Genomic DNA, 72,089 nt, shown 5'->3' with positions numbered 1-72,089 from the left:
CCAATTTAGCATTCGGCCACTGGCCTCCAATGTTGTGAACGGCTTCTTCAACTGCTGGTCCGTGTAGACCACTATTGAATGAGAAAGAAAGTATGGCCTTAGCTTTTTTGACGCCATGAACAATGCCAGCCCAAATTTTTCAGTGGGGGGATACCTCAACTTGGCATTATGTAAGACATGGCTGATAAAATACACAGGGATATGATGGTCGTCCCTCTCTACGAGGAGGATGGCACTCAAAGAATGATCTGAAATAGCAAGGTACATGTATAACTTCTCATCTTTGAGCGGATTAATGAGACGAGGAAATGTATGCAGATGGTTCTTTAATTGCACAAAGGCTTCCTCGGCCTCTTCGGTCCACTCGAACATAGCTTTTTTCTTGATTGTTTGAAAAAAATATCGGCAATTATCCCCTAAACTAGACAGAAATCGACCGAGCGCCGCTAAGCAGCCGGTCAATCTTTGCACTTCTTTAATTGTCCTCGGTGACTTCATATCTAGGACTTTTTGAATTTTTCAGGGTTGGTCTCAATTCCGTGTTGATCAATTAGGAATCCGAGAAAATTCCCGGACTCAACACCAAAGACACATTTCTTTGGATTTAACATCATCTTATGCCGCCTGAGTTCGGTGAACATTTCTCGAAGATCATTAAGATGGTCGGCCAGTTGCTTTGATTTGACAATCATGTCATCAATGTACGCCTCCATGTTCCTGCCGACTTGATCCCTAAACATAGTGTTGGCAAGTCTCTAAAACGTGGCAGGGGCATTCTTAAGGCCGAATGACATTACTTTGTTGCAGTACAGACCTTGCTCAATCACGAATGCGATTTTCTCTTGGTCTTCTTCCCACAAGGGAATCTGGTGGAATCTAGAGTATGCGTCCATAAAGCTCATTAGGGCGTGTCCGGCCGTTGAATCGACCAGTCGGTCGATTTTAGGCAAGGGAAAGCTATCCTTAGGACACACCTTGTTGAGGTCAGTGTAGTCCACGCACATTCTCCATATTCCATTCGGCTTCTTCACCAAAACTACATTTGCTACCCAATCAGGGTAGTAGCATTGTTGAATGAAACCGGCGTCCAGCAGCTTCTTAACTTCTGTTGCGGCCGCCTGATTCCTTTCTTCTCCATGATTTCTCTTTTTCTGTCGAACAGGCTTCATTATTGGATTTACCGCCAACTTGGGGACGGCTAGACTTTGATCTATGCCCGGCATCTCATGAACCTCAAATGCAAAAACATCCTTAAATTCTCTTAACAGCTTTATTAGGTCGTCTCCTAGCAAGCCCATGGCCACAGTGCCCACCTTGACCGTTCGATTAGGTTGATTTAAATCAAGCACTATGTCCGTATGATCGCCAGCCGGCTGTGGCCTTAACTCTTCTGGCCGGCCGACGACCATTAGCTGATATGCCTGCTCTTTCTTGATGCGCTTCTGGCCGACCTGCTGTGTTTGGATTAACCCCTCTTCAAAATTTGGCTCGGACGACTGTTGTTGTCCCCTATCTGTTGGCTTCACAGCCAGCTGATTGCATTTCTTAGCCATTTTTTGGTTACCATGAATGGTACCAATTTTTCCGTCTATCTCTCAAACTTCATCAGCATTAAGTGAGGTATAATTACTGCTTTGGCTGCAGTTAAAGTCGGATGACCGATAATGGCATTGTAGCATATAAGCTCTTTGACCACCAGGAAGCGGACGACCATTGTAGGAAATATTTCAAGCATTATCCCAAACTTGAACCCCGCTGTGATTATACACTAAAGCATGGTGGCGTCCAAAGGGAAGGAATCTAGAGAAAAAGAGTCGCCAACAAGTTTTAGGAACTTGTAAACCGTTCACAGGGTGAAGGTTACACCCCTTAACGATCCAGGAGATCGTTAACTCCAATAGGTCTGGAACCAAGACTGGAAGTTCGGGGATGAAGGTACAAATCCAATCTAAAAGAGAAAGAACCTGCCCTAATAATAGGCCTCTACTTTATTCTTCTCGTATTCATGTACGCTTTTTGACTAACATACAATCAACAGATTAACCTTAAACCTGTTTATCTATGTTGGTTGAATATTAATGCACAAATAAATCTATTATCGGCAATCACTTGAATTATAATCATATTATCCCTAACCAAGATTATTAATTATCTTATTCAACGTGTTTTCAACGCGGAATCCACTTCTTGATAAATTCGAGACGTAAAATCCGTGTTAGGGGTAAAATCGTATTTTCATATAAAACACTTCTTTTATTCCAAATAAAACTCATAAAACATAATTATCAACCCTAATCCTATTAGGATTTAAAAGAACCTTCTAGAAGATTCTAGAATAATATAATCAATCCTAATTGCTTTAGGAATGATAATTAATAATAGGCCTCCTCTAGATCATTGGGCCGCATATAAGAACCAAACTGGGCCTAGTTTAGTATTTTGGCCATAACTTCGTCATTATTCATCGGAATTGGGCTTATAATATATCGCTGGAAAGCTCTTCTCGAGCCCCATCCAACTACACCATTATTGGACCCTTGTCATGAACCAAACTAAACTGGATTGGCTATTTTCATAAAATAAAGTAGGTTTTCGAAAACAGAAAGAAAGGTTTTTATAAATACTAACCACAACATTAGACTTTCCACACTTTCACTTCATTCGATTATGACTCGACGCGAAAGGTATTCATCACTGGGTTTGGTTTTGGGGAGACACAAATGGGCGTCTACAACCATGTCCCTTCCTTCTCCCTTTTTCCCAAATCGGACGGGTAAATCAATCTGTCCTACCGGGTGTATGATACTCCAACCAAACCCAACAAGCGGATGGGAAATATCCTGAAGATCATCTTCTAGAAACTTCAAATTTTTCAGACATCCTAGGCTGATTATGTCGGACGAACTGCCAGCAGTATCAACTAACACTCGACCAACCTTCATGTCAGCCACCTTCATGATGAACACCATGGGGTCATTGTGAGGGGCTCTTATCTCGCCCTGGTCTGCCTCGCAGACCGTCACTTCCGGGAAGGCTCGTCCTTCACCCCCTCGGCGTGCATCACATTCCCCAGCTTCCAAGCGTCCTGCTTGATTCCATTCATGGTAAGGCCGCCTGCGGCAAAGCCGCCTTATATGACGGCCACAAAACCAGAATCAATGCTATTTCCATCATCTTCCTTGTCAGCTGGCTTTTTCTTCCCGGATTTGTTGTCTTTCCGAGTGTACGTGAATTTTGACTTCAAGACGTACGAATTCAACATGCCCTTTTTGGCCAATTTATCCAGCAATCTTTTCAAGTTGATGCATTCATTGGTTTCATGTCCCACGTCCTTGTGGTAATGACAATATTTGTTCTTGTTGCGATACTAGGCCGAACCTCTCAGTGGTTGGGGCTTCTCGAACTCAAATTTATCTGAACTCGTACTGTGGTTCGTATATCTTATCCTTCTTTGATTTTGGCTGCTAGCTGTCAGCCACCCAGGCTTCCTTACGTTTGTTTCCTACTTTTTTCTTTCTGGCCGAGTCTTGCTGAGAAGGTTGCTTCTCCTTCTCAGCCCCCTTGGCCGGCTGCTTTGCTTTGGTAAGCGAACAAAAGTCATATGCCTCGATGTAGGCTTCGGCCTCCCGCAGTATGCTTGTGTATGTCTGAATCTTTTTCCTGACTAGATCAAACTTGAAACCGTTATGCCTTAACCCTCAGAGAAATTCCGAATAGGCCATTTCATTCGGCAAGTTATGAATTTGGGATTTTTCTTTATTGAACCTCTGGACGTACGAACGCAAACCTTCATTCTTCCCTTGAACGATTGTTGCTAGGTTCAAGCTGGTCTTCCTTGGGGGAATGTTGTATAAGAGGTTTCCAACAAATAATAAATTGGGAGTGGTAAAACAATTGATGCACCCGGTTGGCAGACTATTGAACTAGTTCTGCGCCACGCCCTTAAGGGTAGCCGGGAAACACCTGCACCATGTGGCATTGTCCACACTTTGCAAATACATCAGATTTCTCTACAAAGTGACGTGCTCTTCCGGGTTACCTGTACCCTCGTAGGCACCCACAAGTACACTCTTAACCTTTCCTGGTTGAGGGGAGTTGAGAATTTTCTGAGAAAACGGGGGCGGCTTATCACCGAGATTTAACAAACGCATTTGCTAATCAATTGGCTAAGGCTGTGCAGACGGTCCGGCCAGGTAAGCTGCTTGATCGAACGACTGGCCATATTGCCCGTACTATCCGAAGACAGAGGGTTAGGCGGTAAAAATGCATTAAGATTCTGGGGTCTGATATTGAAACGGCTGAGCAACTGGAATAGGAGTTTGAGTATGAAGAGCTTGTCTTCTGCTGGTCCTGGCCGAGATGGTATGTTTGGAAAGAGAGGGGTTTGAGAATTCATCAGGCATTGTAGGAGTAGAGGCAGTGTCCGAGTAGGCTGCTCGTTCCCGTTGTTTGTGCCGAATTTATTCCCTTACGTCCTTCCAGTGGCGAGACGACTCAGGCTCTTTCCTTCGAGGTTGTCTGGTCTGCCCCCCAGCCGATTGTGTTTTCTCCAGGAACCTAGACAAATTCGTCCGTGGCATCCTAGGAGATCTTCCAGGTCGTCTAAAAGCGGTATTTCCAGCATCTTCGGCGTTAGTTGCCTTACTCTGGGTCTTCTTCTGAGTGCCCTCTCCTCCTCTCCTGGGCGGCTGCCTATAGGATGAAGGCATCTTACCCATAAGCTCCTTTCGGAGCTTGCTCAAGGCAAGCTTAAGTGAACCAGCAGTAAATGGAGGATCCTCGGCCTCATGAAATGAGGCGGTCAGAGGGTCACTAAAATTGATTGTTGCAACTATATCCTCTACATGTCCGTCCTCACTAGGAGCAGGACCTATGTTTGGTGTTTGACCATCTATTGCCATAACGGACGAGAGTCCCCATAGACGGCGCCAAATGTTTCGGGTGATTTTGTGATTTCCTCGGACTATGGTCGCGTTCTTCTAACAAGTGGATTTGGACACCTGCAAAACACGAATATTCCGATGACGGAATATTTGCCTCCGACGGTTAAGTTAGTAACTTGAAATCGGAAAGGCTAGAGAGAGAAAAAGTAGAGAGAAGTTGGAGCTATTTTGTGCTATATTAAATGCTGTCTTGATCCACCCCTCCCATCATAAATGATTGGGGTATTTACAGGGGTGGGGATCTGAGAAGTTGGAACGTGTCCTTGGGAAGCGCCGTTTTGCGGCTTTCTTGGGATTTGGGCCTCCTGATATAAGGAGGCCCTTTTTCTCTCTTATTCAGGTGCTCTTAAATAGGGCTGTATATGTGGCTTCTTCCTGTAGTGACACGTGTCGCCTTCTGATTGGGCCACGTGTCACTAGGGGATTGGTCCATGCATTGGGGTAATTTTTCCCCCAAACAAGTACATTTCACGTCTTTGATTATCGAGTTAGGGGAATAATTGAAGAGTCTCGTGAATTTCCCTTTAGTCTTAACCATTTCTAACTTTTCCTAAAATGTTTTAAGGCAAAATAATTCATTTCGTGTCCTTAAAATAAATCATTTCGTGTCCAATGTATAAAAAATGTCCAAATTAATTTATTTTGGTCCATAATATGGGTCAAATGATTGTATAGTTCGATAGGGTTTGAAAAGATCTTTCCAACGATATATTATAAGCCCAAATTCGAGTTATAACCAAGAAGTTATGACCAAAATACAATAGTTATTATGTGCACCATGGTGCACCTAGAAATAGGTGCACCACGACCATAATTTTAAACATTTAGTATAAAAATATGATCATGTCACAAAAACTGAACATAAATTTGCAATTTTATATGTTCATATTTTATAAAGAAATGTTCAATTTATATGAAGTAAATGTTCAGTTTATATTACAAATCTATTGAATTATTACGAGTTAGACAAAATTTTTTCCAAAAATTGATGTTTATTATGTAGTGTTATATTTAAAATAATAAATGTTCAAAATTTGCGATTATTCAGTTTTATTTATTAAATGTTCAAAATTTGCGATTGTTTAGATTTTTTTTTACTAAATGTTCAATAGTATAGTTGGGTGCATTACGATTGTTCAGATTTTTTTACTAAATGTTAAAAATTTGCGATGTTTAGATTTTTTTACTAAAATGTTCAAAATTTTCAATTGTTCAGAATTTTTTACTAAAGGTTCAAAAGTATAGGCGTGATGCATTATGATTGTTCAGATTTTTTTGCTAAATTTTCAAAATTTGCGATGTTCAAATTTTTTTTACTAAATGTTCAAATTTTGCGATCATTCAGAATTTTTTACTAAATGTTCAAAAGTATAGGCGTGGTGAAGGAGTTATGTCTTCGATAAGTGCAATTACTAGATTTATCAAGGATCACTATTATGGAGATAATAAGTTCGTTCTTTTGGGTCGTCATTATCTGTTGCTAGACTATGATCAATGATCTTTGGGCTAGTCAAATAGTCCAAAGCCCTCTAGAATGGATCATATGAGGTCACACACAAGGGTATTGGGTTAAGCAAATTAGAGGCCCATTTATGAGCCTCATGAGCAAGTAACTAATCATGAATTGGATTGGGCTAGCATAGTTAGATTGGAGTTAGGTTTTGGGCTTTGTCATGGACTTTTATTTAGAGATCCATGCCTACGGTTGTATGAAATACAATTAACAGTTGATTGTGAATCAAGGCAACCAAATCCCAAAAACCCTCTTACTCTCTCTCTAACCCACGGCTCTCTCTCTCCTCCCCTTGGACTCACGGCCGGCCACCCCTAGTGGCGCGTGTGGTGGTTTGTGGTTGGTTCGTTGCTCATTCTTCTCCTTAGAAGGTCAATTGAAGGGTTCAATTGCAACTAACTAGCATTAGTGGAGGTCTTAATCCGTGCATGTGGACCAAGTAGAGGAATCACATTTGAGGTTCTTTGTCTCCCTTCTTCTTGTTCGATCACACGTGGAATCACGCTACAAAGGTATTAATTCTAATTCTTTATTTTTTATGCATGATCTTGGGATTAGGTGCTATATGAATATGATTCATGTTTTCCGCAATTGTACCTATAAACTCCTACACGTGGTGAACCTATTTCTAGGTGCACATACAAATTTGCTACCAAAATACTAAACCGACCCCAAACCGAGCCTTACCTGCGACCCAATGATCACGTGGAGGGTCAATTCCTAAACCCATTAGGATTTATAACAAGCTTCTAGAATCTTCTAGAAGGTTGTTTTCAATCCTAAATCCATTAGGATTTATTATTGGCTTGTAGAATCCTCTAGAAGGTTCTAATTTATCATTTTTTAAAAGATAAAAACTAAGAATTTTATATTGATAAAACACTTGTTTTTTTTAATGATTTAAGTCTGATAAAATTAGAATACGTACGGAAACATGGTTTATCCAATTTGATTGGGAGTCGGATTCCGTACGGATTCTATTTTTTGAAAAATATCGTGTAACGATCGAAATATCGCGTCACGTTGAGCTGTCGCATCGCGATGGAAACCTGTTTTACTTCGAGTTGGATTCTGACTATTTTCTTATCTTTTTCGTCGTTTTCCCTATAATTAGAGGTCGTTTTCCTCCGTTTTTTTCACCAACAATCATCATCTCCCTCCCTCTCTAAGCTAAAGCTTATTTTTTCTCTCTCTTTTCTTGATTTCTAGCCTAGCCTAAACACGTTCCTAAACACATCCTTGATGCTTCCCAAACAAACACCATAGGTCACTTGCGAGACTTGAATATCCCAAGCCCTTCTCAAAGTTGCCTTTGACCTTGACGTGAAAGGTTGATAGTTCTGAGGGTTTGGTCCCAAATCTATATTTCAATTCTTATTTGATTTATTTATTTGATTTAATCTTTCTTGAACTTTACGAATATATGTATTGTTTTGATAGAAAGAGGTACAGGACATCAAAGTCAGTAATTCGAATACTCTATTCCTTTAAAAATAATGCTTAGAATTTAATATTAATTCCTAACATCATGTTAGGATGCTTTTATGGTTTCTAGTATCAAGTTTAGGGTGTTAACTAATATTCCTAGTATAATGTTAGGATGTTGATCATGATTACTAGTATCATGTTTAGGATAAAGCTTTGATCTTTATTATTTAGCGACATGCTAGGATTTGCTATTAATTCGTTTAGTATTATGCCTAGGATTTTGCTAACATTATGCTTTGAGGATATTATTATGATGATGATTGTTGTGTCAATTATACATTGCTTGATTATTTGTGATTTATATTATTGCTTGATCACGTCTTTCTGAAAGTTTAAAGGGAATTAGTACTTGAAATCACGCCTAATAAGATAATTAATAATTTGATTTAGGCTAATATGATTTAATTCAAGTGATCACCAATAATAGATTTATTTGTGCATTAATAATCAACCGACGTAGATTAAATATGCTTAAGATTAATTTGATGGATGTATGTTGATCGGAAATCACACATGAATATCATAAGAATTAAGTAGAGGCCAATTTAGGACGGGTTCAATCTCTTTTAAGTTAGATTTGTACCATCATCCCCAAATATCTAGTCATAGTTCCGGAACACTATGGAGTTAGTGATCTCAGTGATCGTGAATAAGTGTAATCTTCACACCCGTGAACGGTTTACAAGTTTCTAAAATTTGTTGGCGACTCTTTTATCTCTAGCTAGTTTCCCTTTGGACGACATCGTGCTTAAATGCATGATCACAGTGGAGCTCAAAGTTGAGTGTTGAAATATTTCCTACAACAGTACATTTATATTAATTCTAAAAGAAATTACAACCTTTCAATAACTAAAATTATTGAATATACTTGTTTGGCATCGTTTTTTACTTCAGTTTTCTAATTTTTTTTTTCAAACAAAAAACCAAAAACAGGAACAAGAAAAAGATGTATTCACTTTTTCAGTTGTTAGTTTTCAAAATTATCATACTCCCTCCGTCCCTTAATTAGAAATAGACATATAATAAAGGGATGGAGGGAGTATGACTTAGAGAGAAAAAAAAAAACCCTACAACAATACCAAACGGGACCTTAGGTTATGGTTTCGAGATCAAGAGACCATTAGTTCCTTATAGATTTTGATCTCTTGAAACCCGTTGTAATCCACTTGTGAGTGTCTGATGTTTTGAGAAGAGAAGAGGTGATTTTACTATACATTGTAGACGAGTTACTCCTACTATATATCAATCCCAATTGGTTTTACTTTGGGATCTATTTGGGCTTTGTTTGTAGACCAAAGACTCCTCCTCCTTATTTGGGTTGCATAGGCCCATTTCGTTTTATCTTAAAATTTAACAGTTTTCATTTCGGATATCTTAATTTAAAGGTATATGATATGATATACCGAATTACCAGTAAGGAGGAGCAATTGACCCAATCCGTATGGCCCACCCGTGATCCAAAACTTGAATCGAAATAACGACCCAAAATCAACTCGAAACTCGAAATCTACCCGACTCGAAAGTGGAGTTGATTCGATCTTGGTCTGATACTCGAAACGACCCATCGTATTGTTCCCGACCGAGGTTGACCTGACCATACCCGAAGATGACCCGATCGGATTGTATTGTGAATTATCTGACCCGAACAAATTTGATACATGAAGTATCTCGAACTAAAATTACCAAATACCCGAACTAAAAATGTCTAGTCCCATAAATGACTCATATTGTTTCATCCCCATCCGTAATAGAACTTACAAACCGAATAATATTATCGATTTGAGATTGATCCACAATATCGACACAAAATGAATGACCCGAACATTACCCGACATGAATTTAATCCGTCCCGAGCACAACCCGAACATACTCGATCTGAAATTGATCTGACGCGAACAAATCTGATCCGAATTGATCCAATTAAACCCTGACCCGAAACATACCAAAATCCAAATTGACTTGACCCAAATATTAGTAGATCCGAAATAATCCGACCCAAAATTGAACTACCCCATAACGACTCGAATGACCGTTTGCCAGGTCTAGTTTGGTGTATCACACTTGGCTAATATTAACGAATAACGACGAAATGAATTCTTTATGTACCCGTTACAATCAGCAAAGCCCACAAAGGTATCACTCAAGTTCATAATGACGGATTACAAAAAGAAACGTCGAATAGTAGTTTTGGTTGTCCACATTAGTAGCTTGATGGGCCTGTTTTATCTCGTTGCTCGCCAATTTATGGATGGGCTTTATTAATTTCTTACACACATTTTTTTTTATTTTTATTTTTTTTGAAAAGGATTTCTTGCACACATTGACACACATAATCAGCACTTTTGCGAGGATAAGGCGTGTTAAGGCCCAGCAATTTATTTATTTTTTTACTTTTTTTTTAAGAGTCATAAGGCAGGTGAAAGGAATCGATTCCAAGATTTTTTAAAATCGGGAGAAAAGCTCTAACTATTCGAGTTATCCCTCACTCTCAAAGGCCACAACTAAATACTTGTAGTATTTAAGATCTAGAGCTGACAATTCAAGTATTTGTGTTTGATCATGTCAAATTTAGGGTTATTTTTAGAGGTGATCAACATGGCCTAGCCTGCTAGCTCGGCTTAATCCAGCCCGAAAATAGGGCCGTTTGAGTAAGTCAACAAACACTTTTTCAATAAGTCTTAGCTGCATCCTAGTGCAGCTAAGGTAGCTACAATAAGGGGAGGCCCAAAACGAGCGGCCCAAACCACGCTCTATAAAATGAACATTTAGTTAAAAATTATGAACATGAAAAAAAATGAACATTTAATAACAAAAAATGAACACGTAAAAAATGAACATTTAATACTAAAAAGTGAACATGTTATAAGAAAATGACCATTTATTAAAAATGAACATGATTATCATATAATCATAAATTTGCTAGACAACGACCTTAAAAATGAACATTTAGTTAGAAAAATGAACACATTAAAAAAAAAAATCAGTAATAAAAAATGAACATTCAGTAATAAAAAGTGAACATGTCAAAAAAAAGAAATGAACATTTAGTACATTAAAAATGAACAGTCATATATGAACACTTTAAAAAATGAACATTTAGTATTAAAAAATGAACACTTGTAAATTGAACATGTAACAAAAAGTTATGAACATTTAGGATATTAAAAATGAACATGATTTTCATAAACGTTCAAATTCATTGTATATAATTATTAATGAAAAATAAAGATAAAATAAATTGTTGAAATATGTTCATATTTTATGTATTTAATATTCATTTTCAGTGTACTAAATGCTCATTTTGTAAAAGATGTTCATTTTTAAATTCCTACGTGTTCTTTTTTTTTTTAATAGAAATTATATTCAAGATCGATTGTAATTATTTAAACTCTAAAAAATTGAATATACACCTTAAATCTAATCTTGATTTATCATAGAGAAAATAATTATTGATTTGTAACATGATCAGAAATCAAAAAAAAAAAAAAAAAAAAAAAAAAAAAAAAAAAAAAATCAAAAGAAAAAGAGAGAGAGAAAATGACTACAAATTAAGCAATACAATTGATATTCATTAACAATTAAGCAATTTAATTGATATTCATCACAAATTCATAATAATTTCAAATAATCAAACAATGAATCATCATGCATGATCAACAAAATCATACAAAATACAATTATAAATTGATAAAATCTAACCTCCATTGTTTTCTTTGACCTTCAACTTTCTCTCTCCTCCATTTTTTCCTTTTCTCTTTGATAAAGCCAATTGATTGAATCTGAAACTCATAGATTTAGAAAGAAAGGAGTATACCCATCAAAACACGAATTACTAACTCAAAAATTTATATAAACGAAGAAGAAAACTTTAAGGATTGAAGGGAAGTGAGGTAAAGAGGAGAGAGAAAATTTTAAATTGAGAAGAAAACTGAAGAGAGAGAAAAATAATAGAGCTTAGGAAGAAGAAGAAAGAAAATTAAGATATAAGGAAGAAAAAAAAACGTATGTTCATTTTAACGTACTATATGTTCACATTTAATGTTGTTGCAGCTAGCTTGGCTGCACTAGAATGCAACCAAGAATTTGCGACACTTTTTAGTTAAAAACCCGAATTCGACCCATAAAGCCCACTTTAACCTGACAAACCCGATACTTTTTGCGTATTTAAGCATGACATTTGATGTTAAAGCCCAACCCAACACAATTTATTGACCACCTCTAGTTATTTCAATTCAATACAATATATTTTCTCTTCAGGTTTAGTTCCTTTTTAAGTTTAGAAAATGTTGAATCAAATTTTGAACAAGTTTATGGATGAAAGATTCAGGTTTGGGTCAAGTTTTGGTTAGATGTACATTAGGTCAGATCAATTCCAACCCAAATGAGTATTGCTTCACAATGACCTAAAACGGCCAAGCCAAAACTAATTCAAAAGACTGGATTGCTTCATTGCCATATCTTATTCACCACTATTATATTACATCTTATTCACCGCATCTTTTAAAATATGGTTATACCCACTTTATAAAATACGTCACTTAAATCGCTATTAGGATAATAATCAAACAATAAACAAAGTTTCACAACCATTTTAGAAGTGCAAAACAACAAAATTGCTGTTGCTTCATCCATGCGCTTATAGACTTTATATTGGTGCTTATATATAACTAGATAATTATCCTAAGTTGTATGTCAATTTTAAAAGGCTCTCTTAGATCTTTCGTTGTCTCCAAAGGTTGCTTTATTGGCCCAAGTGGCGCATTAACAAATTTTCAACCCCATATTTCGTAGTTGCTCTTTAAATTTCTTTGATTTATATAATAAATTAATTATGGTACTAATTATTTATTTGAATATTTCGGCTATTATTTTGAAACCATAGGTTTGGTAAGTTAAATTATATTATTTGTATATATTTGAATAAATTGCGCGGTGCTTAGGCATGCCATACAATATAGTGCAATTCATGGTGGGATTAGTGTCTTCTAACAATAATTATACTATTTAACAATTTTTCTTATTTTTGTGGGTTGTGTTACATCACCAAAGTCGGCTGGGATTACACGTTAGTCATCACCTTAATTCATGGAACATGAATGAGCAAGAAAATAAAATATTTAACTCAAAAGGTGACATAATTTAGGTAAAATGATATTGTGATTAATGTGGAGCTACCACAAAGAAGAATTAAATCTGTAGGAAGATTAGCAAAACCCGACTAAAATTGCTTGTTAATTTGCCCGTCATTACACTAAAAATTGCCTCGCACTTAAAAATTCTCTTTTGGAAACCAATTCTATCTGGGAGTCATTACAAGCTGAAGTGTATGTTTTTTTTTTTTTTTTTTTTTTTTTTTTTAAGCTAACCTCATTCTTTTACAAATCTATCAAAGACGCAATTTATTTACCTAAATTTTTATGTATTGAACTTATTAGACTAGAACTTGATCAACTCTTTTTCACCTTATATTTTTGCCGAATTAGACTTGATTAACCATGATTAGAGCTAATTAGCCTAAGAATTATCTTTAAAGTAAGGGAGCACACCCTTAATCATATTCTATTTTTGTGCAAACAAGGTTAATTAACAAGCCATGATCACTTATTATTTGACTTGTCTTGTTGACCAATAAGAGAGCTGGGAAGTCACCTGGTACTGTAGTATGGCTAGTATCATCCCTTGTTATGATTTATGATTCATTCGTGGCCTTGGGGTATCTGAAATTCTGATGCAATATAAAGGTGGTTCGAAGTTGTTCTTATATATATATATATATATATATATATATATATATATATATATATATATATATATATATATATATATATATATATATATATATATATATCAAATGTTCTTATAATTATATTGTTGTACTTTATTGTAAAGTTAAGGAGTCCTTAAATATTAGATAATTAAAAGTGCAGTTGACTAAATTAATATTGGCACTAATAAATGACAGTAGACTTTAGAGAAAAGAAAAGGCTATGGAATAAAAAGTTGAAATTATTGCACTACTTTCTCTTCATAACCTAATGTTTTGCAAACAAAGGATAGATAATTTTCACAAATTTTTATATATGGCTGGTCATACCGTGTGATCGGGGTTACTCGAGTTATTTGATTAGGGGTTACTTGAGGGGTTCTGTCACGGGTAGGTCGAGGGGTTACTCGAGGGGTTAGTTACCCAATCAGGGGTTACTCGAGGGGTTCGGTTAGGGCTCTCAGGGATTACTTATGGGGTTACTCGGTTAGGAGTAACTCGAGAAACCCCTGACCGAATAATTCGAGTAACTCCGGCCACATAGTGTGGCTAGTCACACAGAAAAAATCCCCTAAAACAAAAGAAAGAATTGAAATATGATAGTCTAATAGTACGGTAGAGGATGATGAGACCTTAAAGAAATCCCTTCAAAAAAAAAAAAAAAAAAATGAGAGCTTAAAGAAATGATAGAGGAATTATGTCATTTATGTGGACTATAGTGAGTAATTTAAGGCGGTTTTTAGTATAACCCTTACTAAATTAAACACCCTTTTTTTTTTTTTTTTTTAATCTAAGAATAACATTATGAAACAATTCTTGACTTCTTACAAGTTGACAAACTTTTGAAGGTTGAGTCATCTGTCCTTTCTCTTTCATTAGCTAAGCTACAAAGTCATAACACATTTAAATTTCTCCAGTTGGTTCAAGGCAAACTTAAATTTAGAGCACTTCCCTTAGCTTAGAGGATTTAACAAACTTAATAATGAATTGCTTTCTTTAACAAGGCAAATAAGCTCTCTAAAGTCATTGTCATTTGTTGGACTAAAGAATTATTTAATTATTTATTTATTATTAATAGTATTTTATTTTTACTAGAGGCAGATACATGATTATTAAATTGGTGGGATACTACTAATTGTTATGGAGTACTTTATGTTTCATTTTATTTTGTAATTTTTGTTTTAAATTTGTTTATGATAGTAAACATGTCATCCTGAATCCTTACTAGATCGGCCTATGTTTGCATGGTTATGCACCTCTTTTATCCACATTATTTCTAGCAATTTCCATTTTTTTTAAAGGGTTTGCTAGAAGCCGTTTTGTGACTTGTGAGTGGCATGGCTTGGGGGTTATTTTGGAACCCAAAGCTAAAGACATCATATTGGATGATTAAGAAGTTAGGTTCATTTTAAGGGAAATGCAGAGATTACTAAGCCGATAAATCTTTAGGAATTTGGGTTTTCTAGGTTTTAAAGATGAATTGAACAATCATGCCATCATTAATATTTTCACTAATTCACATTGTAACTAAAACGCTACAGTGTAAGATTGAGAATTTATGACTAAATTCTGTATCAATTGATGTTACTGTTATGAAATATATAGAAATTAGAGGATTAAGAGAAGAAGGTAATAAGAGAAGTATTACTACTTTTATGTATTACTCTTGGTAATATTTTTGTGTATCATACAAGTGAAATTACATGGCTATTTATAGTAGTAAGAACCACTATTACATTGTGGGCTATAACCTTAGAGGGTGGCAATTAGAGTTGGCTACTACATTAAATGCAATGAAGAAATTGGAGTGTGGACATTCACACCTTGACTAAATTAATTAACTCTTAACACTCCCCCTTGAATGTCCATACAGAATAGGGTATATGTTGCCTCGTTAAAACCTTGCTAGGTAAAACCCTTTAGGATAAAAGCCATAGTTAAGGGAAAAGAGTACAACAATATATTACTATATGCTTTAGTGTACTGCCTCATTAAAAACCTTGTCAGGAAAAACCCATTGGGATAAAAACCTGATCGAAGGGAAAAAGAGTGCAGTGCATATAATGCTCCCCCTGATTTTAACATAGTTTATGAAGACGACGCATCCCAATCTTGTGGACCAACCGCTCAACACTCTTCGAAGGTAGGGACTTAGTAAACAAGTCTGCAAGATTATCAGATGATTGGATCTGTTGGACATTTATCTTCTCTTCCTTCTGCAAATCGTGTGTAAAGAACAGTTTTGGGGATATATGTTTAGTCCTATCACCTTTAATATATCCTTCAGTTACTTGTGCGATACATGCAGTATTGTCTTCGTAAATGATGGTTGGACTTTTAGTTACTTCTTTCATCCCACATTCTTCTTGGATATTGCCGATCATTGACCTTAGCCATACACACTCACGTCCTGCTTCATAAAGGGCAATCAACTCAGCATGATTTGATGATGTCGCAGTTAAGGTTTGCTTTGTTGATTTCCAAGAAATTGCAGTTCCACCATAGGTGAACAGATATCCAGTTTGTGACTTGGCGTTTTGTGGGTCTGATAGATATCCAGCATCTGCATATCCGATGAGGGTGGCATCTTGCCTTGATTGATAAAACAAACCAAGATCTTTTGTTCCTCGTAGATATCGTAGTAAGTGTCTTACTCCTTTCCAGTGTCTCTTCGTTGGTGCGTTGCTAAACCTGGCTAACAAATTCACAGAAAAAGCTATGTCTGGTCTAGTATTGTTAGCTAGATACATTAGAGCCCCAATTGCACTTAGATATGGTACTTCAGGACCAAGGACATCCTCGTTTTCCTCTCGAGGTCTAAATGGATCATATTTCATAGTCAAAGACCGAACAATCATCGGGGTGTTTGTTGGGGTCGCTTTGTCCATGAAAAAACGTTTTAACACTCTTTCGGTGTAGTTAGACTGATGGACGAAAATACCATTATTTAAGTGCTCAATTTGCAATCCAAGGCAAAATTTAGTTTGTCCAAGGTCTTTCATCTCAAATTCTTTCATCAAGTATTTTGCAGTTATTTCAAGTTCATTTGGGGTTCCAATGATATTCAAGTCATCAACATAAACTGCAACAATTGCAAACCCTGATTGTGATCTCTTAATGAAAACACAAGGACTGATTTGATTATTCTTGAACCCTTCTTTCATAAGGTATTCACTAAGACGATTATACCACATCCTCCCAGACTGTTTTAATCCATAAAGTGACCTTTTTAATTTTATGGAAAGTAAATGTCTAGGCTTGTGGTTTACTGGTAATTTTAGTCCATCTGGGACTTTCATATAAATATCTGTATCGAGTGACCCATATAAATATGCGGTCACTACATCCATCAATCGCATCTTTAGTCCTTCTGAGACTGTCAAGCTTACCAGAAATCTTAACGTAGTTGCATCAACTACGGGAGAATATGTCTCCTCATAATCAATCCCTGGAATTTGAGAAAAACCTTGGGCTACAAGTCTTGCCTTGTATCTAACAATTTCATTTTTCTCATTTCGTTTTCTCACAAATACCCACTTGTATCCAACTGGCTTTACACCTTCTGGTGTAAGGGTTATTTTTCCAAACACTTCTCGTTTTTCGAGTGACTTTAACTCTGTCTGCATTGCCTCTTTCCATTTTGGCCAATCATGCCTGCAACGACATTCTTCCATTGTTCTTGGTTCACTATCATTTTCGTCAGATGCCATTTCAATTGCAATGGAATATGCAAATATTTCATTTACGATAACATCATTTCTATTCCAATAATTCCTGGTAGAAACAAAGTTTATTGAAGTTTCATTGTTATCGATGTCATGGTCATCTTGTTCATCCCCTTTCGGATTATCATCTTTTTCTCTATTCTCATCTGTACTTTGTCTTTCTTGACCTTCCGTAAGGGGAATGTTGTTGATCTCATCAGGTCTTTTTAATTTTCTTGGTTTAGAGTCTTTTGAACCAAGTGGTCTTCCACGCTTTCGGCGTGCTAGAGATTCATTTTCAGTGATCTTATCACCAGATGGAATTTCAATTCGTGCAGGGGCATTTTCAGCTGGTATATGTGATTTTGTCACTTTCTTTGCATCTATAAATGCATCAGGCAGCTGATTTGCAATGCTTTGTAAATGAACAATTTTCTGAACTTCTTGTTCACACATATTTGTTCGTGGATCAAACATTGACAATTGTGTTGCATTCCAAATGATTTCTATTTCTTTTTTCCGTGGGTGCACTTTCTCTCCCCCTAAGGCTGGGAATACTGTCTCATTGAAATGACAGTCGGCAAATCTGGCCGTAAATAAATCACCGGTCATTGGTTCAAGATATTTAATTATGGAGGGTGATTCAAACCCAACATAAATTCCCAGCCTTCTTTGTGGACCCATCTTTGTTCGTTGGGGTGGAGCAATAGGAACATACACCGCACAACCAAAAAATTTTAGATGTGAGACATTAGGTTCTCGACCAAAAACTAACTGTAGTGGTGAGAACTTATGATAAGCAGTTGGTCTCAACCTAATTAGAGTTGCCGCATGTATTATGGCATGACCCCAAGCAGATGAAGGCAATTTTGATCTCATCAATAATGGCCTTGCAATCAATTGTAGTCTCTTAATTAATGACTCAGCAAGTCCATTTTGTGTATGAACATGAGCTACTGGATGTTCTACAACAATTCCAATCGACATACAATAATCATTAAAAGTTTGGGATGTAAATTCCCCTGCATTGTCAAGCCTTATTCTTTTTATTGTATGGTCTGGAAATTGTGCTCTTAGTTTAATAATTTGAGCAAGGAGTTTTGCAAAAGCAACATTTCTACTGGATAAGAGACTTACATGTGACCATCGAGTTGAGGCATCAATTAATACCATAAAATATCGGAATGGTCCACATGCAGGATTAATTGGTCCACAAATGTCTCCTTGAATCCTCTCTAAAAATGTTGGAGATTCAGTAGCAATTTTGTTCATAGATGGCCTTATTATTAATTTTCCAAGTGAACATGCAGAGCATGTTAATTCATCTGATCGAGGGATTTTAACATTCCTAATTGAATGTCCTACTGAATTTGCTATAATCTTGTGCATCATTCCTGTACCAGGATGACCCAAACGATCATGCCATAAATTTAGCAGATTCTTATTATCTAACTTCTGGTTAGATATCGAATTTATTTCAACTGGTCGTATATCTATATGATATAACCCTGAAGAATATGCTGGCAATTTCTCATACACATGTTTCTTGCCATGTTTTTCTGCCGTGAGGCATAAATATTCCTTTTGATCCACTATCATTGTTTCTAAATGAAAACCATTTTGACGCACATCTTTAAAACTTATAAGATTTCTTCGAGATTTACTCGAATATAAAGCGTCATTAATGATTAATTTTGTTCCATTTGGGAGTATTATGCAAGCTTTTCCAGAACCTTCTATTAGCTTGGCTGACCCAGAAATGGTATTAACATTTGCTTGTAATAATTTTAACTTTAAAAAATATTTTCTATCCTTCAGAATAGTGTGTGTTGTTCCACTGTCCAAAAGGCATTGAAATTTGGAACCAACTTCGGGCAGATCCATATCTTCATAAAATAATAAGTATAAGATTAGTTTAAGATAATTAAACTGGACTTACTTTATTAATGATGAAAAATTAAAAGTACATAACTTGAACATGAAAAAAAAAAAACATACAAGAAAAGTACATAATGAAAACATAATACATATCATAGTAATTGATGAATTATCTAAACATGATTATTCTCTCCAAAGATATATTCACCACCAGCTTCACCATTGTCTATGTGGAAATCAGACACATCAAGGCTAATTCCAGGGACATTTTCTTCATTAACATAATTTGTTTCGGCATGTTTTTCTTTCCCTTTAATGGAAGCCTGGTATAGTTCTACCAGATGTTTGGCCGTACGACAAGTACGTCCCCAATGTCCAGTCATGCCACATCTATAACATGTGTCTTTTCCTTTTGTGGTGGCTTGATTTTTGTTTCCTTGTTGATGCCCCCTTTGAGTGTTGTTTCTAGGGGGAAATTGGCCTCTACCACGGCCATAACCACGTCCACGGCCACGTCCACGGAAATTTCCACGACCTCTGCCACGGTTATTATATTTTCCACGTCCACCTCTATGAGCAACATTTGTCTCAGGTGGATTTGAGCTTTCTACAGCATTTGTTTCATTGAATGCTTGAGACCCAGTTGGTCTTAGGTTGTGATTCTTCAACAGAAGATCATTATTCTTTTCAGCAACCAATAATGTAGAAATAAGCTCAGAATATTTTGCAAAGCCTCTTTCACGGTATTGCTGTTGCAATACAATGTTGTTAGCATGGAATGTAGAGAGTGTTTTCTCTATCATTTGCACTTCAGTGACTGGTTGATCACAATATCTCAATATTGATACGATTTTATATAGTGATGAATTATAATCACTGACAGATTTAAAGTCCTGAAATCTCAGGTTTGTCCATTCAAACTGTGCTGAAGGAAGGAGTACCCTTTTGTGGTGGTCATACCTTCCTTTCAGGCTATCCCATAGTTCTTTGGGATTTTCCACCATTAAATACTCAGTTTTTAAACTGTTATGTAAATGATGCCTTAAGAGAACTATAGCTTTTGCTTTCTCTTGATCAGTTGGAACTTTAACTTGAGCAGGGGCATCTTTTTCGTTTCCTGGGATGGTAATTTCTTTGATTGTATGTTCCAATCCCTGAGCCTTTAAATTCATTTGGGCATCAACTGTCCATTCAAGATAATTATGTCCGGACAAGTCTAATACGTCAAATTGTCTTTTCATCAAGTCTCCCATTTTAACTACAATCAAATAGGTAATTATTATTAAGCCAATTAAGCAAGTGATAATTAAAGTAATCAAATTGTAATCATAATAATAATCCATTTAAAACATATTTGCTTCTCCCCCTTGGGTTATTATTATGATTTACATAAAGTTAAGCTAAAATTAAACATGATAATTACTTTAGGTAAACAACGACAACAACAAATATAACAATAACAATGATAATAATAACAATAACAATAAATACTACTACTATTACTATATCACCGACAACAACAACAACAATAATAATATTAATATTAATGACATACATTAATGATAAGACAAAAGGAACATTTATTATAACAAAATGCACTTATAATCTACCTAGAAGACAAAAAAACTTGAAGTACTACGGAGATTACATGCATGAATTCCCTTTGTCGAAAAACCGAGCGCTACTTATGTAAAATGATGAAAATCATCATTGCCATTAATAAAACTACTAGGGCCATAATTAAAACTAAATATAGTTTTAATTTCCTTAAATCTTCTTCAAAGGTAAAGGGGTGTGGTGGTTGTCGGTTGTCGACGGGGAACATGGTGTATGACCGGTGTAAATGGAGGAGGAAGAAGAGGAGATAATTTGGGTAAAGTTTAAGGAGGGGATAAGGTTTGTATGGTGAAATAAGGGGGTGTAATCCGCCTTTTATAGGGGGGTAAATTATCCGTTTCAGCTTTACACTACTGTAAAAAATATCATACAATGTTCTAGTAGACTGGTAAAATAATCGTAATCAAACTATTAATATTTACAAACGTAAATAAGTATCACACTGGGATGCAAGCCGTAGTGGTCCGAGAACCCTAATCTATTCATGAGGTCAAGGGTTCGAAAACTGAAAGAAACATAAAAGTGTGTAATCTAAAAATTAAATAAATATAAAGGCTGCATCATTTTTTTCATTTCAGTAATTATGCACAAGTAAGTAAGTATAAACATGATTTGTGTGACCATGAAATTTACTTTATTAACATGCATACAACAAATATTTCCACATGCAAAAGTAATTATATATTACTTTCTATAACCATGCATGAGAGTTACCAAACTAAATATCATAAATAAGGTATGTATTGATATCCTCATTTTTAATCAACATGGCTAATTTTGTGGAGAAATATATTGTGAGTTTCTGGTATAGAGGATCCCATATGGGCAACTATAGAGCATACTCCTCAAAATATATTTCGTGAAGGAAATTGAATCTTTGTAAAAATTGGATAATCGGTATAAGTATACCTGATTGAAGATGGTGCTGATAACGTGTTATGAAATATATAGAAATTAGAGGATTAAGAGAAGAAGGTAATAAGAGAAGTATTACTACTTTTATGTATTACTCTTGGTAATATTTTTGTGTATCATACAAGTGAAATTACATGGCTATTTATAGTAGTAAGAACCACTATTACATTGTGGGCTATAACCTTAGAGGGTGGCAATTAGAGTTGGCTACTACATTAAATGCAATGAAGAAATTGGAGTGTGGACATTCACACCTTGACTAAATTAATTAACTCTTAACAGTTACTCCAATCTCCTGTGTTTTTGTAAGTGCCCCAATTTCACCTCCATATTTTGCCAACACGATCCAGGGGCAGGCCTACCTAGGCCACGACCCACCCCATGCCTAGAATTTTGTAGTACTATTATAAATTATGTTGATACATTTCTTAAGCATAAGAAAGCTAGCTGATTTGGTCTTTTTTTTATTGCTAGTCATAATACCCATCTTAGTGCATGCCTTAGGCAAGGGGTTCAAATCCCACAACTTACAATTTTTTAATTTTTTTTTTATTTTTTTTAAATAAAATAAAATAAAATAATTCTTGTTACTTTATAATTTATACAGCCCACTCTATACAAAGTTCCTGGGTTCGTCTTTGAATACCGTAGTACCTCTAAATTGCAATTAGTATAAACTATAAAAGTTGATATTGAATATATATTTATACTAAGATGATTCTTACAAATGTCCATATGGTCATGTTTGATCATATGTATAAAGCATAAACATTGGTCAAAGTTGTACATATGAATATTGTAAAAATCAAATTATACATTAAAAACACGGATATAGTATTAAGAATTAATTATTAAAAAGAACTTTAAATACCCCTCCCCCAATTTAAGACCACCCCCTATCGGTTGGCCGACCACATGCATTCAACGAACCTCCTTGTCGACGAACCAACCGTAGACCACACCGCCAAGGCCGTAGCAAAGCCAGGGCAGGTGGGGCGACCGCCATGGGCCCCTGAACCAAAAGCCCAACTTCAGTTTAATGCAAAGGCCCCAAATAATTACGTATAAAAAAAAAAAAGAAAAAAAAGGAAGAAGCGTATAACTGTATCAGCAAAACATTGAGTTTCAGAAATTCAATAGCCATATTTTTCGCTGTTCAACCTTCTTCCTCCCTAATTTTTCTCCCAAAATATTCACTTTCCTAAGTGAATTTGATTAACCCAAAAAAAAACTGCCATAAATTCAATTCTATCCACTTTTTTTGGTAAATTTATTTTTCAATATGTATCTCAATTCAATTTTTGATCAGATTAATCCTACATAATTATGATAAACGGTAATTTTATCCTTCAATTTTCAATGGAAATTTATCTAATTATATATAATTCTCTTTGTAAACTCTACTTTATTCATCTAAATCTTTTCTTTCTATTAAGTTTTCATCTGTACAATTGCTTTCAATCAAGAATTATAAAATTGGGGGAAAAATATTTAAGTCATTGATTGGTGGTTGTCTGGTTGAATTGGTTGTTTAATTGTGCTAATTGCTTTGACTCGTTCGACGAGAGCTACGAGTTCATCATTCATCAGAATGCTATGGAGTAGTATGCTAAGGTTATTTCTTATCTAACTTTTTAATTTTGTACTTTTTCATTCCTAAATCATAATGTTATTATGTAATTTTATTTTTATTTGGTTAATTTTACTAATTTTTTTTGTTTCAATTGTTTTGTATTTTTCAGATTTGATTACTTGAGATGACATTTGTTTGGAGTGCAAATTGAGCGTACTAAGTCTTTTGTTCAATTGCTTTAACAATCAAGTGTTTTTGTTTTATTCTATACTTACTAATTTATTATTGGTTTTGTTTGAAAGAATATTGCCTAGAAAATATTTATCTGGTAATGATAAGAGGAAAAAAAGAAAACGGACAGAAGAGTTAATAGAATCTCAAAAGGGTGCCATTGACAAATTTTTTACTAAAGTAGTACAAGTAGAAGAGTCTTCTAATGAATTGGGTGAAGATGAAAATCATGAACAATTTAATGAGAATATAAATAATGAAAATCATAATAATGAGGCAAATGAGCCTAACGAGGATGCGACTAATATGAATGAATCAACGAATTGAATGTACCAAATACATCGATCCGATGTTAATGATGTTGGCAATGATCAAGTAGTCCCTCCTTTAGATATTTATGATCCTAAAAATTGGGGTAATCTTGACATTAAAGGAAGGGATATTTTGATAGAAAAAGGACCTATTAGAGATTTGAACCTTGTGTTTCCAATTGATAACAAATTAAGGCATTTTTCATATGCCTATTATACTAAGAAGTTGAGTAATGGCGAGACTTTTGATAGAAAATGGTTGGTTTACTCAAAATTAGCTGATAAAGTATATTGTTTCTGTTGTAAATTGTTCACATCTCAAAATAACAAAACTTTTTTAGCAAGTGATGGTGTGAATGATTGGAAACATCTTGGTGAGAAACTCAAATTACATGAGAATAGTTTTGAGCATATGACTAATATGAACACTTGGTATGAAAAAAGAGTGAGATTAGAAATGAATAAAGGCATTGATAAAGACTTACAAGAGTCAATTTCAAAGGAAAAAGAGCGATGGAGGCAAGTCTTAATTTGAATAGTTTCTGTTGTGAAATGTCTAGCTAAAAATAATTTAGCTTTTCGTGGATCTAGTGGAAAACTTTGTGATGATAGTAATGGTAATTTTTTGAGTTTAATTGAAATGATAGCTGAATTTTATTTGGTAATGTAAGATCATGTTAGACGTATTCAAAGCCAAGAAATTCACAAACATTACCTTGGTCCTCAAATTCAAAATGAGCTTATTTCTCTTTTATCTCATGGTGTTCGGATTTCAATAATAAAAATAATAAAAGAGTCAAAATATTTTTCTGTAATCCTTGATTGTACCCCTGATGTGAGCCATCAAGAACAAATGACTTTGATAGTAAGATGTGTGAATGTATCAAGTGATAAAATCAAGATAGAAGAATTTTTTTTAGATTTCTTAAAAGTAGATGATACTTCTGGTTTGGGACTTTTAAATGTATTGTTAGATGTATGCAAGTCCCTTGATTTGGATATTGATGATATGAGGGGGCAAGGTTATGATAATGGCTCTAATATGAAAGGGAAACACCAAGGGGTTCAAAAGAGATTGCTTGATATTAATCCAAGGGCTTTATATATGCCATGTGCTTGTTATAGTCTTAATCTCACTCTTTCTGATATGGCACATTCTTGTGTTAAAGCTATTTCTTTTTTTGGAATTGTACAACGAATATACACATTATTTGCACATTCCACTAAAAGGTGGAAGATTTTAGTTGACAATGTCCAGAGTTTGACTGTTAAATCTTTGTACAATACTAGATGGGAGAGTCGAATTAAGAGTGTTAAAGCTATAAGGTTTCAATCTCCTCAAATTAGATTAGCTTTGTTGGAATTGTATAATGCTAGTGGTGATGACGCTAATATTGCTAAAACAAAAAGTGAAGCCGAAAGTTTGGCTAATTCTCTTGCAAGTTTTGAATTTTTACTTGGCATGGTAATTTGGTATGACATTTTATTTGCTGTTAACATTGTGAGTAAAAAGTTGCAATCTAAATCCATGAGTATTGGAGCTATAATGAACGAAGTGCAAGGAATGATCACATATTTTGAGAAATATAGAATTGAAGGGTTTGAATCTAGTTTGAATACTGCCAAAATCCTTGCACTTGATATGGATATAGAGCCAACATTTCCAACAAAGCGTCGCATCACTACAAAAAGACAATTTGATGAGAATGAGAATGACGATAATGATGAGGAAATACAATCACCCAGGGAATCTTGTAGAGTCAATTATTTTTTGGTGGTTGTTGATATTGCAATAGCTTCTTTGAAAATAGATTTGAGCAATTGGAGGTGTTTGATAACATTTTTGGTTTTTTATTTGATTCAAATAGGTTGAAATCATTGGATAATGACGATTTAAGAAAATCTTGCACAAGTTTTATGACTATCTTTACTCATAATAATTTTTCGGATGTTGATGCAGATGATCTTTTTTCTGAATTGAAAGTGTTACAAATGACTTTACCAAATGATTTGATGTCAGCATTTGAAATCCTTGAGTTTGTCAAAGCTGCAGATTATTATCCAAATGTTTCTATTGCCTATCGAATCCTTTTAACTATGCCGGTGACAGTTGCATCTGCTGAAAGAAGTTTTTCAAAGTTAAAATTACTAAAAACCTACTTGAGATCTTCAATGTCACAAGAAAGGTTGAATGGTCTAGCTATTTTATGTATTGAAAAAAATATGTTAGAACATATCAATGTAGAAACTATTATTAGTGACTTTTCTTCTAGAAAGGCTCGTAGAAATATTTTTCATATGAACGCTTAGTCTTTGATTTCAATGTTTTATCTATAGGAAATTTGATGTTTTTAAAGATTATTATGCGTAATAAAACATGTATTTTTTTGCCCACCCAATTTTTATTTTATTTTAAAATACTATATGTGAATTAGGGCCCCAATTTATGTCTTCGCCCCGGGCCACCGAAATTTCTGAAACGGAATTGCACACCGCAAACCCCTTTCACCCCTTACTCTCTATTCCCTCCCACCGCTTGTCATCCCCCACTCTTCATACATTTCTATCTCTTCCCTCCCAGCCACGTGCTGACCAAATTGCCACCCCTCGACAAAACTCCCCCCTGAATGCTAGCCAAAACCCCTCGTTTTATATATATCTCTCTCCCTCCCTTACCCCCACCCCGACCACTTTCTCTTCCCCCTCCACAAACGCCGGCAAAATACTACCTTCTTGTAATGCCTCCCCTTTCTCTCCTCCTTCCTCCCTGATCGCTGACCCACCTTGCTCCTTTGTTTCTCCACCGATAACTAACTCCCCCACCTCTATCTCTCTCTCTCTCCCCCCCCCCCCCCCCACCTTGACCGTTTCTAATTTCTCCCATCCTCACTCATCGAAGAATTTTATGGGTGGGTGGCTAAGGGATGAGGGTGGTCATTTGGTGGCTGAATTGGGGGGAGGGGGATATTTTGGAAGAAAAAAATTAAGATAACTTTTTGGGCAGGTTGTAGGTCATTTGACCTAAAAAAATTGTTTTTTTTTAAAAAATCAACCTACTCTTAGTTCAAATGGTTGAATATTATTAAGCTGATCGTGTACAAAATTACTTTTTTTTTTTTTTTTCAAAATTTCAAAATTTTATTCCATTTATCAGGTTCCCTCAAAACATATAAATACTCCATAATCAAATCGAATTATGGGTCACTTAGGAATTTGGATCACGTTTTATTTTTAGATTATAATCTTGTTGGTGCACACCTTTTAGGTTGGATATAAAGTCAACTAAATTAGAAAGTTTTCAATTTCATTCAAGTGAAAATCAATCCGAAATAGAATTTATATGACTGTTTTTTGGTTTAATCAGTAGACAGAGCTTCATAAGGCATTGATATAGGTGAGATTTTATTTCGGGACTTGACTATTATAAGTTTCAACCAAGTTAGTTAACATCTACTGATTTGGATTACTATTGTTCAATTTGGTGAGCACTACTTTATGCATTTTGTTCTAATGCTTAATTTATTTTGAATTTCAAATAATTAGTTCGATGTCCAAATCGAATCCTAACATAGATTATCTAATTTGGATAATTGGGTATAATTATATAGCAGTAGATGAGCTTCACCCTCCAATTATAATATACTTCTTACAAAATACGCGTAATAATTTTCAAAAACAAAAAATGGGAATAAAATCATTTGAAGAAACACACTCATACACACGTACACATATATCAAAACTTGCAAACTCTTCATACGTCGACCGACCGGCCAATCAATATATAATATACAAGTAAAATGTTGTTATTATATTTATTTTTTTAATTTAATTTTTTTTAATTGAGAATCCAAATCTACAACTTATTATATACCATCTCTGATCCCTTATATTTGGAATCTTGACACTATTACTAAGTTGAGATAACCCTTAAAATTATCCTCAATATATATATATGAAACATAACGTACTCGATCTGTAGTCAAATAGTCATATTAAAGCAACTCCGTATTTAATTTGTAATTTGTCTCAATTAATAATTTATGGAAAATGATATACATAACTTTTAGGGGATATATATAAGCGTTAAAAACACTCTTGAAAATTGTTTAAATTTAGAAAATTATGATAAAAACACACTAATTACACTGATCTACGTGTGTTTTTGTCATAAATTCCTAATTTTATTCAATTTTCAAGAGTGTTTTTAATGCTTATGCATAGCCCATGTAAAACATTACCCATAATTTATTACTCCATCCGTTTCATAATTTTAGTCTTATATGGAATCAATCACATACATATAAGAAAAGAAGAATATTTGAAATATAACATTAAAGTACAAAATAATTCATAATTAGTTTACCTTATTTAAGTTTTTTGATTTTTTTGGAAATCATAAGTCATTATTTTATAATTCAAGGTAGATATTTCCTTACTAAGCGCCATGTGATCAATCCACAACCAATTATTCCAAAATAATTAAGTTAAAAATGAAAAATATTCAATATTGGTAGATTTTTTTTTGAAACACCCAAAATAATATATGAGAGTAACATTATGAAATGGAAGGAGTAATATTTAACTATTATAAATATTTTACAAATATGCTACTATAAATAAATATTTGCTCTGTATGATTAAAATAATAATTTAAAGTCCCGTTCTCTTCACCTTATTTTTGCTGAACTGAAATTATTTTTAGTAAAACAAAATTATATTTGCTGAACTTAAATTATTTTTACTGAACTTAAACTAATTTTACTGAACTGAAATTATTTTTACTGATTTTCTATTATAATTCTTCTTTAAGAAAACTGAATTTTACCGAACTGAACTTATTTTTACTGAACTAAAATTAATTTTACTGAAATGAAATTAATTTTACTGAACTGAACTTAATTTATTTTTACTAAAGTGAAATTATTTTTACTTAATATTATTTTTTTAAGATAAAGAGAATAGGGACTAATAAACATACGCAATAAATAAGATCATTTAGTATCGGAGGGAGTACACTCGGTCTTTGGCACCGAAGACCACGTCGGCAATGAGTATAAATGTGAATCACAAAAAATTCCTTGTATTATGTGTAGTTGGCTACTCAGCTTCAGAAGACTGCTTCTTCTACTCCTTCCTAACTCTTACTCACAGAAAATGGACCCTTCAACAACAACACCTTTCTTCATTCTTTCTTCATTCTTTCTTCAAACAAATTATCCCTTATTTTCCTCTTAAACCCTTTCATACTGCAGAATACCTCCTCTTACTCTCTGTTTGCTGACAAGTTCTTTTCTTCCCCCTTTTTTCTCTCTTTTTATTAGGTCAAATTTCTGCTTCTTCAACCCCTATTTAATTTCCTTGTTTTTCTCACCAAAGTTAATACCCTTTTTTTCATCAAAGTCAAAATCTTTTTTGGGTATAAAGAAAAATTCAGAGGAACAATCGTAAAACTTTCCCCTGTTTTTTTCCTCTGTTTTTCCCCTGTGTTTTTTTCCTTAAATTTTCTGTTTTTTAGATTGAATTTTGTAATGATGGGTGTTCAAAAGTTGTATTTTCCTAAATCCCAATTCAATTTTCTTTTCAGAAAAATGATTTTATTAATCAGGATTTTATGGGTGTCTTTCTTTACTCTATTTGGTATGACAAGGAAATGTATTTTTAGGTAATTTTCCTGTGCTTTGTTTTGTTTTATGTAATTGATTACAATTTTAATTATATGATGATTTAAATTTTATAATTTTTTTGTTGCAGATTAATAACTCAGCAAAAGGATTCGAATTTTAAGTTGATTCAACCACAAGAAGAACATCAAACTAATGACAAAATTGAGGTCGAAAGTAAAATTGAGGAGGAATCAGAGCCAGTTCTCAGGTTTCGTTTTCCTACTTTTGAAGAATTTCTTCAAAATAATGATATCAATCATAATGATGCTCAATCTACTAGTTATTCAAAATTATGTGAAAATTCAGATGAAAATGTTGTTCATCATGTTAAGTCTAAAGATGATTGTGTGGAATCTGAAATCGATACGACTGTGAAAGCTTCCCATGAATTCTTACATGTTGAAGAGATTTCTAAGCGCGGAATTGGTTCAGAAAGTGAGGTTTTTGATAGTGAGAAAAATGGGATTATATTTGATGAATTTCTTCATGTTGCAAATGTTATTGAGGATAATTTACATGTAATGAAAATTGAAAATGAGGAAGAATTGTGTGAAATGGTGAAAGATTCGACGAATAAGCTAAGTGTTGCGAAAAATGTCAGTGAGGTTCCTAGTGATGCTAAGTCCTTGGTGAATGATTCGTCGAATGATGAAGATATCATGAGAAATGGTAGTGAGGTTCCTAGTTTTGCTAAGTCCTTAGTGAATGGTTCGACGAATGATGAAGATATCATGAGAAATGGTAGAGGTGATGCTAAGGCCTTGGTAAATGATTCGATGAATGATGAAGATATCATGAAAAATGGTAGTGAGGTTCCTAGTGATGCTAAGTCCTTGGTGAATGATTCAACGAATGATGAAGATATCATGAGAAATGGTAGTCATCTTCCTAGTGATGATGAGTCTATGGTATCGGATTTAGACTTAGACTCATTGGCCCTGAGCAGTGAGTCTAGTTTTAGGAGTTCGTTCATTGATTCTTTTAGTGATGAATTTTTGTCTGATATAGATTTCGAGAGGGCATTTGAGGTTGATACTTCGACAGAATTTGGTTGGAATGAGGTTAATTTAACTAAGGAAGCCTTAGAACAAGAAGATTTAGAGTTTCAAAATTTGAGCAAAGGGTATGAAGCTGATGATTTCGATGATGAGGATGAAGATATACTAGATGAACTAAAGAAATTAGAGTCCAATTTAGAAGATGGTGATAATGGTGATTCCAACAAAGAATACGAAGCAAACATAGAAACTGAACCCGAAAACAAACAAGATGAAGAAAAACAAAGTTCAGGAGAACAATTATCTTCAGATTCTGATGAGCAAAATGGGCTCGAAACACAATGGGAGCATCAAGATTTAGTAGAACAGTTAAAAATGGAGATTAAGAAAGTTCGAGCTATAGGTCTTCCAACTATCTTAGAAGAATCTGAGTCCCCGAAAATCATGGATGATTTGAAGCCGTGGAAGATTGAAGGGAAGTATAAACTAGGCGGTACATTGGATGAATTAAACAAGTTCTACAAGAGCTACAAAGAAAGGATGAGGAAATTGGATATCCTTAACTACCAAAAGATGTATGCAATTGGTAAGTTAATATATTATTTGTTGACGAATAAGAAATTTATTTGTTAATTAATGTACTAAGTATTACTTGTTAAATATCACTTTCAATATTTTATATACTTTCATCAACACAAGCATGAGTTTAAGCATTTTTAAGGTTGCCCCTTCGAGTACTCAGCTCTTCTTAGAAGCTCTATTTTGGCCTTTTTCAAACTTACAGACAAAAAAATAGAGTATTCTAAGAAGGAAGCTTTCTAGATATCATTTTCTTAATGTTTGTGAAATATTACCATATGTGATCAAGAAACTGATTGAATGTCACACTTTACCTTATTTAATATTACTTCAATTTGAAGTTTTTGTTGATTAAGCAAGTTGAATTGTCCAACTGAGTATGCAATACACCTGAGATATTACGCAGTATTTGAATGTGAAGAATATTTGGGTGATGTGGAGAAATTATCCTTTTATGAAAGTCTACCAACCTATTGTTGTCATCTCATTTCTTGCTTGAGTTGAATTTTGCTAGAAAAGTGATGCTTATGTATATCTTTCATGGTTTATATCATATTCGGAAATAATTGCATTAGCTGTGTATATCTGTACAGATGCTTGATTTCGACATGAAACCTACTGCATATGAATTTAACTTGATTGAGAAAATCTATCTGGTAGATGAGTTCAGTAAGTGCTAAGCCATATAATATACTTGTATATAACTTACTTTATCTTCTCAACTTTTTGGGAAAAGTTTGATTAAAGTACATGATCATAATTCCAATAATGGCCTCCTTTTCAGACAACAATTGAATGATTACTAAAGTCCCTTGGACCACATATTTTTTTAATGTTCATATGATTAATTATCTTAATTAAAAATATCAGGATTTCTTCGGCTGAAAGACCCACTTAAATCAATTTCGAAGAACAGAATTTCAACCCCGGCATTGGCAACAATTGTTTCCCTTGACTGCTGGCCTTGTAAGCCGAAACTATCAACAGAAATTAACCAGCCTGTTATGAAGAAATTCAGCAGAGAACTGGAGAGCGACTTGGAGATGGTGTATGTAGGACAAATGTGCCTGTCATGGGAGTTCCTACGATGGCAGTATGGTAAGGCATTGGATTTATGGGAAACCGATCCACATGGTATACACCGGTACAATGAAGTTGCTGATAAATTTCAGACATTCCAAGTTCTTCTGACAAGATTTTTAGAGGATGAGCGTTTTCAAGGTCCAAGGGTGCAAAATTATGTCAAAAATCGATGTGTTCAACGGAATCTTCTCCAAGTTCCTCTCATTCGAGGTCAGACCAGCCTCTTTCAGAGTGTAAAACCGATTCTCATTAATAAACAATCTAACATATAGATATCTGACAGGACATAAAACCAGACTAATAGTCTAATACTGAATGAAAATGTCACTGAATTGCCGCTGTCAAATTGTTGTACATTGACAAGCTGATACACTGAAATGACTTCTTCTTTTGGCTAATTGCAGATGATAATGCAAGTAGAAAGAAAGAAAAAAAGTTCGTCAGCAGCAAAGATGCCATAACAAGTTTACAGCTTGTAGAAGTCATTGAGGATTCAATTCGTGTATTATGGCGGTTTATCAAATCTGATAAAGACACGACCTACATAGGTCTGTTAAAATGTCGAAAAAACTCCAATGTTGAACTCCAAAACCCTGCAGATGCCAGTCTCTTAGATGAAATTCAGTCCAGTCTTCAAAAGGTTGACTTTTTTAGCTGTACCTAATTTAATCACTTAACACTGTCTAGTTGCATGCTCTAAATGTTTGTCGTTGCACTTGAATTATTTTTGCAGAAAGAAAAGAAGCTCAAAGATCTAGTAAGGAGCGGGAAGTGTGTACTGAAAAAAATCCAAAAGCATCAGCAAGAAGAAGGTTCAGACCATGTTTTATATTTCTTTTCACAGGTTGATTTGAGACTCGTTTCAAGGGTGTTGAACATGCCAAGAATAACTACAGAGCAATTAGTTTGGTGCAGCGATAAGCTTAACAACATTCGCTTGGTTGACAGAAAATTGCACGTAGATACCTCAGTAGTTTTGCTGTTTCCTTGTTAATAGTGGTAAAACCAATGATATATGAAGTGGTAAAAATAAGGATGTTGCCAAGTTAGATATATAGAGATTCTTGTATAGTTAGAATGTGAATAAAAAGAGGTTTTTTTTTAGTATACCTTTGGAATACAGAATATGAATAAAAGAGTTGTTATAGGAAATTAAGTAAATGATGTATAGTTTTTTTGCATCTTTGCATAATTGCATGCAGAAATTTTGGAATGCATGATAGATTGTATAAGACTTGATAATGTACATCAAATACCAAAAAATACTGCTATAGTTGATCCTGTAACTGTACTGATTTTGCGTTCCCTTAATGATGTGTTAGAAGGCGTTGTAGGGTGATATGCAAAACAGCAAAAACATACAAAATCTATCTTACAGCGGTTGCACCCAAGGGCATTTCTAGGTTCATTTGATCAATTTTACTCGATTTAAATTGTACTCCATAAAATTAAACAATATTGATCAAATGAGCAAAAACATAAAATAAAATATACTAACACCATCTGGTGCAACTTGCTCTGGGTACACTTAGGTGTGAGATGGATGTTCTTGCAAGAAATAGGTCTGGAGTTGCAGCACCAGCATTTATACAACTGTTTAAGGCATTTTATTATTGCAAAATTGATTGCGTAAGTTTTCAATACCAAATATACATAATTGGAAAGCTCAGCCATCCTGTCCAGATATTCAAAATCCTCATTCAGCAAATTGGACAGTATTTGTGTACAATGAATAATCTGCAAGCCCCTTTGTATTCCCTGCAGGCTTGCCGCCTTCAGACTTGAAAGTATCGAATTTGAGTCCCTGCAGGTTTGCCTGGCAGGAAAGGAGTGCCCTGTATTCCTTCCAATATTATGACATCAAGAAATTTTCTATATAAAATATAAAAGATAGGGATGAAGGATAGTCCATCTTCAACTGCCATTTTCTAGGATGAGAAAATAGATATAAAAGAGTGTATACTTAAAAAAGAGAGAAAAATGTTACAGGAGCAGTGGCCAGGAAATAAACAAAAGCAACTAAAACAAGCCGCCTCCACAGCCATTTTCTAGGATGAGAAAATAGCTGAGAAATAAATTTCTGAGCTTGTATTATATTGTTCCTAACCTAACTAAATATGGAGTAATGTTTATAATTCTTGAAAGCATACGCGGTATCATTCCTCTTGGAATAATGCTTGACAGTAAGAGAACTTATGCTACGTGGTGCTGGTTGAACCAGGATAGAGTTCTTATAGCAGTTATTGTGATGCTTTTATGGTACGGTAAAAAAACATTTTGTATAGAGGGCTTCTTACTAGTATGGACTAAGAACATTTTGTATTTCACTGGGAAAACCATGTTTATGTAGTAGTTGCTCAGTAGAAGATATGCATGTATTGAATTATTTGGTAGAAATTTCACCGGTAGTTGAAAGACTAATTTGAAAAATCTGTAAAGATTAATTCGAAACTAAAAGTGAGTTGATGTATGAGATCAGAGATAGTGAACCAGATACAGAAATTTAGGAGAACTTTTATAAACTTTTCCTTATTTTTTTGGTTGTAAGAGACAATGTCAAGAATTACTCCTATTGTAGATTTCTGACAATAGCACAATGTTGACTGCAGAAGAAAATTTTACAGCCAGCATTCCTTTGATTGCAGCGTGTTGTATACAGAATTTGATTGCAGCATAATATAAGAGGAATGATAACTGATACCACATCTTTAACCATACCAGCACAAGTTTTTATTTTTTATTTTTTACTACGAACACCATATTATGTTATGACACAAAAATAATTTGTTGTCCGAGGATGAGAAAAAGCACCTACTATTGCCAATTGGTTTTAGTATGGAAGCTCCAAAGCCTTGTTTGTGGACCAAACTCTTCCTCCTCCTTATTCGGGTAGCCCAGGCCCATTTCATATTGTCTCAAAAAATTTAACATGGTATCAAATCATGAGAATTCAGGAGAGGACTGAAGTAATAACAAAGATTATGTAGAGGATTTAACATGTTTATTAAATCTTAAAGTTCTTTCATGGTAGAATGTATTTTATAAGTCATGCCTTTTCAAGAGGTTTTACACATTAACACCAACATCAATCAACAGAAACTTATGCCATTTCCCTTTCTGGACACAAATTTTACAGCTCAAAATTGAGACTCGATAGCCTCATAGAAAACTGGAGACAAGAAAGGTAGAACTTTTGCATATGAATTAACAACAAAAAATACAACTTTTAACTAAAAAACTAAACTGCACTCTAAAAACTACTTCCTCCTACAGCTGATCTAACTTAAGCACCTAAAAGACACTAAAAAAAACTAACTAGATCTCCTACATTCAAATCCATCTCTAATCTACCTATAGCATTTGTTTGAGGAATAACTTGTCGACAACTCACTAGGACAAGGAGCTGAGTCCCATGATAAAGTACCGGAGTTTGAGACAGAAGACGGCAAACTGAAAGGAAAACCAATTGATCTGATGCCGTTCCACTGCTGATTTTGGCTCTTCCTGTACCCTAACTGATCTTCTGCTTCAATAATATTCTGTGATAAACCCATAGGAAGACCATTAAGAAGCTGCTGTGACCCACCAAAGTCTATAATATCTGTGATTTTACCAACTTCTGAGGTGAAAGCAGGGGTGAGGTTCAGGAACATGGCAGAAACTTCACCTGATGGGAAGATCAAGTTATTTGGGAGGTCTGCAAAGGAGGTTGGGATCACGGATACTTTAGAGACCGTTGGATTAGTAATCGGCTTGTATTGATCAAGGGTGGAGAAACTAACTGGGGAAGAAGTTGTGTTCTGTAGGTTATTGTTGTTGTTGCAGGCTTGTATGGATGAATTCGCTCCTTCGGTTGTGCATGATATATTATCTGGACTAAAATGAGAGCCTATGAGATTCGAAGCTTGATTGAACATATCACATGCTGCAGTAGTTTCTGTTAATGGGGATACCCAAGAGTGTGTAATAGCTCTTTGTGCCATGGTGTTTGTCTTCTTGAATATTCGACAGATTGCCCATGCATCCTGTAAGTCACAGAAAATATTACAAAATTTAGGGTCACCTTTCATGAAATATTATAAGTTTTGTTTGGATGGGTGACCTCCTGGGATGTCCTCATGTTGGTTCATATAGCTGACCCCACTTATGGGATTAAGACGTTCAAGCATAAGAAGATTTGTTCAAAGGAAAATATAATAGAAAGCTAACCAAGTCTTTTTCATCATGCAAGAAGCAATACAAGAAAGAAAAGACAGGAGGCTTACATTAGCAGGAAAACTTCTGTCGAAAAGCTTCTTAGGTGGGGCAGAATCATGCAGAGAAGGTAACCGGAACTCATGCATCATCCAGTCAGTCTTCATCCCTTTAGCAGCTCTTCCTCTGTAGAACACAAGAGACTTCTTCAAGCCTATGCACTTAGCACCATCAGAGGAATATATCGGCCTGTCAGTCCCAGTCGCCTTCCAAAAACCAGCACAGGTTACTCTATTAGGCCTCGAGCTGTTTCTGTATTTCCGGTCTCTTGGACAGTAGAAATACCACTCTTTTTCTCCAGTAGACGCCAACTCTATACATATATTTATACACATACATGGTTAGTCTGTGAAAATCAATATACAAGTAATATCAAAATAAGCCGAAGATAGTAGAGTTTATACTTACTAGGAAGATCCCAAGGATCGTATTTGTAGATGTCAACTTGCTTAATAAGCTCAATAGGTAAAGATTGCTGAAGTATCTTCCTTTTGAGGTAGAACCCAACAAGCTCTTCATCAGTTGGGTGAAACCGAAAACCCGGCAAAATATCATCAACCTTATCAACCTCATGTTTCTCCTCCATTTTCTCTGCTCTGCTATGCTTAGTTATAGAAATATGATTAGCAACTCAATGACAGAAAAGTGGTTTTAACCAGAAATAGCATTGTTTGGAAGAGCTAAAGTGAAGCCATAAGTAGAAATTATTACAAAAAACTGTTCAACTCTTAGAAGTGCACAACTTTGTGGAAAGATTAGTGTGTCGTACGATTTACACACCATTCAAAGGCATTGAAATGGTTGCTTGAAGGGGGCTCTGAATGCGAAGCCCTCGGCTGCGGTTTGTGGTTAAGTCTTCACTGAAAACTGTGTTTATGTGTTACTTACGACAACGCACGAGGAAGAGAGTTTAGTTACACTCAACTCAAGTGAAATAGAGTTTAAATAAGCTTAGCTCTACTGAAGCAGGAGCACTATTTCTTCAGTTTGCTGGTTTCTGTTATCAGCAATTATTTATATTTTCAAGAGTAAATATTTAAAACCACCCAAATCAATTGAATTGAACCCGAATGTGTTTGGACCCGAAAGTTTATACGTATTATTATGTTTTGACTAGACATTATTTTTTATGTTACAAGAGGTCGAATGTTACTTTTTAGTTGGAAAATCCAATAAAATTAGAGATAACAAAATGAACTTTGATAAGTCATACATCATCACAATAGCTAGACACAAGTCACACAACCAAAAAGCAAGAAAAAGGCTTATGGTGTTCGTTTGTTACATTAATGATGATGACAAAATGAAAAAGAATAATCCTCGATCAAGAAAAAAAAATAGCTAAGTCCCGATAATCTTCAATAATCAGCAAATTAATTTTTAAGTCAAATTAAAATCATAGACCCGGATAATTATATATGACCGATTAAAATAAGTCGAAACCTATTAGGAAAGATATGATAGAATATCTAATTAATTATCTTATGGTAGTATTATCTTATCTTAGGAAATTATTGTTAGTTTCCTAGTTTGATATTATTTGGTATTATCTTCTCCTTGTAGCCCAAGGAGTCCTCTTGTATAAATATTTGATCATAATCAATGAGAAGGGTAAGCAATTGAGTATCAATCTTAACAAAACCAAATGAGATGCTCGCCAACTAGACTAAAAATAGGAAAATGGGAGCAAGCTGTGAAATTTTCAATTCAAATTGCTTTGACATCTCTTTTTCTAGCCTCATAAGAAATAATAAAACCAACATTATTTTTGTTAAAAAATTTTCTTATTGGGGAAACAAGCTTGAATTAATGACAATTAATTGTTTATTATAGGAATGCAAAGGATTCAGTGCAAATTCCATAAAGACCCTTTTCCTTTGAAAACAGTAAGTAATGATATAAAATTAGTTCAGGCTTAGGGATTCCTTGATCCAAAATTTCTATTCCATTCTTTAGAAAGCTTCTATTCCTCTTTCATTCCTTTTTCCCAGATAATTTTTAAGTTTGACTTGTCAGAGAAAAACAACTTGCTTAATACGGGGACTTCTATATAATTTCTAATTTTTATTGGATTTGTTAAATTATTGGTGGCATTGAATAATAACTATTTTTAGAACCACTTAATAATTAATTTCTTACCTCTATTTCAGGGCTTTCCAAAATTTGGTAGTATTGTTGTCCTTTATTGCCTTAAAAATATAGGTGCTCATTTTTTCCCCTTGTGTAACTTGTAAAGGCCATATAAGATATCTGATTTCATGTCTTCAAGGTCTAAAGTTCTAAGGAAGGATTTGTTTTATGTACATGGGGTGATATCCAAGACATGAAATCGAATTCTTTTTAAATAGTAGGCTCTCTTTACATAAAAAAAAAAAAAATATATATATATATATATATATATATATATATATATATATATATATATATATATAAATAAATAATAGTGTTACTCCTTAAATATTCGAAATTTTTTTAATTTGTTATGCTTTTTACCTTTTTATTCATAGCTCTGGGTGCATGTCGAATGTTTGTATCTCGATCTCAAGAGTTGCTCACCTTATTTTTACTTATTTTAAGTCTAATAGGTTTAAATAAATTTAGATAAGATATGTTTAGAAAAAATAAATTATGATAAGGTTATCCAAATGAGAGTCTACAGTACATGACAGATACCGATATGTATTATAAATGCTATGTACCGCTATGTATTATCAAATTATATATAGGCAAATAAATAAAAATAAAAAATTAAAAAAAAAACAGTTAACCCCGTTTATTTTATTTTTCTCGCGTTTTTTCAGTTTCCATTGTTCTCTGCTCTCTCATTCAAACCTCTGTCAAATTAACACCCAATTGAGGATTCAATTGAAAAACTGAGATCGACATTGCCCAAAATATCATATTAGTAAAAACATGCAGAAAAAAAATCCCAAGAAAGCAAACTTTTTGTATATATGATCATGTGCATAATTGCTCCAAAAAAAATAAATAAAAAATTATATGACATATTAGTTGTATTATATTCTCTAATACAATTGATGTTGATTAAAAAAAAAAATCAATCATAGAAATTCATGACTAGTGATGAATTGCAGCGTCGAGTCGGTAGCCGGTGATTAAGAGCAGAGCAATGTGGAGATTAGGGATGGTGGTTAGGCTTTTTTCTAGGGCTTTGTGTTTTTGATTTGGCTAGCTTTTTTTTTCTCTCTTTTTTTTTTAAAAATAATTTTTTTAAAAAAGTTCTAGGTGTATTTGTACCAATGATTTAAAACACCACCAAAACTAATTTTGCCAACGAATTTGAAGATGGTACAAATACTGGTGCAAATTATAATAGATCAATAAATAACTAGATTTGAGAATTAAACTAAAAAAATAAAAGTAAGATATTTTCTTTAAAAATAAAAGTAAGATGTAATTCGGGTATAAAATTATACTTCGTAATAAGAAACTACTCGTATGATGAAGTTCATAGTTTATCGAAAATAAAACATGAAATGACACATCTACTATAGTCTCAAAGAGCTCAAATTTAGACCACTCATAAGTCATAACTATGTAAGAAAAAACATGTTCATGTCAAGACTAAGGGTCTGTTCACATTTACTGAGCTGAACGGAACTGAACTGAACTGATTGGAGTTGAAATGATTGGAGGTGAACTGTACAGTACTGTACTGTACTGAATTGAACTGAATATAGCTGAAATGAATATTTTATGAGAGAAGGAAATTAGGAGCTGAACTGAACTTAACTGATTGGAGCTGAACTGAACTAAACGAGCCTATTCACTTCAGCTTATTAGTTCAATTCAGTTCAGCTCCAATCAGTTTAGTTCAGTTCAGCTCCTAATTTGCTTCTCTCATGAAATATTCATTTCACCTTTATTTAGTTCACTTCAGTTCAGTTCAGTTTACCTAAACTTTCCCTTGCAATTATGAGCTCTGTCACATAAGCGTAGTTGGTCCCTAAACTTTCAATAGTGTAAAAAATTTTGCCTAGTAATCTTGCTAGTCCCTAAACTTTCATTGTTTAGTAAAGTAAATGCCAACTCAACATTAGAACGAAGGTCCCTGAACTTTCTATAAAATATTTTATTTTTTTCCACATGGGAACTTTGGTCCCTAAATTTTGGTGACTCATCTTTTTTTCACCGGAAAAGTAAGTTATGGGTAGTCGAGGGACCAATTTACTTCATTTGAAAGATGAGGGACCAAAATGCTACAAATACTAAAGTTGAGGGACCGTATTTTAGCTTAACTCCAAAGATCTCCATAAAATATACTAGTTCGCAGTAACCAATTCAAAGAAACAAATACGGATTAAGGGATGTCTATAAAATAAAGCACTCCTTAAACAACTCATTCAAAACTTGTTTGTTAATTGATAAACAAAACTTCAAGTTATTTAATAAACGAGCTCATCTAGAACAACTTGGTATTCGATTTGCTTAGGCTCACAAATATCAATTCGTTCGTGATTGTTTATAAGCTCATTATTAGTTAGTGTTTTTTATTAGCTCATTTGAAGTTGTTTAAACTTAAATTTTAGAGAAGTCTAGATTTAAAATATTTTCGTTGTTATTCAGCAATAATTTAGAATTTTGTTGTCAAACTTTGTTGCTAAAATGCTCTCATTTTTGTAGTGAATAATAACTTTAATTGGTGGATCTAATACAGTGAGAATGAAGGATTTAAAATTGATAAGAGTTTTTATACTACCTCCGTTTCTTATTATTTGTAACTTTGGAATATTTTATATCTTATAAATAATACCCCCAAAGTTGCAGATAATAAGAAACGGAGGTAGCATATAAGTAGTCCTACGAATAATCTAAATAGGTTGTATGACGTAAAATAAATCAAACAAGTATTTGATATTTATTTTTGAAGGTAGTTAGAGAGAAAAAAAATGGATCTAATAAATTGCAAAGGATTCGAAATTGATAAGTATATAATTAATGTAGTCCTATGAGTAATTAAATAGGTTGTATGATGTAAAATAAATCAAACAAGTAATTTTTTTTTTTTTTTTGAAGGTGGTCTAGAGGGAAAAAAATTTAAAATATGAGAAGAGAAAAAAAAAATATTAAAATATGAGAAGGGGAAAAAAATTAAAAATATGAGAAGGGACTGCATTAATTATATAGTTATCAATTTTGGAAAAAAATATATGGTGAGCACAAAGATTTGATCCTTAAACCACTAATCAAAAATAATGCAATTTACCATCTTAGCTAGAGTCAAACTATGATAATTTAATACAAAAAATATATAATAAATTTAATTAAATTTAATAGTGGTTTCTTCAAAAATTTAATAGTGGTACATTGCGGTACATTACTTTAGTGGTACATAGCGGTACACGTCATTTACTGTAGAATTTTCGCCAAATTATTATAACTCACATAAGTTTTAATAGGATTTAATTTATAAGTTTGATAAGTTTGATCGGTGTAAAGAAGATCACAAACTTTCATATGTGGCTAGCCACATCGTGTGGACAATCATTATGGGGGTACTTTGCTAGTGCTATAGGGGTTTCTCACTCGATGTGGGGTTACTAAGTTGTGGTCAAGGGTTAATGGGTCATTTAGGGGTTACTCGGTCAGAGATTACTCACTCAGTCAGTGGTTACTAAGTTGGCTAGGGGTTACTAAGTCGGTTAGGGGTTTCTTGGTGTGTGTCAACTGGGCACACGGTGTGCCCGGCCACACACAAAAGTTCTTGAATTATCATTAAGTTTAGATAATTGAAAATCGAAATAGAACATACCTCACATTTAGAATTAAACAATATAGGAAAGTATGTGGCATGTCTTTCAATCAATTAATTAAGGCCCTGTTCACTTCACCTTAAAAAAATAATATTAAGTAAAAATAATTTCAGTTCAGTAAAATTAATTTCAGTTCAGTAAAATTCAGTTCGGGTAAAAATAATTTCAGTTCAGCAAAAATAATTTCAGTTCAGTAAAATTAATTTAAGTTCAGTAAACATAATTTAAGTTCAGCAAATATAATTTTATTTCATTAAAAATAATTTCAGTTTAGCAAGAATAAGGTGAAGTGAACGGAGCCTAAATTTAGTGAGAAAATGTTCAAGCATGTACCTTGATCGATTTCCTAATATATTTTTCTTACCTTTAAAAAAACAAAATAAAATGATCCATGAAATTGAAAAATACTGACAATCTAAGCCCCAAATAAATGCAAATTAAATCCTTTGTTAAAATAAATAAATAAATAAATGCAAATTAATTTAATCCCTTCTCAATACAATTAAAATTTTTTAGGCATCCCCTATTATTATGGCCCTTCTTATGGGGAAATGTTTTGGACCATCAAGGCGGATTTTAGTTACAAAAATATTTGAAGTTTTAAACTTGATTAGGGTACCAAATCTAATTGACTTGTGTAGATTGAAAGTTAAATGGGAATAAAAAAAATATAATTTGCATGATGAAAGAGATTGGTGATTTCAGAATTCGAAATTCATGTTTTTAGTAAGAAGAGCAGTTGAACTAATTAGTTGACTGTTTGACTATTGATGTACGGTTTTACTTCAAATGTTTCAACGAACCAATGAACCAATATGTAAAAAGATGTTAAAGTATTTGGCACTCCATTACTCTTTTGCTTAGAAATTAGGTCTTTCAAAACTTGTCCGAAAATGAAATAACATAACATAATTTTGTAACTGACTCGACTTGACTTGTAAATACAATATGATAAAATTTATCTAGTTATTTTGATGAAAATTTAGACTTATCTTACCGAATTCAAAATAAAATGAATCAAATCAAAGCTGATTGGAAGGATCTGTCCTTTCGCTCACTAAATTTATAAACATAAAAACTTAGATGTGCGGGAAAAAAAAAAAAAAAAAAAAAAAGGTTTCATAATCCTCGTCAATTTCAACATTCTTCCATTAAGTTTAGATAAGGCTTACACAAGTTCAACATACAAGAATTAATAAATATTTGAATAAACTCAACCTAATTTCAAAAAGTTCATGTGAATATCTTAAATTTAGATAATTCAATTTTCATGTTTATAAAATGTAACTCCAATTTAAACTACATACTTTTTTCATTAGTGTCATACTGTCATCACTACTTAATAGCCCCATCAAATATAAAAATTTGTTTTGTATGCGGTGAATTAAGAAAAATGATACTGTTGATGAAACATCCGTGTTAACTAAATGTAACACCTCCTTTTATGCTACCATTAGTTACATCTCTAATGTAGTACTCCGTAACTAGTAACACACATCCATTATGCCAAGTGATGTTACATTGATTTATTTATACTAATATAAGTAGTTAGTCTTGCAAGAAGATGTATCTAATAAGTAATAGTATAAGTGCTTGATCTCTATGCATCTTGTGTGTTCTTATTTTTTCCTCGTGTTGTTCTTTACATCTTGCAATCAATACTATATCAGATAATGAATTTTTGTCAATTTAATGTGAAAATATCATGTCATAATTCTTGATAATGCAATTTGATCTTGCATTGGTGCGCTTATAATTAATTTCAAAGTAGAAACACACAAATTATGCAAAAAGTTAGCATTCAAAAGTTAGCCTAACTCGAACCTGAGAAAGAGTGACCCAAAAGGGTCGCAACCAACTTGACTCAAAATCAACCCAACACTCAAGTTGATTTGAGGATTCAAACCAAACTATTATGCGTCCTAACCAGTCATGATTCGACCCAAATATGATACGACCTATAATAAATTCAAACCTAATAATAATTAAACCATAACCACTATCTATAAATGTATTTTATTAAAAGGAAATTTATAAAGCTCTTCTTTTTTAATTTAGATTAGTTAACTATGGAGATATTTTCTTTTTATTTGCTAGAATAATTTGATTGATAAATCTTTTAGCCATTATTATGTGTTCTTGTTAACACGTTTTAAAAAATAACATGAATTTTCTTATAAAAATTATACCGAAATTGATAAGTCATCCTTTTATAAATCGCAAAGTAAATCCAATATATTTGCCTAAAACATATGAGAAACATTTATGTAAGGCCGCCTTATCATCATAAGACTACTTTGTGAGTCATTGCAGATATGTGATCTTATATATATCTTCCATTTTCTCTCTTCCCTTGCCCTATTGAGAATACCAAAGTATAATGAAAATCACTTACAAGGTGGTCTTACTTTAAGACGATCTTATTTTAAAATTTATAATTTAACACAAATTATTTCCTTATATATATGTGATATATACACAAATTTCACACATATTAGTGTTCACATAGAATCCTTTGGAGACCCTTATTTATTCCTCTTTTGAGGCTTAAAAGTTAAAACCTCCAATGACATTAGTGGTTTTAAATGAAAAGTCACTCGTAGTACCAAAGTAAAATGAAAACCACAATATCATAAATTGTTTTTATTCAAATATCTTTTAATATACATGCATACGCGATAGTCTGCTTTCATCCATAAGTTTTGTAAGCAACTCCACTAATGAATATTGTTAATATATTTGATAGTTTTAACAGTATAATTGCTGAACACTATTTGTGTTAATTCAAAAAGAGGTCTCATACTGGTAATAGTTTTAAACCAATACAAAATAGAGATATATACTTTGGTAGTTTTAGTACCAAAATTGCACACAATACATCATTATACAAGGACATTGCTTAAGATAGCAACTAATGTTTGCTACATAGTTGGCAAAATGAAATTATAAAACTAGTAATATAGGATGATCTTGAAGTCAGAGAAACTGAAAACAAACAAAAATAGTGTGGCAAACTTCAAAATATTGCAGAAATTAAAGCTCCTCGTTTAGACACAAATTTTGTCAATTTGCAATCCTTGACCTTTGGATTAGCACCAAATCGTGCATAACCTCAGTCAATATCTTCAAACTAAAGTTTAATCTTCCTTCTTTCAGTGTATTAATTGATTAATTAAGTAAATTACTAACTCCAATGTGTAGCAAATCCACATTAAAGTCATTAATCCAACTTACTCTCTCTAATCCACATTCCACATTAGTGTCACTAGCTAAATTAATTGATATTTTAATTACTCATGTCCCAAAGAACTTGGTTCAATTGAATTTTATTTCTAAAAATCATGCTGTCAACAGTGTTAACTTAATTAGTGGAGTAGTAATTTGGTAGACACATATTGTGAATTTGTGATGATAATTTGGACGTCAAAAACTTTGAATTTTTGTAATTTATTTTTATAATTATTCATGGACTCTTATCTATTGATTTTATTATTCAAATATATGTCTAGTATGACACTCTTACAAGTAGGACACTCTGTCCCTAAATTAGAAGTCTATTTCTCTTATTTATGTGAGTAATAAATATTAGAATTACACTTTTAATAAAGGGATAGAGGGAATACTAAAAAAGTGATTTTTTTTTTAACGAAAACCGGAAAATGATATCTCATTAAATATTGGATAACCTACAAATTTACAATATTATATGAGAAAATCCAAGTTTATAATCGGATGCAAATTAGGTGACAATTATGGGATTAAGACAACAAAAATACACAGTTAATTACAAATTTGCAATTTTTGTTTCAATTTGTTTATTATGGTGGTAAAATAAAGCTTAGCTTGCTCTAATAACATTACTCCGTACTCCATTACGTATACTTTGTTTTTTTTTTTTTTTGGTGTTTATTACATATACTTTGTGAAGACAAAAAATTCCATTTTTCCTAAGATATAATGAGTAAAGGATCTTGCTAACAAACGTCCCCAAGGCGTTGGATAAGCATTTAAAATATATTCCATTTTCCCTAATATATAAGTTCCATTTTTCCTAACATATGAATATGTTCATTTTAATTTAATCTTTCTACTTTTAGCTAACTTATACAATGTCTCAGAGGTCTTCATTAGCTTTTGCCATGAGTAAATTGCTGTTGAATTTTTTTTCAAATTTAGCAAGATACTTCCATTCTTCTTTTCTAACTCATCCAATGTGATTATACGGTTTTACATCTCTCTCTTCTTAAGGCCCTTAGCCAGTTAGCCCTATTTTCTCTTATTGATAAACAAAATATGTTTCTCAAATGACAAAATTATTAAGTAAAGCAACTATTTGCGCTGCTTATCGGTATAACCACTACTAGAATTAGCAAATTTACCCCTAAACCGGTACTGATTATACCAAGTACCCAAAGTAGCGATTATACGATCTTACCTGTAATATTGCACTTTTAATTGTTTTACAAAATGAGAAACTGGGGCAGCCTCCATTTAATTTCTATAGGTCAAATTTGCCCAAATGTATTATTCGTAAATATCAAAAATTACAATTTGCTACAATAATTACAGTCTTGCAAAAAGAAAACAGAGGAAGTATCAATAGATTCATATAATTTACATTATTTGATCATAAGGTTTACAACTCAATCTAAACTCCCAATGCTATAAGAAAACAAAGAAAAATATATATATATATATATATATAGGAATATTTACTAATTCACGAGTTTGTTTCCTCCAATTTAAGTGGCACCTCTAAGGTTTCACTATCCCTTACAATCTTCAAGATCACTTCATCTCCAATATTGTAGTCATCAAGTACTCTCACTAAATCAGCTTTACTTCTTACCTGCCCATTCAGAGAATAAATTACACACAAAGTACTACATTATTTTGTTCTACTGCATGAACCATGCAATTTACCAAATATTCCTCTACATTCCTTCACCTAATGAACTATCCCTTTACCAGAACTTTGCATTCACTTCTTTTCACTGATATAGTTGGTATCGTAGAAATTGTGGTCTAATTCTTCATTGAACTACGATAGGTTCACGTCTTACAACAATGGTGTTGATGGTCACAATTAAACAGCAACTTGAACACCTGAACTATACATAAGTAACAGATAATAGGACCAAGGACCTTAGCAAGGAGTCAAGGAAATACTTCAGTTTGGTAATGATAGCCTTCATAATATTTAGGTATATCTGGAAAACAGTTGCTTCTGAAAATAGCTAGTAAGATTACATTTTCAAAATATTGCTGTTAAAATTGAGTGAAATAGAGATAATGCAGCAACACATTGGCATATGGACTACATATTGGTGAAATTTTGTAATTCTTAATTTTAAGTGTATGGGACGATAATACAATTTTGGAGATACATTGTAAACTTCATAACATCTATTACTTCAAAAGAACATATCTAAACAGAAAACGGCTTTTAAACTTCATTACCGGTAAATAAGACTATAAGGTCTGTAACTTCCATTGTTATGGTAATTAGCTAGTAACATATATCATTTCATTCTCAGATAAATATTAATCTGTTCCTTCCTTAGGCAAAGTACTTTCTAGCTAGTAAAATATATATCCCCAACTGACGGCTGTAAGGGCGGGCTTCTATCCCTTTTCTTTAAGTTGTTTCAGTTAAAAAAGCCCAATTGATTTACAATCTGAGGGCCTTCATAAGCTGTGTTCCGTAACATAATATCCTTTTTATTTCCAGATGGTTCTTTGCATTATGAACTAGATTAAATTTCCTTAAACTCCAGTATAATGAAACTGCAAAGGATATGAAGTTAATGGGAAAAGGTATACAAACTTACAGGCTTATTATCCACCGCAACAATTATATCTCCCAGAATAATTTTCCCAGCAAAGCCCCTTGTGGTGGGACGTAGTCCTGCCTTTGCTGCTATACTATTCACCGGAACCTACAAGTAGATTTAAAAATTATTACCTTATTTATTCATTTGATGAATTAAAGAGATAATGATAATTCTTTTTCAATAAGTAACTTGGCAAGTGCTGAATTGATGACACTCAAACAGTTATCTGAAAGGGGAAAATAAACTCGATGCACAAACCTGCAACACAAGAGCTCCATTCCGAACGTTTAGCTGACTTGCTACCAAATCTGGAGCAATCTCAATGTTTAGACCAGCTCGAACAACCTTCAACAGCACATCATCAGCATGTAGAAGTTCTATATACAGGCAACTGACGGTTGAGTAATTACAAGTTTATTTATCTTTCTATTACTTTATTTTAAAAAGTAAGAATACTTCCTTTCTCTCACTCACATTCCTAATTATAATATATCCAACTCAATTATCATGAGACGTCTGAGAAAAAGTCACTTACTTTGCCAAGCTGAATTAACTGAGGTATTATCTTGAGTAGAGTTGAAGAAGGAATAGCAAACCCCACCCCAGCTGATGTACCTGCAACCAAAAACTCCTATTAGGTTCAAATAATTTTTCTAGGTATATCTCTTAGTCATCCATTAATTCAAGGTACAAAATTTTTTGGGCATGTCCCTAAATTATCTGGGTATGTATAATAATCATCATTAATTTTCCTGAATTGGAAACTTTCAAACTTTTATACGCTGTCTTGCTGAATTCTTGTTGATATATGTCATAGGTTTCATTCTTGGATTAGGTATCAACATAGTAAAGTTCACCCAATTAACTATCCTGGAGGATGACTTTTTGCAGATTTGGGGGTTAATATGTATATGGAAGCCTTTGCCAGCATAATTTTGCTGACTTCTAGCTAAATATATAATTTTAAATCCAATTTTGAGACCCGTAATCCATTATTGCATGGAAAATGCGTGAGAATGATATGCAAAACTCCTAGAAGTAGTGTCTCGTAAGAAAATGATACATTATAACAGGCGGAATGTCTACCATAGAGGATGAATTGGGTTTGGTTCATAAGTTCAAAAATCAACATGTCTGATTTCAAGGTTTCAGATTGTGTTAGATCAGTCTCGGTGGGCAAGTAGTCTTTCAACTTGAGCAAGGATGATGTTGTTAGGTTTTGCTGATTTTCTATTTCCCTGGTGTTAATTAAGGCCTGCTACTTGAAACTTTGTAGAGTGATGTTAATTATGTCATCTGTGAAGATCAATCAAATCATTTTCCTATATACAGTCCCTTTGTCGAAAACATGCCAAGGAAATATATTAATTTACTTTTAGAAACTGAACAAATTTGATAAGATATTTTTTTTACTCCCTCTACCCCACTAAAATTGCCCCATATATTAAAAATGGATTTCCTAATGAGTTAACCCCATTCCATTTAGTATAATTTCACAACCCATGTGCAACCACAAAAGTACAAAAATACAACCTCACATGCTTTTAATAAAACCAACTCTTAAGAAAGTGAACTAAAGGATATGGGGCATTTTGAGTAGGACGGAGGTTTAAACTAAACACTTCCAAAGAAAATGGATTAATCATGGGAGATGTATAGATTAAGCTCAAAGATAATTTACATACGTAGTACATTATAAAGATTCAAGCACAATCTGCAAATAAATTACTTCGCATATTATTTATTTATTTTTTTTAATAAATTTTTTAATAACCATTAAAAACTCTTCACAGATCAACATAATAAAATGGTTGGACCTCATATTTAGTACACTCTACTTAACAACATCTTCCCATAGAGAGTTCATTGAAACTGACAGAAAGTTCATGACGAGTAAAAAGGTAGCTTAATGCTGAAAATTTTGGTAGCCAACATTAATAAATTCTGGCAAACTAGTTGGAAAAAGATTAGGGGAAAATACAAACTTGAATCCCTATCCAGTGTAGTGTCCCTTCATGAATACCATATTCCATTTAGGTAAAGTCCCATTGGAATTCCAATTTTCTTTGTAGGTGTGGTTTCACTCTCATCATACAAAGAACTATAAACCCTTCTTTCCCTAACAATAAAAAAGGAATATTACTCTAACTTTCATTTGTTATGGGTCCCCAATTTCTATCTTCTCCATTAGAAAACGATAAAATACTTCCTTTGACTCAATTTCTTAATCATTCTTACTCTCTTAAAACTGTGTACCCAAAAGTTTAAGGGATGCAGTAGTCAAAACAGTAGTAGGAAGATTAGCTGAAGAAGTAGCTCAATTCATAAGCTACATTCACAGATTCAATAGTTAACAGTACTACAGCTTTAAGGCTTGAAGCTTAAAGATAGTTGATGCTAAATAAAAATATTTAAATGCCATCCGTTAATCAGAAGGAAAAGCTCACCAGTCTGAGTAAATATAGCTGTATTAATCCCAATCAAATTGCCCTTTGAATCTAGCAGAGGTCCTCCACTGTCGTCATACACACACACACACAAAAAAAAAAAAAAAAAAAAAAAAAAAAAAAAAAAAAAAATCAGAAATCAGTTAACAGGTCAACAGAACTGATGGGAAATTGAAATATATATATATAGATAACCAAACAAACAAATACAAACAAAGATAATTGTAAATTAAAAAAGAGAAACTGTAGTAACTATAAGTCGTGTGACCTAGCATTTAATCAGACTTTAGGATCTTCAAGTAACGTGGTATAAAAAAAAATTAAAAAAAAATCAGAAATCAGTTAACAGGTCAACAGAACTGATGGGAAATTGAAAAATATATATATAGATAACCAAACAAACAAATACAAACAAAGATATTTGTAAATTAAAAAAGAGAAACTGTAGTAACTATAAGTCGTGTGACCTAGCATTTAATCAGACTTTAGGATCTTCAAGTAACGTGGTATAAAAAAAAAAAAACCTTCATCAATCGGTTAGATGGAGGAAGAAATCAGATGGCATACCTATTCCCAGGATTAATTGCTGCATCTGTTTGGATACCTCCACCAATTGTAACTCCGGTCTGACTAAAGATATCACGATTTAATCCACTTATAACACCAACAGTGAGTGTGTGATCAAAACCAAAAGGATTTCCAATTGCCAAACACTGTTGGCCAACTTTAAGGGAGGATGATGGCCCCACATTGATGGGTTTCAACAGGTCTGCAGCTGCTTCTACCTGAAAGTATATACATTGATCATCATTCAACAAAAATTCGTAAATGTAATGAATCATTTGTAATCAATGTATATGAAACTGCTAAAACAGGATTTCAGGCATTCTGTACTGCTGTTAAGTCCGTACATTCCAAAGAGATGGTACACACCAAATTAATATTCCGAGATTAAGAAACAAATCTAGACAACATTATTATAAGAAAATACATATAATTTAAATTGTTGGGCAGCTACCATAGAGAAGCAACATTATAAAGCCAATACTATTACTATTAACTAGTTATGTGTAATAGTGTGTACATACTAACCTCCTAAATCTTTTCCAGGTTTATTTAAAGAAATATCATTTGTTGTGAGAAAACGAGAATGAAGACAAGAGCTTATATTAGGAAATTTGAGAATTACATAACTCCTAGATGTACTTTATCTCTAATGCGTTGTTTAGTACACTAATCTTCTACTTCCATTTTTCTTAAAGTTGCAAAAGTTTGATTTTCATGTTTTACAACAATTAGTAATAATACCTCCGTTTCATATTATTTGTAACATTTACCAAAATTGGTTGCTAACATTATATGCTACAAATGTTTTCTTTCCTTTTTAAGTTGTCAATTCACTTTATGTCTCTCTTAATCACATGCATCTCTAACTTTCTCTCACCATTTAACACTCACAAACAAATTTCGCATAGGAGTCTGTATTAAGGTCTTTGTTACACATAATATGAAACGGAGGTAGTATCTATAATCATATTGATGAAAGTTAATATAAGTTGACATTTAGAGAATTTACTTTTAGATTAATCTAGAAACAAATTACATAATAACATTTGTTTTTAACAATAGGTAAAACAGTAAAATATATGGTTAAATTTAGTACACGAATAGTTCAAAAACAAATTGTTGCAATAATAGGGAGAAGAAGACGTATTATTTATAGTTAAATTACAAAAATGAGATAAATTGAGGCTAACGTTACCAAGACTTGGTAACAATTCTATTCAAGATTCATAAGACATGCCTATGATTGAGCTAGAACAGCTCCCAGTGGGCCTTGATCAATGAACAACCAAAATTCAGTTTACACTAAATATTCAATAGTTCGTATGCACTGTAGAGTATATAGAATAATAATTTGAACTTACGATAAAAACAATTAAATAAAAAAAGCATCAAATTTGTAACAGATGGAGACATCATGATGTGTGCAAAAGAAACCAACTATATTCTACATATGAAGATTACTAGTGACAACTACGGAAAGGATAAAACATGGTGTTAGGTGACATAAAATATTAAAAGAAAGCCAGTTATCATTATCAAAAGAGTAAACCTTCAAGACAGCAAGATCCTTTGCACGATCAGCTCCGATTAACCTACCCTCAAAGCTCTTTTGAACCCTGAAAGAAGGTCATCCACATTAAGAAGCCATGTAATTCAGTCATTCTACCCTAGATAAAGAAATAAATATAAGAGTAGTATTTATGGTAAAAGTGGGTATAGTAATTTTACCCATCAGAAGCTAAGACATTAACACGTGCAACAACTTGTCCTGGGCTAGGATTATTTGAAAGCGAGTTACCTATCACTGGATATCACCACAAAAGTAAACATTATTTTATATCTTCCTTTTATTCCCCCCCCCCCCCCCCCCCTTGTCTTCTTTCTCTCATGGGATTTGTAATATAACTACATGGTTTTAAAGCCAAAAGGAAAAACACCAAAAGCAATCCAGCATTGCAAATTTGCAAGAAGAAAAGACCTACATATATATAGTGAATATGTCAATCATAAACTACTGTACAAGTTAACATAAACACTTCTTTGGAAGTATATTACTTGTTACTTATGGATGTAAATACGTAATCATACAACATCTATCAATCAAACAAACAAAAACAGAAAATTATCTACAAAACAGAAAATTATCTACCAGCTTGTCAGAATAGGTTAGTATAGTGGCCACAGCCCCACACCACACTTACCAACTAGGTTGCACCAATACGGGGTACAAGGACGTATATGAGTACTAGGAAGGAAAACAGCAAATCCAAAATTTTCAGGATATGGGTATGGAAATTTTTTTTACTATAAATTATTATTAAAAAAATCTGAAAAAAAAAAAGTACCAAAACAAACATATGATAAATTAAAGATTTAGCATTGTCAACATTTTTGACACCGTACTAGTTAGGGGTCTGATAGAATTAGCCAAAACACCACGTCGGTCGGCTATTCCGACAATACAGCTCTACTTACTCCTAGATACAGAAGCACCACTAGGAATAATTGAGAGAAACCTTGGATACAGAAACACCACCAAGGGATTAGGGAGGATGCTCAACCTAAGAACACTCAAAGTGTAATATATTTCATATGCAAAGCTTGAGTTTTACGGGTTACAACTATGGCTATTTATAGCCTTGATTCAGTACTATTACAACTGTCAAAGTTGAACTAATTAATGCAAGAACCTAACTATTGTTGAGTTGGGATATTGCCCGACATGAGCTTCTAGAAGTGGTCAAATTGGATGGAGGGGCTGGCTTCTAGAAAGAGTACTTGAACCTTAACCTTGTCAATTCTAGCACAATAAAATAAGAACATATAACAAACAATTTAGTCCAAACTCCAAAGTCTAAAACAACCTATGTTACTTGGACTCGGGTACCCATGTCCGACACGGATACGTGGCCATTTTGTGAAAAAATTCCATGATTTTGAATTAAAAGTGAAGTGTCCAAGTGTCATCCCCATATCCGAGTGTCGAGGGTCCGACACGGATACGTGAAGTGAAGAGTCCGAGTAATATAGAAAACAACATTTAAAATAGTAACATCAAGCATTATCATCGATCAACTCACTCTCTAATTCCAACTTATCAAGTGAAATCATCCGTTGAATCATAAGCATCACCACAACATCCCACATTTTGGTCTTCTCATCCTCATATTGATCGGAATTTCTAGATAAAAGACAGAGGTTGTTGTGGATGAAAACCAAATCTTCAGCACAACTTGGATTCAACCTATTCCTTTTTCATTCACTCACTTAGGAAGAATAGGTTGAATCCAAGTCGTGCCGAAGATTTGGTTTTCATCCACAACAAACTCTGTCTTTTATCTAGAAATTCCGATTAATATGAGGATGAAAAGACCAAAATGTGGGATGTTAGTGGTGATGCTATTGATTCAATGGATGATGTAGGAATTTAGAGTTTGAGAAATTCTCGCTTGATGAGCCGGAATTAGAGAAATGAGTTGATTGACGACAACACTTGATGTTTCCATTTTAAATACTTCCTTCGTTCTTTTATTATTGCACCATAAGGGTTTGGCACAAATTTTTTGGAAGTGGAAAAAAGGATGAGAGAGAAAGGTAGAAATACAAAGTTACCCATGTGATTGTATACACAAAATAAAAAATAATGGTTGAAAAGCAAGAGTATATTAGGTATTTGTAGTGTAAACACGAATATTTCTTTCCCTAAAATGGACATTGTGCAATATTTGAAACATTTTTAAAAGGCAAGTGGTGTGATATTAAAAAAACGGAGGAAGTATTGTTTTAGACTCTAGCCTAAGTTGTTTGTAGTATGTTCTTACTTTGTTGTGCTAGAATGTTCACAATGTCTTATCTTCAATTTATCATATGTTTGTTTTGACATTTTTTTTTTCAGATTTTTTTAATAATAATTTATGCTCCCTTTGTATTTTGATAAGTGTTACAGTTAGACCGGCACATAGTTTTAGGCAATTTAATTGACTTAAATAAAATAAGAGGTAAGTGGGATAGTTGGAGTATTACAAAATATAAAAGAAAAATAGTGTGATTAATAGTTTATTGAAAGTAATAAATGTAAGAGGAAATATATAATAATAAAATAATAGTGGGTTTAGGTGGGAAGCATGAGAGGACAGAGATATAATATTTGTATGTAGTTAATTGCCAAAAAAGGAAATGTAATACTTATTAAAACACGGAAAGAGTATTAAAAAAAATTGTCAAAAATTTTTGATTTATTGTTTTCCATCCTAGTTCAAATACTTATATATGTCCCTGTAACCATATTGATGAAAACTAGGCCTTAATCTGTGTGCAAATTGAATAGTTTGGAAATGACAGCCTAAAGCTCAAATGATGCATAAGGCTTAATAGTTTGGAAATGACAGCCTATTGCTTAAATGACTTAATAGTTTGGAAATGACAGCCTAAAGCCTAAATGACTCATAAGGCTGGAGGTTTATCAATCAATCAAAGTCTTAATTCCATAAGTGGAGTCGGCTACATGAACTAAAAGTGATAATTTCGTATAATCATCCACAAAAATCTTCTTCCTTCATCCCTTACGATCAAATACCTCATTCTCATGCAAAACCATTTGTTTCATATAATTCCTAACTCCTTCCAACCAAAGCATTTTCGGTGTCCCTCTACCTTGTTTAAGTTCTCCATGATCCTACTCTTCCACTCTTTGTATCGGTGCACCCCTGGTGCCTCCGTCTTGCATGCCCGAATCTACACAGACGATTTTCCCTTAACTTGTCTACAACTCTATGCCTGTAGCACCTAGTGTCTTGCGAATAAATTCATTTCTGATTCTATCTCTTAGTATGTTCCCACATAAGTCTTAACATGCGCATTTTCATAAACTCCATCTTTTCAATGAGCTCCTAAGAATCCTAACATTTTGTACCATAAAGCAACACTAGTTTTATGGCAGTCTTATAAAATTTTCCATTCCACTGTAAAGGAATGCTTCGATGAGACAACACTCCCGTGACCGCTCTCCATATAAGCCACTACAACTTAATCCTATGGGCCAAGTCTTAATCAATGTCATCATTCTTCTAGATGATCGACCCAAGATATTTAAAACACTCATTCATGGTCAAACCCTTTCCATCAAAACTCACTACATTGTCAATTGTCCTCCAATGTTGCTCTAATTTGGCGTTAACCCCATCTTTAGTTTCATACACCAAAACGATATCATCCGCAAATAACATACACCATGGAACCTCTTCTTGAATTAGCTTGGTTACTTTATCTAGAACTGTTGCAAAAAGAAAATGGTTCAGACCCTTGTAGCAATCCAATTGTAATAGAAAAATCTTTTATCAACCCATCACATGTCTTCAAATTTGTTGACAAATCCCAATACATGTTCTTAACTAGGCCCACGTACCTTCGCGTGATACCTTGTCGTAGGCCTTCTCAAAATTAATAACACCATATACATGCCCTTCTTTACCCTATAAAACTCTATCATTAGCCTTATCAAATGGATTCCTTCCATAGTAGAACTCCCGGGCATAAAACCAAATTGGTTATCCGAAATGTTTATACATGCCCTCAACCTATGTTCAATCACCCTTTCCTAGTTTCCCACAACTTCATAGTGTAGCTCATAAGCTTGATCCCTAGATAGTTAGATTAATCTTGAATGTCTCCTTTGTTTTTATAGATTGGGACCAAGGTGCTCTTCCTCCAATCTTGCGGGATCCTTGTAGCCATCCATATCTTGTTAAAGAGATTTGTTAATCAATACCAACTTTACCCAAACACATCCACAATACTTCGGATATACCATCAGGACCAACTGTTTTTTAAGTGATTCTAAGACAAATTCAAGAAAATTCTCATTGATCACAATTGGAAAGTGGAGAATAAATTGGAATTACAGCTGTGTCAAAAGATTAGTGTGAGAAAGCAAACCCAAAAACCTGCATTAACTTAAACTTCTTTCTTAAATACATAAATTAATTTCTCCTGAAATTTTTGATGTTCCATTCTTTAGAGACAAAGGTTAGAAACTTATGAACCCAGCACCTAGTTTCTTTTTACTCGTCCACAAATCTTAAATTGTTGCTTATAGTGGTGACAGCCTTTGTGTCAAAAAAATTGCACTTCCCAACATTTTTTACTTAGTTTTATCTGATGTAACCACTTTCAATTGGTGAGAGAAGATGTAAATGAAGAGTCAAATATTCATAATAATGACTTCATTTCTTATCGAACATCATCCTTAAAGAAAGAAGGACAAAATAAAATTATAATCATGCTATGCGAAAAACATGGCAAAGACCATTAACTTTCTCAAATATACCGTTGGAAGTTGATACAAAGAAGGATAAATTATAACCTGGATAATTATCTAAATAATTTCTCAAACCTTACCATGATAGTTTGTGACAATGTGGCCCTGTCCATCCCAAACTACTCCTGAACCGTTTCCTTCAGGAACCTGTTCAACAATTATAACCATGTTAAAACTACATCACTAGAGAGTCAAAACTCAAAGAATGCCAAAGTTGAAAAAGCAGAAAGCTGATTAGACTGCACATTAAACTTTGAATAGCAACAGCTAATCACGTACACATGATGGAACTAATCAGTAATCACATAACCCTGAGTAAAATCAATATTTGCTATGAGTAATTACCTCAACCACACCTGTAATATTGAGCTGGGGACGCAATGTTACATCAAAGATGTTCACCACAGAGTACGTATTCTTCTCAAATAGCTGAACAACTCTTTCCTGTCAAGTACATAGATATCAATTCACCTGCCATGAACATTAAGTAAATAAAGTGTAGAAGTCACCACTAAGAACATAATTAAACTAGAGAAACAGTAGTTGAATTGCTAAGGAAAGCAAACCTCAGCGGGTAATAGAGGCCCAGAAGGGGAAACTGAAGGTGTTACTTCTTCAATTGTGACAGATGGATCCCCTAGTGCAAAAGCTGTAAATCCATATGCAGTCAAGGCAGTTAGAAGCATAAGAAAATATTTCATAAAACATTTCTTAAAAATTGCAACAAACGATACATTCATGAATTACACAAACATTTGAAAATCTGTCTTAGAGTTGTGTAAAAGGCAAGTTCAGGTGAGAGCACTAAATTAAGTGCAAACATATCTATGATTATGCATTTATGCAAGTGAGGCAGTACCCTCATAGGTTCAAGGGACTGATGATGCACAAAATTGACTGAGGCAAGAGCATGATCAGAAACACAAGGTACAGCAGGTAGCAGAAAATCAGTAGAGCTTTGATCAAGTATCTCAAATCAACTCCATTATACATGACCCTATCCAACTTCGAAGCACCCTATAAGGAACATCTTGCTAATATCACAATGTAACCCCACCACCCACCCCTTTTTTCTCAATACATAGGAAGTACTGTAAGGCAGTTTCATCAACACTCAATTCAAAATCTTGAAGCTCATGAGGACAGGTGGAGACGAAGAAATTTTGTCATCATGTTTTAGCAAAACATGAATCCCAGTAGAATCCATTATTTTTCCAAATTATGACCTTGAAATCCGCCCATAATTTTAATCCTTTTGGACAAAACAATTAAGTTCCATATCTTGAGAAGATCATCCAAGCATTGTCTCTAAAGATCCCCTTCTCCAAACACATCTCATTCTCTCATTCTACTATTCACCATATATCATTGCAACCTTCAATCTCTTATACAAATAAGCATACTTCTAACAAATTGGTTTACTTGCTTATAAGACGAGCATTGAAAATGTGTGTTTTCATCAATGACTCATTTATATTCAAATGATACTTTTTGCTAGACTACATTAAGTGATGATGATGCATTGACACGCTTCCAAAGTATGAAAACTCGAAGAATGCTTAACCTGTGTACCCCTTATTAACCCCTTAATTGTAAATTGACCTTATTTTTCACAATTTTATCTTATTAACCCGAAGTTTTGAACCTTTTTTGTTTCCGAAGTTGAAATTGATGACGCAACTAGTTTCAAAATCCCAAGCAAAAATACTTAAATAAAACAAAATCAACATATTGATGTGTACCATTCACATTGCCGCATTTCAATTATCATATATGGAAAATTCTCAATGCAGATAACATAAAGCAACATAAATAAATAAATAAATAAATAAATAAATAAATAAATAAATAAATAAATGAAAAAACATTAAAATCACCATAAAAGTTCAGCAACAAACCTGGAAAATAGGTAGAAAGATAATAACAAGAACAAAACCCCAAACCCCGAATCAAAGCCCGCCTAGTTGAAAAGGGAAAATTTGACCGAATTTCATCATCAACTAAATTATTACTTCCGCAATCATCAATTCTGCAAGAAAACAAACAAAAGTCGTAAGAAATTCAAACCCATTGAAATTTCACGAAATTGGAAGAGAGAGAAAAAGGAATAACCTTTGGGAAGAAGAAGAACAAATGGAGGAGACGCCATCGAAGAAAAGGTCTCTGCGACTAAGGCATTTGGTGACAATAGTTGTTGGGGAAGAAGGAATGGTGCAACAACCTGAAATTGAGAGCACCTGCATTTGTAATTTATGTTGTGGTATAAGTCTACTGCTCTTCTAGTAGGAGGCATCAACCATTGGAAGCCAAAGAGACAAAGACATTATCATCAATTCATTTATCCATGTTTTCATTTTGTGGAAAGTGAACTCACAAATCTCAACACTCGTAACACATATTGAGGTGTCAATTCGGATAAATGAGTTTGGTTTGGTGAGATTGAGTTGAATCATTTATTTTAAAGTTTAATCATGTTATTTCCTTAAAAAAATGAATTGAATCATTGTTAATAAAAATAAAAAAGAGTTTAATTATGACAATGATAACCAAGCACACCGAGTTACAGAATGAATACCTAAATTTTCAATTCACTAAATTCAAGCGTATAAAAACCAATGTATGGTTCCTGCAAGCGGATGCACGATCTGCATGGTGTATCCCTTCCAAAAACAAAAAAAGAAATGGAAAGAACATTGTATAGTAATGTAAAGAACATTTAGTTAAAGTGAAAAAAACATGTTATAGAATTGTAAAAAACATTGTATAGAAATGTAAAGAACATTCAGTTAAAGTGAAAAGAACATATTATAGAATGTTAAATAATATTCTTTATCTTCATGAAATGTTCATTACATTAAATTATCATTATAGGTGATAAAAATTCGGCTTGGGCCGAGCCTTAACATAATATCTCGTGTCCAAACCTGGAAAATATAGCAGGCTTTTCGGGCTTTTTTGGGTCGGGTTTGGATTTTTAACAAAAAATGCATTTTTAGACTTGTCCAAACCTGTCTTATTTTCAGACCGGGCTGAAGTTGACCACCTTTAATCATCATGTTCTTTATTAATATTACATATGTTCTTTAGATATATATAAAGAACATAAACTTTGATGTTTTTTTTACAAAATAGTTATATGTTCTTTACAAAACAACTATATGTTCATTATAATACAATTATATGTGATGTTCTTTATAAAATAGCTAGATGTTCTTTATAAAATAACAATATGTTCTTTAATAAATGAGCAATTTCCCACAATAATGCTAGAATAAAAATAAATTCCTTTTGTGCGTCGTTTTGGAAACTAATTCCCTAGATACCGTCCATGTAGGATCGGTATTGGGTGTAATTTTTTTTTTTCACCTTAAAACCGCTAATGACAATAGCGGTTATAGCTTTAAAATCGCTACTGTTATTAGCGGTTTCAGAAAAGAGACCGCCTATTTCAATAAACAGGTCTCTTTTCTTCCTTAACCTTTTTAAAAATAAAAATAAGTAAGGAGGCAAAGAGACCTGTCAATAAAAAAGGAGGTCTCTTTGCTGATACCATGTTTTAGCCAACAACAGGAAAGAGAGCGCCCACTATTACTGTTAAGTTCAAAGAGACCTAATTTCATTAATAACGGGTCTCTTTGCTTTTTCTAAAAAAAATAAAACAAAACCGCTAATGTTGCTAGCGGTTTTAACATAAAACCGTTAACAACATTAGCGGTTTTAAGCCAAACCAAAATACCGATCCTACGTGGACGGTATTTTGGGAATTTGTTTTCAAATAGGTGTATAGTGGGAAATTGTTTTTGTTTTAACATTATTGAGGGAAATCGCTCTTAATAAATAACTAAATGTTCATTCTGCCTTTTTAAAAGAAAACGGATGCACAGAGCATTGTGCATCCGCCTCCATGGAAAAAATTACAGATAAAAATACCCAGTTACAATTTTTAGACTACTTGTAAACTTCTTTCTTGGCTCATAAATACGTGTCAACTTTTTAGGAAGTACAAATTCACAAAGGTGTTGTTACGTTGGAAATGTCTTGTAAGGATCATGTCTCATTATACAGGGATATGATTTGCTTGTTGATTATGGTCCAATCATGGATTAGGACATCAGGTGGTCTTAATTATCTTTTTACCACCGTATAATGTAATTGGTAAATAGGGAGTAATTTGTATTTTTTTGTGTTCCACCCGCTTCACAATTTGGGTTAATCTACATTCGGTTCTCATCAATTCTCGGTAGTTATTATTGTTTTATGGAAAAAAATACGAGATCCTCCTTACCAAGTGTAGCTCAATCACCACTACACCAATAACCAATTTGGTAATTTATAAATAAGGAAATTCTATATGGTATCCTTCAAGTTTCAAAATTTCTATATGGTAGCATGACAAAACTTTTGTTCCACAAAGTGACACCCTACTTTTTAATAATGCTCCTAATGATCTTGTTAAGCAAATTTCATGGCTATTCCATCATTAAACTCTTACGGAGTAATTACTTACCATATTATGTTACTTTACTAACCAGCCCCTCTAATTAATATTCCCTTTTCAAAATGCAACTTCTAATACTCATCACATTCTAACACAACAATTCTATTTTCTAATGAGAAGTTGAGCAATGAATCAGATCATGAAACTGAGCTTTATAAGATAAATTCATGTTCAACAGGATATTCAAGTTAATCAAATCAATATATTATACTTAGATCTTGTTCCATTCCTATTGACTTATGACTTATTTGATTCACCTTATTTTTGTTTATCTGAACTTATCTGATCTGATCTGGTCTGGTATGATCTTATCTGATCTAGTCTGGTCTGAATGTCATATTTGACCAAACTTTGACCTTAAATATACGATAACCTATACGGAAAAAATATATCAACCGAGGTCTTGTTAGATTCGGAATAATGTGTATTTTATTAATATGTGATTTCATAATTTTTTTATTACAAAATTAAAAATATTTAGCAATAAAAAACTGCACATAAAACGATCATCTGATCTGAACTTTTTTTTTTTTTAATCTCTGATATGAACTTATTTTTTTCTAAGTAAGTAAAAATAAGATAAACTAAACAAGACCTTATTAAGGTAGTAAACCTCACGTAGATTCCTAAATATTCGTAATCATCTGCCACTTTTTTTTACTCCTTCCATATTTTATCACTTGCTTCATTTTTCCATATGCAAGGAGAATTAGTATAAAATAAGAAGTGAGATTGGTAAAAGAATAGTATAATAGTTGAGAGAAGAGATGATATAAAAATATGAAAATATTAAAGTATGATAGTTGGGGTCCATTATGAAAGAACTTTGTAAAATATCGTGAAAAATTTTCAAAAAAGGAAATTGAGCAACTAACTAAATACGGTCGCAAAATGTTAAAAGTTTCTAACAAAAGAAATTGTGTATTAAATACAGTCGTAAAATGTTAAAAGTTTCTAACAAAAGAAATTGTGTATGTAATAACTAATGCGTAAAAGAAAAGTAGACAAGCAATAAAATACGGTGGGAGTATTTGATTGCTTGCTTAGTTGCTTCCGATTTGAGATTCTAAGTCAAATCGAATTGTCACTTAAGGGCTTGTTAATTTCACCTTATTTTTGCTTATCTGAACTTATTTGATTTGTTCTGATTTTATTGTCTAATTTTATCAAACTTTGACCTAAGTCTACGATAATATATAAGATAAAAATATATCAAGTGAGGTCTTGTTAGATTCGTAATAATGTGTATTTTATTAATATGTAATTTTCGTAAATTTTTTCATTACAAATTTAAAGATATCTATCAATAAAAAAACTGCACATAAAACGATTTTTGAACTTTTTTTTTTTTTATCTGATATGATCTAAACTTATTTTTTCTGAAATAAGTAAAAATAAAGTGAACTAAACGAGGCCTAAATCAATCGGAATGGTTTTTGCGGGAAATGTTAGAGAGAACATGGGGTGAAGGCTAAGAGTTTGTTAGAGCAGCCACAATGGTAAGTAGCACCCTCCCCACAACTCTCTCTCTCCTCCATTTGAGCTACCTCACCATTGTAGGAGGTAACTCATGGGTTACCCATTTGATGGGGATGCCATCTCTGGCAAGTCACCAAATGCCTCGGCCCACGTGAAGAAGAGTGTTGCGTTTCATATTTTTTTTGCCAATTTTTGTTAAAAAACGGTACCGTTTTGATAGTTTAAAAAAAAATACCTGAAATTTCTGACGCGCGTCAGGGAGGACGCGGTCCACCAGATTTACACCAAGTGTCCACTTGTTTTTATCTTGATTTAATTGTAGCCATTGATTTTATGGCTGTTGGAGGTTATATTTTCAAGTAAGTTTTATCTCTTAAAAAACTTTCAACGGTAATAAAAAAAAAAATCTGTTATTTTTTTAAAAAAAAAAAAATTTTACCAACGGCTTTCTTATATTTTTGCCTATAAAAAGAGACCAATATTGCATATGTTATTCACACTTAAATTTTTTACCTTCCCTCTACTAATCCACAAAAGCTAAGTTATATATTAACTAAACCCAAAAAAAATAATAGTAGTCCTAATTATGGATCCTAATATTCCTAATAATCAAGGAAATAATTTCTACTCCCCACATAACCTAAATAACCCAAATAATCCAAATTACCAAATTAGTTCTAATTCTCCAAATTTTCAAGCTAATCTCCACTTTGATCCAAATGGTCTTGCTAATCCAAATGTTCAAAGAATGTTATATTATAACATTCCTAACCGACCAATTATAAATCTTAATCAGCAGTTTCCTAACCAATTTCAACAACAATTCATGAATCAAATTCCCCAAAATTTTCCATTTGGTTTAATGTTCCCAATGTCTCAACACGTTGGAAACCAAGTGGAGAATAGTCCAACAACTCCCGGGGGAAATGGAAGTAGCAACAAAACTCCTCCTGAAAGAAATGCCAATGATGATGAAAATGAGGATGATGACGTTGATGGTGAAGATCCACAAGATAGCAACACCACCTCGTCAAATGCAAAGTGGGGTGCACAAGAAGACGATGCACTTGTCTCAGCTTGGATAGAATGTGCGATTGAAGATCCGGAGACAGCAACTGATCAGAGGTTGGCTATGATGTGGAAATCCATATATGATTTGTATGAGCAAGCCAGGAAAGACAATTCTTCCATTATCCGCCGCAGAACCTTGAAAGCTATGAAAGGTCGTTGGGGTAGAATAAACAAAGATGTGAACCTATGGGTTGGGTGCTATGCTGCGGCACAACGTAGAAATGCAAGTGGTACCAACACTTACAATGTCATGACTGAAGCTCAAGAAATGTATAGTGCATCATGTAACGGAGCCCGGTTCACTTTAATCAATATATGGGATGTGTTAAAAAAATCTGATAAATGGAGGCCAACAAACAAGCAAGTGCCGAATACTAGTGAAAGTGATAGCTCCAAAAGATCAGAACCAGATACTCCAACGGAAGTAGGTCGACGTGGACGTCCAGATGGGGTGAAAAAGGCAAAACGAAAAGGTAAATCTGTAGCTAGTTTTGGAATTAGTAGTTTAGATTCGTTTACTCAAGCCCTATCAGAGATGAATGTGATGAAGGAGCAATACAAAAGTGTTGATGAGAAGCGAGCTGATGTAGCGCAACAAATGTTGGATTATCAAAAGGAGTGAGATGTTGAGAAGAAAAAGAGGAAAGAGGAGGAAAAGAGGTTCAAGTTATTTAGTGTTCTACTTGCAAAACCAATACTCTCTGAAGACGACCAACAACTATTTCAGAAATTGAAAGAGGAGTTCAGCCACCTTTTAGGCTAGTTATTTATGTTATTAGTTTAATATTATTTTAAGTTAGTTTAAGCTTCTTCAATGTTTGCCTTTTATGTTGTTGTTCATTTGGTATGATTTAACAATTGTTTTCTAAGCATATGTAAAACTTGTTTTAATTAATGCTATTTAAATATAATTGAAGTCATTCTCTTTAATCTCATCTTCTAGAGATATGGGCACAAACATTGGTTTGCAGTTGGATGGAAATCTGAAACCTTATCAGAAATCTCATCTTCTAGTGTTGCGTGCCTGTATAATAATTCGTAATTGGATAGAAATCAGAATATTTGATCAGAATGATCAGAACATCTCATCATCTAGAGTTGTGTGCCAATACATGCTTTGTTTTGTAATTGGATAGAAATCTGAAAACCTTATCAGAAATCTCATCTTGTACTTTTTTGTGCTTATACATTATCTCATCTACAATTGTTTTAAAATCATTTACAAATATCTATATAAGGCCTATTCACTTTGTAGTTCAACACACAACCAAAAATACCCTTCCTCACAAAAACAGTCTCACAACTCTTACCATATATACCCAAGAATGAATTCTGATTCAAATTCATCTAGTTCATCAAGTTCTGGTATTTTCGATTATATGGTGAATGACTATGTTGAGTGGCACGAATCAATCACTCAGAGGCGTAAGGAAGAGGAATTAATTGAGGAAGCGATCAATTCAGCTGTTGTTCCCCTTGTCACCTCTACTTTTCAGGTCCCAATCACTCCCGGTCCTGAGAAGCAAAGGTGGTACGTACCAAGAGATCGTGAAGATGCTGATACACGGTTATATAACGACTACTTCAGTCCCAACCCACTTTATAATGACGATATGTTTCGTCGAAGATTTCGCATGCGTAAACACGTTTTCACGCGCATTGTTGAGGAGCTAAGTAAAAGTAACGAATACTTTCGACAAAGGGCTGATGCCACTGGAAGACTTGGTGCTTCGGCTTTTCAAAAATGCACTGCGGCAATGAGGATGTTGGCTTATGGTACAGCAGCCGATGCAGTTGATGAATACCTCAAAATCGCGGCAAGTACATCAAGAGATTGTCTCCAGCACTTTGTTGAAGGGGTTATCTCTAAATTTGGACAAGAGTACCTGAGGAGGGCAACACCTTCAGATGTAGAGCGACTTCTTCGTGAAAGTGATGTTCGTGGATTCCCCGGTATGTTGGGGAGCATTGACTGCATGCATTGGGAGTGGAAAAATTGTCCACGTGCATGGAAAGGAATGTACCAAGGAAGAAGTAAAACTGCGACCATAATTTTAGAAGCTGTTGCTTCCAAAGACTTGTGGATATGGCATGCTTTTTTTGGCACACCTGGTTCACTAAATGATATAAATGTCCTCCAACGGTCGCCAATGTTCGATGATATTTGTGAAGGTCGAGCCCCAGAGGTGAGTTTTAATGTGAATGAAAATAGATATAATATGGGATACTACCTTACAGATGGTATATATCCAAAATGGGCAGCATTTATCCCAGCCATCAAGCTTCCACAAACTGCTAAGCAAAGATTATTTACGAGGAAGCAAGAAAGTTATCGCAAAGATGTTGAGCGTGCCTTCGGAGTGTTACAAGCTCGATTCGCAATAATACGACAACCAGCTCTCGCATGGTCGACAGAAATCCTATGGAAAATTATAATGGCATGCATTATCATGCATAATATGATTGTTGAAGATGAGCGAGAGAACTATTTGCATTACGATGCATCTGAATTTATCACTGATCAACCTCAAAATATAGCTGGATCTTCAAACCAAGATATTAACCAACCATTCACTGTGAGAGAAGGACGACTACGTAATCTCAGTTTAGCGGGTTACATGGCAAACAGAAATAATGTCCGAGACAGGGAGACTCATGTGTCATTGAAAAAAGACTTGGTTGAGCACGTATGGAGTCGTTTTGGTAATGAATGACGATATCAAGTGGTCGGATAATTATTTTCTTATGTAATGTTTTTTTTTTCATTGTTATGTTTTCCCGTGTTCTTTTCGGTTCCGTCTATGAATTAAATGTGATATTGTTTTTTTACGAGTAATAATAGTTAAGTCTTCAATATATTTTTATAATAATATTTAAATTAATCATGTCATTATTATGAATACTTTGATAATTATTACAAATAATTATTACGCAAACTAAATTGATGACAAATTCAAGAACTTATAGATGTCATTACTTTGACTAATATGTTTATTAGAAGAATAATTAAACATAAACTCTATTGGTAGGAGAGACAAAACATGGTGGGGTATTGATAAAAGTAGGAGAGAGAATAGTGGGGTTACTCACCATTGTAGGAAAAATAAAAGGAGTGACTCAAGAGGGTGACTCAAGATAGTGGAATATAATGTGGAGGGAAAAAGTAGGGAAGAGAAAATTGTGAGCCACCCCACCATTGTGGGTGCTCTTAATATTTTCAATTTACAGGCAGCAAAAAGCTGCGATTGCATTGAACATGTCTGTTTGGCCTTGGAAAAATCAATTGCAACTTCAAGGAGAAAAAAGGGAAATTTATTTACTCGAATGCTAAAAAGCAACTTCATTTACATTGATTTTCCAAGAAGTAGGAATTTTGCTACCTATTTTCAGAGTACTAACCATGCTAACTGCAGTAAGGATACTCACTGCTTTACTACTGCCTATACGCCCCGTAATATGCTAGGGTGTTTCCTGCTACTTTTGATTTTTCTACCTCCAACCTCCCATACATCACCTTACCAAACTGTAAATGTGTTTCAGAAACTCGTTAAAGCAAAAAGGGAGGAGTAAATGTTAGTCTTAAGAGCCAAAAATTATACACCGGAAAACAAACTTATGCACCTCCTGTCAGCATCCAAAAGAAGAATCCTTTACAGTGTCTATGCAGCTTGTTGAATGAACCCCAAACATTCTCTTCAAGCTTGAAGTCTTTGACTGTGCAACGAAAGAACAAACTTATATCAGTATCACAGGGAACTGTAAAAGCATAATCAACAAAAGCATTGTCTGAATAATGTTTAATCTGTTATGCAAATAATATACTAAATCGCATTTTTAGAGCTGAGACACTTCCACGACTATAAAGGTTTTATCAAGGTTAGTTAATGCATTGATGCAAGATGCAGAAAGTTCATTGTTGGCTTGGAAAGTCGATACATTTCTCATGCTGAACCCTCACACTTCCTGTGGCCTGGAAGGCTGGAATTAATGTATGAGTTCAGCTTAAGTAGATGCAAAAAATGATTTTAAATAATAGTTAAAATGTATGGAAGACACTATTTAACCTTCTCAGATAAGCAGCATGAACGGGAGGGAATTCCATGTCCTCGTAGCTGTGATGTTGCCTTCTAGTCCAGGGTATCAAATCAATCTTTTCCACCATCTCGTCACAAACTACGCATTTGTGAGTTGAAGTACCGACTGCAGCAATCCTCATGGCTACAACCTTGCAGTCACCGCACCACAACAGATGCTGGCATGGGTAATTGGCCCACATCATCTTCTTTTTTTCACAAGCGAAGCAGTTGCCTTGCTTGAGGCTATTTGCATAGTCCTGGAACCATAAAAAAAGGAGATATTTAAAAGGTTGAATTGAAGAGAGCTGTTAATGCTACGAAAGGTCAGAAAAATTATCAGATCTTACATCGTAGAACTTGAGGCTCTTGAGGAAGTACACTTGTTTCCTCTTTCGAGCAAGGGCCTCCAAAATCAAATGCTTTCGCCTGCATTGCTCGTCTGGAACCTTGAAGCCACCAGTCCCAAGCCATGTTCGAGCAAGAAACACAGGGTCTGGTTCCAAAAACTGCAGTAGCCTGGAATACTCCAGAGGCAATGTAACACTACGATTAACTTTTTCTGTCTTTCCACAAACTTCTTTCACAGCAGTAACATCAAGATTTTTCTCAGAAAACTTATCAGAATGAGTATCACAGTCAGATTCTTTTTTGGTTGGACCAACAGTCCCACAATTAGATGCAGCATCATCATGTATAGAGGCTGGCGTGACTGGGCGGGACACAGAGAAGTTTTTCCTTGGTACAACCAGGGGTGGAGGTCGGGCCACATTAGGCAAGAGGATCATGTGATTAGGAACCTGACCACCTGTGTGGACAATCTTAACCCTGCATAATTCAGGGTAAGACTTTATAAAATCACTCAATTTAGAGTATCCAAGAGAGGCATGGTCAAGCTCCAGCCCAAATATTGCCTTAAAATCGGCTTTCAAAGATGACAGGGAATAGAATTCTCCTTCTGAACTCCTTGACATCTTTCTTAAAAACTGAGGAAGCCATTTCTTCAAAGTAGCAAACCATCCAGGCATATCTTGGCCAGAAAGTTGTGGTCTGTGGACCTTGCGCTCATTTTTTGAATCTTCTGGTTTTTCTAGACCCACTCGATCAGCCCAAGACATCTTCCCAGGTATGCCCGCAAGTAAACTTTGATCACTTTGGCTTTGAGCTTGACACTGGTTTTGGTTGCTTTCTTGTTGTACTGGCTCTTGTTTAGGTTCATCTCCACACTCTTCTTGGGATGATAGCCATTTTGGAACTGCACTTTTCATTTCAACTTTCTTTCCCCAGATATAGGTATAGTGGACCTCCAAAGCTGCAGCCACAGATTTCTCTTGCTGGAAGGTAATAAAGCCAAAACCCCGGGACATTACTTGATCTTCAATTTCCGTTTGTAATACTTTGGCATCTGCCACGGGACCAAATTGCTCTTCCATAATATCAGCTAATGATCCTGCCTCGCAAAATCAGCATAAGATCAAATGAGTGACCACTACATGCCATCTCCTTTTCAAATTAGTTGTCAGAATATTACTAGTGTAATTACAATATCAATGTGGCAATTATTTCAGAACATAGGGAATGATATTTTAATTGACTGAAAAATTGAAGGGTTAGTCTTTCATCGATCACACAAATTTCTTACCAGAGTCCAAGCTAGGTGGTAGTCCTCCTACAAAAATCTTTCTCTTGAATTCTGCTAATACAGTAGAACGAGCAATGCCAAGTTTTGACTTTGGATTTCCAATCTCCCCTTCACCATGGCGGTAGAAGCATGCAGACCCTCTAGCACATCCTGTTGGTGATGCATAGTATTTGCAAATATCACTATCTACACTTGAGTCGACACTGGATTTCACAAACATGAAACATAATTTCTGGTTCAGTTCTAGGAAAAATAAAAGGACATTACTACATATGGTGTCTAGGTTAAACCTAAATACCTCTCAGACGTAGAGCATGCTTCCTTCCAAAGCGCTTCACAGGATTCTGAGACGACTTGATCATTGTGAATGCATGCTGTGTATTTCTGTTTGGATGCCCTATTGGCTGCGTAAACCGTAGAAGGAATGCAATTATTGATTAGTCTAGCTTATGTTTGAGTAAAAATCAATTTGTGCCACACCGATTATTAATTTAGTAGGACGAACTTACTTATGACTACACTGGTCCGGGTTAAAGTAGAGCGCATGTCCTGTGATTTTGCCAAGTCTATAGGTCTTTCTCGACTGAAATTCACAGATAAAACCAGGGAGAAAAGAAGCCTTAGATAAAACATCTAGTTTAGCTGAGCTTTCGGCAATGATTTACAAAAATTGGAAGTATATGAGCTTCAAGTTCAAAGAGAGGACAAAGCAAGCTAAATCAACAAATTGATCACTAAAGATATACAGTGAAATAATAAGGGTAGAATAGGAAGGAGTAAAGTGAAGCAAGATTTGTACTGCTAACCGCAAATTATGGACGTCTGTGGTTGCTCCATAACTCAGCAAGAGTTGAGCACAATCTATGAAGTCATTTTTTGCAGCTAAAAACAAAGGAGTTTCCTTCAATTCAGATGTAACATAAACGCTGTCAGAATCGTGAATTAGCAGGATCTGTAATAACCATTGCAAAGAAAAGATACAGTCAGCAGTCATCCATCAAAATACCAAATTGAGTCTGAATATCTTAGCATTATAAAGCAAGCACTTCTAATGTACCTTAAGAGCTTCAAGGTTCCCATTTGCAGAAGCAATGTGAACTGCAGTCAATCCCAGCTGATCTTTTTGCCTAACTCGAGCACCATGCTTCAGAAGAAGCTCCAAGATTCTAGATAGCATCCAAATTTTCACATCTCAGTGATCAATTTCTGTGGAAGTCGCAAAAATCTCTGGTGTCTAAGAAATATAAAATACCTGATATGCTCAGGGCTTGACACTTTTGACGCTTTAAGAGACCAATGAAGGGCTGAGTTACCTTCTGCATCAGCCTCACTCACATTTATGCCTGTCTGCAGAAGCAACTTCATTACAGTTTCATCTCCGGCCTTCAGAAAGAAAGAGAAAGAAGAATGAGAGAGGAGTCCACAGGAAATTTAGGGGAAAAAAAAAAAAGGCAACTCTCATTCTAAACAATTACTGTTCTGCTGATTTAACTTTGGCAGCATATCTTCTTAAGGTTCTAATAAATTTGTATTTCAGTTATTATCTCTGAATTTTGGTACCCAGAAATCCCACGTTGGGATAGCAGCCTCATCTTATTGGTATAAAAAAAAACACTTCAGGATCACCCTCTGTCTAATTGGGTAGCCTGCCTATTTTTGTCAAAGGAAGAAACTAAATCTACTCTTATTGTTGTAGTCCGGATAAACCCAATGGAGAATATGTGATTAAAGAATGATAAGTACTCCACAAAATAGCACTACATGGAAAAATAATATACAAAGTACCATCTATATTTTGTAAGATAGTAGCATAGCAAGGCTCAACGTGGATTTTAATACAACTAGAACCCAAACATCTTTAAAGGTGGTATTGG

The 72,089-nt window shown here is 34.0% G+C and overlaps 5 protein-coding genes across 5 annotated transcripts; 3 read left to right on the top strand and 2 right to left on the bottom strand.

Annotated features, from left to right (window-relative positions):
• Positions 1 to 24,790: 24,790 nt before the first annotated feature.
• Positions 24,791 to 26,247, top strand: LOC145583855 (uncharacterized). Its single transcript, XM_081640816.1, has 2 exons — positions 24,791 to 25,764; positions 25,806 to 26,247. Exons 1-2 carry the CDS (start codon positions 24,791 to 24,793, stop codon positions 26,245 to 26,247), a joined length of 1,416 nt encoding a protein of 471 aa, XP_081496942.1.
• Positions 26,248 to 29,043: 2,796 nt separating this feature from the next.
• On the top strand, positions 29,044 to 33,546 carry LOC145584833 (uncharacterized). Its single transcript, XM_081641624.1, has 5 exons — positions 29,044 to 29,599; positions 29,689 to 31,184; positions 32,048 to 32,470; positions 32,665 to 32,900; positions 32,994 to 33,546. Exons 1-5 carry the CDS (start codon positions 29,466 to 29,468, stop codon positions 33,252 to 33,254), a joined length of 2,550 nt encoding a protein of 849 aa, XP_081497750.1. The 5' UTR covers positions 29,044 to 29,465; the 3' UTR covers positions 33,255 to 33,546.
• Positions 33,547 to 35,594: 2,048 nt separating this feature from the next.
• On the bottom strand, positions 35,595 to 37,100 carry LOC145584832 (protein FEZ-like). Its single transcript, XM_081641623.1, has 3 exons — positions 36,923 to 37,100; positions 36,526 to 36,827; positions 35,595 to 36,285 (listed from the first exon to the last, which is right to left on the bottom strand). The coding sequence occupies exons 1-3, from the start codon at positions 37,098 to 37,100 to the stop codon at positions 35,608 to 35,610; spliced, it is 1,158 nt and encodes a 385-aa protein (XP_081497749.1). The 3' UTR covers positions 35,595 to 35,607.
• A 9,763-nt stretch (positions 37,101 to 46,863) lies between these two features.
• Positions 46,864 to 59,806, bottom strand: LOC145584831 (protease Do-like 8, chloroplastic). The gene is made up of 13 exons (XM_081641622.1): positions 59,565 to 59,806; positions 59,351 to 59,481; positions 58,019 to 58,101; positions 57,798 to 57,896; positions 57,533 to 57,599; positions 52,865 to 52,940; positions 52,686 to 52,752; positions 51,137 to 51,354; positions 50,570 to 50,637; positions 48,658 to 48,737; positions 48,381 to 48,467; positions 48,120 to 48,227; positions 46,864 to 47,137 (listed from the first exon to the last, which is right to left on the bottom strand). Exons 1-13 carry the CDS (start codon positions 59,693 to 59,695, stop codon positions 47,009 to 47,011), a joined length of 1,344 nt encoding a protein of 447 aa, XP_081497748.1. The 5' UTR covers positions 59,696 to 59,806; the 3' UTR covers positions 46,864 to 47,008.
• A 4,494-nt stretch (positions 59,807 to 64,300) lies between these two features.
• On the top strand, positions 64,301 to 65,122 carry LOC145583853 (uncharacterized). Its single transcript, XM_081640815.1, has one exon. The coding sequence runs from the start codon at positions 64,301 to 64,303 to the stop codon at positions 65,120 to 65,122; it is 822 nt and encodes a 273-aa protein (XP_081496941.1).
• Positions 65,123 to 72,089: the final 6,967 nt, after the last annotated feature.

The sequence above is a fragment of the Chenopodium album genome, chromosome 16, assembly GCF_948465745.1.
Source record: "Chenopodium album chromosome 16, dcCheAlbu1.1, whole genome shotgun sequence".
Lineage (NCBI taxonomy): Eukaryota > Viridiplantae > Streptophyta > Magnoliopsida > Caryophyllales > Amaranthaceae > Chenopodium > Chenopodium album.
Note: the sequence above shows the minus strand (reverse complement) of the source record. Positions and strands in the feature narration are given on the sequence as shown.

Excerpts from the sequence above, each read along its gene's own strand:
- LOC145583855 (XM_081640816.1), top strand. The coding sequence starts at position 24,791 with ATGACTTTGATAGTAAGATGTGTGAATGTATCAAGTGATAAAATCAAG. Across the intron at positions 25,765-25,805 it reads ATAGATTTGAGCAATTGGAG|GTTGAAATCATTGGATAATG; the intron begins GTGTTTGATAAC and ends TGATTCAAATAG.
- LOC145584833 (XM_081641624.1), top strand. The coding sequence starts at position 29,466 with ATGATGGGTGTTCAAAAGTTGTATTTTCCTAAATCCCAATTCAATTTT. Across the intron at positions 29,600-29,688 it reads ACAAGGAAATGTATTTTTAG|ATTAATAACTCAGCAAAAGG; the intron begins GTAATTTTCCTG and ends TTTTTGTTGCAG. Across the intron at positions 31,185-32,047 it reads CCAAAAGATGTATGCAATTG|GATTTCTTCGGCTGAAAGAC; the intron begins GTAAGTTAATAT and ends TAAAAATATCAG.
- LOC145584832 (XM_081641623.1), bottom strand. The coding sequence starts at position 37,100 with ATGGAGGAGAAACATGAGGTTGATAAGGTTGATGATATTTTGCCGGGT. Across the intron at positions 36,828-36,922 it reads CGATCCTTGGGATCTTCCTA|AGTTGGCGTCTACTGGAGAA; the intron begins GTAAGTATAAAC and ends ATATATGTATAG. Across the intron at positions 36,286-36,525 it reads ACAGAAGTTTTCCTGCTAAT|GATGCATGGGCAATCTGTCG; the intron begins GTAAGCCTCCTG and ends TGTGACTTACAG.
- LOC145584831 (XM_081641622.1), bottom strand. The coding sequence starts at position 59,695 with ATGCAGGTGCTCTCAATTTCAGGTTGTTGCACCATTCCTTCTTCCCCA. Across the intron at positions 59,482-59,564 it reads TGTTCTTCTTCTTCCCAAAG|AATTGATGATTGCGGAAGTA; the intron begins GTTATTCCTTTT and ends GTTTTCTTGCAG. Across the intron at positions 52,941-57,532 it reads CATTGTCACAAACTATCATG|TGATAGGTAACTCGCTTTCA; the intron begins GTAAGGTTTGAG and ends GGTGATATCCAG.
- LOC145583853 (XM_081640815.1), top strand. The coding sequence starts at position 64,301 with ATGTCTCAACACGTTGGAAACCAAGTGGAGAATAGTCCAACAACTCCC.